Below are 72,089 nucleotides of genomic sequence, written 5' to 3' on the forward strand. Positions count from 1 at the left end.
AGTCGCCCCCTACCCAATTAACAGTGGGGAGTGTAGCATCGGGAGCTAATCTGCGAATTGTATGAATAAGCTCTTCAGAGCTCTCTCCAAGTGCGTCATAAGTGAGTCTCTTGGGAGGGTGCACATACCATCATCTGCTGCCGTCTCTCCCGCCACCACCTACTTCTCCCACTGCTGTGTTCTTTCTTGCCACATCTTCCTTGATTGTGTTGTCACCCACTGTCTGGTGTCTCTTACATAGCCATGGGGCATGGCCATCTGATGACATCACCCAGAGAGTCAGCCTCTTTTAAATAAAATATTAGCGGGTAACTGGTGGTGAGGAAGAACACAGCAGCGGGATAAGATGGCAGCAAGAGATGATGGCGGCGAGAGTGACTGCACCAGGAGAAGATGGCGACAGAAGATGGTGGCGAGAGAGACAGCACCAGGAAAAGATGGCAGCAGGAGAGACGGCTCAGGGAGAAGATGGCTTGGAGCTATTTTCCAATAAAGGACATGTCAAGTATTGTCATATTTGGTGAATGGGTAGGGGTACAATGTATCCAATACCCATTCACATCGGGGGCAGGATCCGGGGGCCCCCTTGTTAAAGGGGCCTTCCAGATTCTGCTAAGCCCCCCACCCGCAGACCCCGATAACCACCGGACAGTTTTGTCAGGAAGAAGCCCTTGTCCCCATCAACATCACTGGTGCTTTGTGGCCTGCTGGTATGGCTCAGGATGGGGAGGGCACTTGCTCATCTCCCACTATCCCGACCTCCAGACTCCATGCTCAGATAAGGGTCTGGTATGGATTTTGGGGGGGGGGGCCTCATGCCAATCTTTTCTTTTTAAAGTTGGCATTGCGTGCCCCTTAAAATCCATACCAGACCCAAAGGGCCTGGTATGGATTTTGGGAGGAACCCCACACCAAATTATTTGTAAACAATCGTTTTTGGGGTATTTTTTTTCTTAATTTGGTGCTTAGAGAGAATTCACATTTAGTTGACATATTTCGTGGCTTACCTAGTCCACAAAATAATTAGTAGAGCTCTGAATTTCAGCTTTGGAGTAGGGTTTTTTTTGTTTGTTTTTTTTTTTTTTGGGGGGGGGGGGTTCTTCAACCAAATACTTTTGTATGCAACTAGATTTAATATAGATTTGTGGTATGAATTGTTTGCACTTATAAAATATGTATTTTGAGTTTGCAAAAACTTACAGCTTGCATCAAACTTACAGCAAAAAAAATCAACTTTTTTATTTCAACATTAGTATAAACATCTGGTACAAAGAAAAAATCAAACAAACAAAAAAGTCATGGAAATTATGCTTTAGCATTTGACAATATAGTTAGAAAGACCCTGGTCAAAAGAGCTTACAATCTACAAAGAATTAGACAAATTAAACAAATCACTTTAGAAATGCAGGGATACAAATCAAGCTAATAACAAGCACGACTAACCGTTTTTGTGATCAGAAGTCCTCGCCCCAAACCCCAAAAAAATTACATGGCAGAATTATCATAAGCAAAAACAGACAAAATGAATACAAAAGCCAAAACAAACCACATTGACACACACAGCAAGAATGAATTGGCATGAACCTTCCTTTTCATTTTAATCATTGCATAGCAGTTGTAAGTCTAACATGTGAGATTTAGAATCAATCATCAAACAGTCTTAGTGGGGTGTTGGTCAGCAATTATGCACACCCCCAACAAACCCCTAAAACCATTTCTATTTGTAACCCAATATACACCCTGCAAAGAAAAATTCAGGCCTGTTCTTAGGCCAAGCACCAGGCGACACACTGCATCCCCCCACTGTAGTGTCCTCTGTCCCCTATACCCCCACAATAGTGTTTTCTGTCCCTGGAACCCACCCCCCCCCCCACTGTAGTGTCTTCTGTCCCCTGCACCCCCCACCCTAGTGTCCTCTGTCCCCTGCACCCCCCACCCTAGTGTCCTCTGTCCCCTGCACCCCCCACCGTAGTGTCCTCTGTTCCCTGCACCCCCCACCGTAGTGTCTTCTGTCCCCTGCACCTCCCCCACTGTAGTGTCCTCTGTCCCCTTTACCCCCCACCGTAGTGTCTTCTGTCCCCTGCACCCCCCCCCCCCCACTATAGTGTCTTCTGTCCTACCCTAGTGTCCTCTGTCCCCTGCACCTCCCCCACTGTAGTGTCCTCTGTCCCCTTTACCCCCCACCGTGATGTCTTCTGTCCCCTGCACCCCCCCCCCCCCACTATAGTGTCTTCTGTCCTACCCTAGTGTCCTCTGGCCCCTGCAACCCACTCCACAAACACACACTATGTAGGTACACTCCTACCGTACACAGGTGTACAGCAGGCAGAGCATCAGAGATTGGCATCACAGGGCTGGATAGGGATGGGACTACTGAAGTTAACTTCCACATTAACAGGCTGGTGATTGGTTGCTAGGATTATCCAGCAACCAATCACCTGCTCTAAAAAATGTAAAAAGTTAATGCCAGCAGTTCCCGCCCCCCCATCCAGCCCTGTGATACTGGCCGCTCGCCGCTGTCCAATGAAGAGGACAGCGGCAGAAACGTCTGAGGGCCGCCGGGTGTCCGCATTCAGTGGTGGAGGGACAGGTGCCCGTATTCAGCAGTGGCGGGCCGGGTGCGGCCCGCGGGTTGCCAACCCCTGCCCTAGAAACTGAGGGCTGTAGTCCCAGTAGCCACCCCCTAGCAACACCACTGAGAAACATATCACTTTTTTTGGGCTTAAATTATGATGATTTGGAAATAACAAAAAAAAAATACAAAATTGCGACTCGTTTTTTAAATTTGCATCAGCAATGGTATTGTTTGTGGTTTGTAAAGACACCTGTGTGAGTTTGGGTAAAGATTTTTGTGGGATGGACAGCAACAAGTGAAATTGAAAGAGAAAAATATATTTTACCAAAACATTTCCACATTTTAGCGTTCTTAAAAAAAAAAAAAAAAATTGATTATAAAGAAGCAACATTGTTGCAAGGATAATTTCTTTGAGAGAAAGATACATTCATCTCAACATGAAAAGTATTTATTTGGGAAAGGTGCAATTGTAACATTAGAATCAATGGATGAAACTTGCATTGGGCTACATAACTAATTTTCACTCCAAAAACGCTTTTTAACCCAGTGCTGATTTTGGTATTTACAATATATTACTATGAAGCCATGGAAGTTAAAAAGAGTAGTTTGCCTGTCTGAGCATGCTCAGTTGTGCTGGCACCTGGTTGTAGAGACGGGGATTTTTTTCTCTTCTAAGGCCGCGTACACACGGGCGGACTGTTCGCCCAACTTTGTCCGCTGAACAGTGTTTGGGCGGACAGTCCGCTCGTGTGTGGGCTTTCAGCGGACAGTTTCAGCGGACAGTTTGACGAACAAGGTTTTTCGGAAATTCCGTAAAACTGTCCGCTGAAACCTTGTTTGAGCGAACAGTCCGCCCGTGTGTAGGCTTGTTCGTTAAACTAAGTCCTGCGCATGCTCAGAAAGGATTTACACGCCGAAAGTTATAATGCAGTGTATAGGACGTCGTATTTTTCGTCCCGTCGTACGTGCCGTTCACGTCATCGCGCACGGTTTCAGCAAACTGTTCGTTCGTCGTGTGTGGCCATGTCCGTCCATGCTAATTTTGAGCGGACTGTTTGCCGAAACTGTTTGACGGACAAAGTTGGGCGAACAGTCCGCCCGTGTGTACGCGGCCTTAGACTTTTAAAGATATTTCAGTGTATAAATAGATTTTTCACACACTTTAACACCTTGCCGACCAGCCACCGTCGTTATATGGCAGCAAATTGGCTCCCCTGTGTGAATCGCCACTTTAAGGGCTCTAGGGGGCTCACGGCACGAGCCGATGCGCGATATACACTTATTTGCGATTTACCAAAAATATGTAGAAGAATATATATTGGCCTAAACTGATGAAGACATTTTTATTTATTTATTTAATTTTGGGATATTTATTATAGCAAAAAGTAAAAAATATTGTTTTCTTTTAAAATTGTCGCTCTTTTTTTGTTTATAGCACAAAAAATAAAAAACTCAGAGGTGATAAAATATCACCAAAAACTTCAATTTTGTTTGGGTACACATCGCACCACAGTACAATTGTCAGTTAAAGCGACGCAGTGCAGTATTGCAAAAAAAAAAAAAGGCCTGGTCATTAAGGGGGTAAATCCTTTCCGGGGCTGAAGTGGTGAAGACCCCTTTCAAACTGGGTCACTTTGCAGGCGCTACAGTGCAAAAATAGCTTCTGCAACGCGTCCTGAAAAAGTCGCTGCTGTCTGTCCAATATGAAAGCCCCGAGGGCTTTCACACTGGAGCGGTGCGCTGGCAGGATGCTCAAAAAAGTCCTGCTAGCAGCATCTTTTGGAGCGGTGAAGGAGCGGTGAATACACTGCTCCTTCACTGCTGCTGCCCATTGAAATCAATGGGGCAGCGCGGCTATACAGACAGCATAACGCTGCTGTAGCAGCGCTTTGCAGTGGCTTTTAACCCCTTCTCGGCCACTAGCCCCCACTAGCGGTCGAATAGCGCTGCTAAAACAACGGTAAAGCTTTACCGCCGATGCCGTCCCCGCCCTAGTGTGAAAGGGGCCTAAAAGCAGATTATCTTTAAACAATATACCACATATTTCAGTACCATTTAGGTGATCATATCATGCTCTAAATATTATTTCCATGTGCGATTTCCTGATCCTAACAAGACTAAGGGTTTGGGCATGATCTGTTGTCTGGGCGCTTTAGGGAATTTGATTTTGGGAGTATTTGTTTGCCAGAGCTACCGTGAATTCTGTTTTGCCACTAATTAGCGCTGTTTGGCGGTTTTAGTGCTAATTAACGTGCAATCTCATATTCGCGCTGTAGTAAATGACCCCCTTTGTGTTGGTCTGTCACATAAAATCACATTAAAAAATATTAACGTTTTTTGGTTGCAACATGACAAAATTTGTAAAATGGAAAAGAAAAAAGGAAGGGCGCACCGACCTTGCACATTACAAATGATACATTTTTTATTAGCAGCATAAAAGCAATGTTTAATAAAAGCATTGATTGCCCATTTAGGCTCTGATGAAGAGGGTGTGCCCTTGAAACGTGTCTCAGGCTAGGTTCACACTGCTGCGATGCGGGAACACTGCAAATCCACTGCGGCTTCCCGCATCGCATGTCTCCCAGCGGCAGTTCACACTTGTAACGGCACCCCTAATATAAGGGGGGTTAACGCCGTTTACGATGTTCCCTCTCCTAGGCACACATCCACTCGCTACCAATATTTACAGCTAAACGACCCTTTCCTATAGGAGCCGACCCCTCTGGCAAAAAGACGAGATGCACTCTGTCTCTTCTGTAGTAGGAATGACTTTATTAATGAGAAACATTGTAACTTTATACACAATTCAAGGCACATGCTTTAACATGAACAAGGGCCCAGCTCCACCCACACATCCCAAGACTCAGCACCTCATCCTGACGTCTGCTAGGCTTCAAACGATCCCACCCAATACACATCTTTTCACAAAGGGTTGGCAGCCAGTCTGTCTGGCACTTTACAATACACACAAGGACAGACATAAATGAACAATAGAAATGCAAAACAACTTAATTCCTCACAGCAATGATACTTAACCCCCATATACAGTATACATCCAATCTATATACAATGTATATACAGCCTTGAATATGGCTATCACAGACCATATCGGGGGTTTCTTTTATTCACCCTGTGTCCAAAGTGACCCCACTGTCACAACACTGCCCTATGCGAACTGCTGGGAGTGTCAGTGAAAAGTTAATGACACCTCCAAATCAGTTCGCATATCGCAGTGCGATCTGCAAACTCGGACAGGAATCGGATCGCATGGTGTGAACACCCAATGCGATCCGATTCTGCTGCAGACCAAAAAAAAAAAGGGTCCTGTACGAGTTTGGACCGAATGTGATGCGAATTCATCCATACTATCTGTATGGCTGAAATCGCATTGCACAGAGATCGCATGTGATTTGCACTGCAGTGCGGTGCGAATCACATCCGATCTCGGACATCGCAGCAGTGTGAACCTAGCAGTTTGAGATATCATCTGACTCCCTCAACACCTGGTCCGGGTTCGCCGGTGCTTAGAGACACTGTCACACCAATTGACAAGCCTTATTTACTTGCTCGTTTGTGAGTATAAACATTGCTTTTATGCTTTTAATAAAAATGTATCATTGGTAATACAGAAGGTCGGTGCGCCTTTCCTTTTTTCCTTTTCTGTCTCAGTTTCAAGAATACCCATTGTTCTAAGGAGAGCTGCAAGACTGTAGGCATTGCCTAAATTTAAAGAGTTGGTCGCACCACTTATCTAGAAACTAAACACCCAAGCGCAGCAGATTATACTGTTTTTTTTTTTTTTTAAACATTTCAATGGGTCACGGGATCACAATCACAGTCAACTAAGCAGCGATTTCAAATAAAGTCCGTATTGGTAGGATTCTTTTCATGGTTTTAATTCTTCAGTAAAGCCCCATACACACTATCAGTTTTTCTGCTGAGTTTTTCCTTCAGATTTACCAAAACCATATAATATGAGGTCAAACCTTAGAAGTTTCAATGTGTATGCAATCAGACAGGCCCTTGTACTACATGGTTTTGGTAAATCTGAAGGAAAAACTCAGAAGACAAACTGATGGTGTGTATGGGGCTTTAGAGTGTGTTATGATGTACAAAATTACACTGGAAACGCATCATGGAGGATTTTTGGAGTGAGAAGATTGGACAGATTAAAAATGAGAGCTTGTTGTGGTACTGAGGTTGCACACTCGTTTTTTGAATGGGTTTTCCCATCACACAAAAAGCAGATCCCAGTCCCATAAGACTTGCTTCAAAGGCGCGTTACATCCCCTTGTATTTAGAGTAGATGTATCCAAATCTGGTAGAGTTGCGCATGAGGTCTTTGTTCCTGTAACACGGGAAGTACGGAGTGGAGCACTCCTCAGGACCTTGGCCTGGTTGGTCATTTCGAGGGTACATGTCTGGAGTTGCTTTGTGTCTGCGAATCCATTCCTCGAAGATCCTACAAATATTGATGAATATGTGAAGATATGCAAAATCCAGACAAAAAAAAACAATGAGGGCTGTACTGAAAGAAATGCAAAAGTGGACATAACTTTTTTATAAATTTACATAGGTCATTCAAATGTCACATGTTGGTAGAATAACTCTTCTTAGGAGCTCTTCTCCTTTTTCATAAATGTAAATAATGGATTCCAAGCAGAAGAAAAAGTGCCAGCACTGAGGTCTTGATGAAGGAGAGGTGTAGGTGTCACATCACATTCGGCTACCCATCACATTTTGCTAACCGCTGGAGTGCGCATGCGCACGGCCATATGCGTTCCAACACTGTTGTAAGACAACGCTTTGCCACAGGGCCATGTGCCACGCTTCGTGCACGACCTTGCTTTGCTCGGTATAACTATAATCTAACTCTATGTCCACTTGGATGGTGGGTCTTGAACCTGGACTCAGGGGTGTGGCCACAAAATACTGGGCAAGGGCAGATCGCCACAATGTTGAAACGCATATGGCGGCATCGCGCAGTCCAGCGGGTAGCCAAATGTGATGGCTTGCGATATGTGACGAAACACAGACTGTCCAGCATTCACAGAAGGCTACAAAATGTTTCTGAAGATGACACCTTTGACAAGAGCAATGTCTACCCATGGATGAAGAAGTTCAAGCACTTGACCTCTGGGAGGATTTACCCCTTTCATGACCTGGTCAAGAAAAGACACCAGTCACTTATTCACTGCCATTAATGGTGAAGGGATTTATCACTGTTCTGAAATTTTTGCAGTGGACAATCTTTTAAATATTTTTTAAAATTTTATTATTCTTTATTAACTGAATCGGCATCATGTTACGTCGGTAACATATTCGGGCAGTAGAGAGCGCGTGCGTGCTGCCCGAGGCATGCGCAGGACCCCTGCTTGCCAACGGAGCCGATGTAAGCGCCCGGCGGTCGCGATCACAATCACTGCCGGGCTCCCGCGATCGATCGGGGCACACAGAGAACTGGGATCTGTGTGTGTAAACACACAGTTTCCGGTTCTCTATGGGGAGAACAGACAGATCGTCTGTTCATACAGAGTATGAACAGTGATCTGTCATCTCCCCTACACAATCCCCATCCCCCTTTACGTTAGAACACACACACCCCTTGATCACCCCCCAGTGTTAACCCCTTCCCTGCCAGTGACATTTTTACAGTAATCAATGCATTTTCATAGCACTGATGGCTGTATAAATGACAATGGTCCCAAAAATGTCCGCCATAATGTTGCAGTTCCGATAAAAAAAACGCAGATCACCGCCATTACTAGTAAAAAAAAAATGTATAATAAAAATGCCATAAAACTATCCCCTATTTTGTAGACACTATAACTTTTGTGCACAATAATCAATATACACTTCTACATATTTTTGGTAAAAAAAAATGCAGTAAGAATACATATCGGCCTAAACTGAGGAAAATATTTTTTTTTAAATATATTTTTGGGGGATATTTATTATAGCAAAAAGTAAAAAATATTGTGTTTTGTTCCAAATTGTCGCAATTTTTTTTGTTTATAGCCAAAAAACAAAAACCGCAGAGGCGATCAAATACCACCAAAAGAAAATAGGATTTTTGTACTCACCGTAAAATCCTTTTCTCTGTAATTCACCTACCGACACAGCTCCTCTATGTAACTAAATGGGTTGTATAGCCTGCCATTAGGAGAAACTAGGCAAAATTGTTACACAATACACAGAACTTTAATCCCGCCCCAGGGGGGCGGGCCCCGTGCGATCAACCCTCCTCCTGCTGCTAGCTGCTTCAGTATGACAACAAGCAGTATAACGTAGAAAAAGGAGGGGCGGGTGCTGTGTCGGTCGGTGAATTACAGAGAAAAGGATTTTACGGTGAGTACAAAAATCCTATTTTCTCTTATATTCACCGACCGACACAGCTCCTCTCTGTAGCTACATGGGAAGCCCACAAGCAGTGCCAAACGAGGGGTGGGAAAAACAGCATTAAAACCTTCATCCACCATTGCAAGTGGGAACTAGTGAAACTAAACCCACAAAAAAAAAAACAGCAGTGTGTGAAAACTCCACCACAAAACCGGGCATCCTCAACAGGAGTGATCCCCCAGACCGCAACACTGCGGAAGCAATGTAACAGTGCAATAACAAAACAGTACTGTGTTTTTATTGAAAAACCAGGGAAAAAACTCAATAGCAACTACACGGCCGCCAGCAAAACTTTGCAGCCAAAACCACCATCAGCCGATGCACTGACATCTACCTTGTAAAACTTGGTAAACGTATGGACAGACGACCAGGTCGCTGCCTTACACACCTGAGCGGCAGGTGTCGGAAGGCCCAAGACGTTCTGATTGCTCTTGTAGAATGGCTGTGACTGGAAAGGGAGGCACCTGCCCCTTCAAAGCGTAGGCTTGGACTACAATCTGTCTGATCCACCTGGAAATGGTGGCTGACGAGACCGCCATGCCTTTCTTAGGACCAGCCACCGAAGCAAACAGTGAGTCTGACCTCCGAAAGGAAGCTGTGGCAGACAAGTACACCTTCAGAGCCCTAACCACATCTAGAGCGTGAAGGGCCACCTCTTTGGGGTGCTTCGGCTTAGGACACAACAATGGTAATACAATATCCTCACTGAAATGAAGGGCCGTGACCACCTTCGGTAGAAAGGACGGTTGCGGATGCAACACCACCTTATCCCTGTGGATGGCCAGATAAGGCGACTTGCAGGACAAGGCCGCCAGTTCCGAGACCCTCCTGGCTGATGTGATGGCCACTAGAAAGACCACCTTCTGTGAAAGGGTCAACAGAGGGATCTCCCTGATATTCTCAAACGGCGGCTTCTGAGGTGCCGACAACACCAGGTTCAAATCCCATGGAGGCAACGGAGGACGCACCGGAGGGACTACATGTCGAACCCCCTGAACAAAGGTACTCACTAATGAGTGAGACGCTAGGGGTTGCTGAAAAAAAGACAGCCAAAGCTGAAATTTGGCCCTTGATGGTGCTCAATGCCAACCTCTGGTCTACACCTTGCTGAAGAAACAGCAGGATCCTGGATATAGAGAAGAAGCGCGGATGCCACCCTTTCTCCTCACACATGGAGATATAGGCCTTCCAAGTACGATGGTATATCTTCCTGGAAGAAGATTTCCACGCTCTCAGCATAGTCAGAATCACTGAGTCTGACAGACCCCGGCTCCTCAATACCTGGCTCTCAACAGCCAGGCCGTTAAAGCCAGCGATGGTAAAGCAGGGTGAAAGATTGGACCTTGAGATAGGAGGTCCACTCGCAACGGCATTCGCCAGGGAGCGTCTGCCACCAGGCACACCAGGTCTGCGTACCAGGCCTGCTGAGGCCAATCTGTGGCAATCAGGATTACTGGAATCCCCTCGGATTCCACTCTGCGAAGCAGACGTGGCAACAGTTTCAGCAGAGGAAAGGCATAGATCAGCAAGTACTGATCCCACGGAGCCACCAGTGCATCTGACGCGTCTGCCCACGGATCTCTTGTCCTGGACACGAATCTCGAGACCTTCCGATTGAGCCAGGAGGCCAATAGATCCACCTCTGATGTGCCTCATTTCAGGCACAGCAGCCTGAATATGTCCGGATGCAATGCCCATTTCCCTGGGTCCAGCATCTGTCGACTCAGATAATCCGCCTGCCAATTTTCCACCCCCAGGATGTAAATGGCTGACAGGGCCGGAACGTGTCGATCTGCCCACTGAAGTATGTGAGCGACCTCCCAAGCAGCGGCGGAGCTTCTCCTTGCTAGGCAAAATAAAAACTGAAGCTGTTAGCAGCAGGAGGAGGGTTGATAGCACGTGGCCCATCCCCCTGGGGCGGGATTAAAGTTCTGTGCATTGTGTAACAATTTTGCCTAGTTTCTCCTAATGGCAGGCTATACAACCCATTTAGTTACAGAGAGGAGCTGTGTCGGTCGGTGAATTACAGAGAAAGCTCTATTTTTGGGGAAAAAAGGACTTTAATTTTGTTTGGGTGCAACGTCACGTTAACTGCAATTGTCAGTTAAAGCGACGGAATGCCGTACAGTTTAGCTGTTCCGTCGAATCTTCTTAGAAAATTCGACAGACACCATAAGTCTTCAATGACCGACCACAATTATTTCAGATTTTCAGATGAATGCATTTTTTAACTAAACAAAATAAATAAAAAACGAATTTCGGGAGGAACTAAATAAATGTATTTTTCAGACGAAAAACAAAATTCCGAAACCAAATATTTCAGTGTGCACATGTCTAATTATTGGTTAGTTATTATTTCGGATTTGCTCATTTTTGGGTTTTCACATTTTCGGATTTTCGTTCTTTTGAATTTCTGATTTTCAAATTTCATGATGTTCACATTTCAGATTTTCGTTCTTTCACATTTTTTGGATTTTTGAATTTCGGATTTTCGTTCTTGCAAATTTTCACTTTCAGAAAAATTCATTAAAACGGTTTTCTTTAATTCAAATGTTTCCGAATTAACAAATTTGTCGAAATTTTGTTGAAAAAAACAAATTTTGAACTAAACAAATTGAACATGTCCTGGGAACTGACACTGAAATCGCTAGTGACACTAATACAGTAATCAGTGATCATACTACACTGTCACTGTACTAATGACACTGGCTGGGAAGGAATTAACTTCTATGGGCGATCAAGGGGTTAACTGTGTGCCTAAAAGTGTGTAATGGATGGAAAAATATAAATGTTATACTCAGCGCTGCTCCAATAAACAATAAACACTAATACAATATATAATAAAGTGCCTACATCAGTATAATCAATGACATGATATTATTTAAAGAGGAAGTAAACCCTGATGAGTTTACTTCCTCTTTCATTCCCTGCAAAGGCAAAGCATAATGGACTACTATGCATCGCATCACATCGCATAGTAGTCCATTATGTGTCACTTACCTGACACAGGAGCCAGCGAATTCGCTGCTGTCCCCTGTAGCTCCGCCGCTGTCATTCAGCGAAGCCGCGATGACGTCACTCCCGCGCATGCGCACGGGAGCCTACACGCGCGGCAGCTCCGTCATTGGGAATGCCGCGCTCAGTGCGCCGTAGACAGCGGTGCCTGTTTTCGGGCAAATATCTCCTAAACCATATAGGTTTAGGAGATATTTCTTGGACCTACAGGTAAGCTTTAATCTAGGCTTACCTCTAGGTCAAAGTGGTTTGTAAGGGTTTACAACCACTTTAAATGGCCGCGATTTTTGTTTTTAAAAGTCAGCAGCTACAAACACTGTAGCTGCTGACTTTTAATAAGGACACTTACCTGTCCAGCGAGCCCGCGATGTCGGTCGCGCAAGGCGTATCCGTCCATCAGATCGGCTGCCTGGGGCCTCCATTTTAACAAAGGGAAACAGGCAGTGGAGCCTTGCGGCTTCACTGCCCTTTTCCTACTACGCAAGCGCGAGTCGTGTGACGCTTTGTGAATGGCCCCATTGTTTTCTGGGACACACACATGTCCCAGAAGGCAACAGGGTCACTCGCCGAAGAGGAGGAAGTGCCGCGGAATAGGAAGAGGCTGATTAGGAAGACTGCTTAGCAACAGTGGTTTCAGGTAAGTTAAAAAAAATTAGAGGATGACGGTCTATGTGGACAGCGTTACCCTGGATGCCGGAAATACTTAGATGTGTCTGTTTTAATCATCAACCAGAAAAGTTGCTAAATGTTGTACCTTCATTAAATGTAACCGTATTGCTACACTTATGCCGCGTACACACCACCGGACCTTCCGGCAGACCAGGTCCGACGGGATTAATCCCATCGGTAATTCCGATTGTGTGTGGGATAATCTGATTGTTTTTCTTAAAAAAAAATAAAAAATAATCAGACGGACCTAGAAATAGAACATGTTTGAAATCTGTCCGACGGACTCAATTCCTATCGGGAAAACCGTTCATCTGTATGCTGGTCCGACGGATCAAATACAACGCAAGGGCTGCTATTGGCTACTAGCTATTGAACTTCCTTTCTGAGTCCCGTCTTACGTCATCACGTTCAAAACAAATGGACTTAGTCCGTTCGTGGGTGGCCAAGTCTGTATGTTCGGAAAGTCCGTCGGAACTCCGTTGAAAGTCAGTCGGGAAGACCGTCGGACCTAGTCTGCCGGAAAGTCCGGTCGTTTGTGCATGGCATTAAAGGCTCCTCTCTTCTCCTTTATACTCATTTGTGACGCGGCGCTGCTTGTATATCAGAAAATGTTGCTTGTCTTGCAAAACGCTCTCCAACCAAGGTTTTACTGTAAAGTCCATCCATATAGTCATATGGTGTGTTGAACTTGTGCAAATGATGCAGTTGCTGTAGATGGTTGGTGTAGATCTTGGTGACATTCCATGCACCTGTTATTAAATTTAGAATGGCGTCCCCCCGTAAAAGTCTAGGGCTGTTGGATGTGATCAGTATATGGGTGGAAATATCACCTTCCTTCCACCGATATATTAGAGACGTCTGGTATATCCTATATCCAAATATAGTTATCACCTTCCCAAAACTTTCCCGGTGATTGGATATCCATATTATGTGTGTGGCAATGAAGAGGAAAGGATATATAGTGTACTTGCATCAAACTTTTTAAATCGTGCAGAAAAACACCGCCTTGGCGTGCAAACAACCGTCACCAGGTCTCCTCAGCTCAAGTTGTTTGCACGCCAAGGCTGAGTTTTTCTGCGTGATTTTGCCCTTTATATTGTTAACCACTTCAATACCGGGCACGTATACACCTTCCTGCCCAGGCCAATTTTCAGCTTTCAGCGCTGTCACACTTTGAATGACAATTGCGCAGTCAAACACCACTATACCCAAACAAATTTTTTTATCATTTTGTTCCCACAAATAGAGCTTTCTTTTGGTGGTATTTGATCAAATCTGTGTTTATTTTTTGCGCAATAAATAAAAAAAGACCGAACATTTTGAAAAAAAAAAAGTTTTTCTTTGTTTCTGTTAATTATTTTGTAAATAAGTACATTTTCTTCTTCAATGATGGGCACTGATATGGCTGCACTGACAGGCAGTGATAAGGCAGCACTGATGGGCACCGATGAGCACTGATTTTTTCGATTGAAAAAGCCCATGGCGTGCAAAACACACCCAAAAAACTTCCACCTGGTGCATAAAAAAAAGTGCACACACATAAAGAGTGAAACACTAAAAAGTACAGACGGTGTCTGATGTCCTCCACAAGGAAGGACCATACCCTGATCCCCCGGGGCGTTAGGCTCCAGACAGGGACTGAGGTACCAGACTCATCAGTGGTCTTCCAGCCAAAGCCGGAAGACCTCCTTTCCCCGGGAGGACTGCCGAAACAGAACCTCCTAGGTACTTGGTACTATGGGGCTTTCCCGAAGGTAGGCCCCCCAATGGAGGTTGGACCAAGCCATAAGGCCTATGTCCGCTCTCCCAAAGACTTTCAGGATTGGTCCGAGGACCGACACCCTACTCATCACACGTGCAGTGACAAACGTGACAAAACACACACAAATAAAATAAATAAAAAGTGAGGAAAGGGATAGTGAAGAGGAGAGTGAAAAGGTGGCCATTGTGCAATACAATGACCAGGCCCTCCAGCCAGGAATCAAAAATTCCTCTGGTCCTAGCCAAAAGGCCGGGCCCTAGAGGCAGGTGTACTGATAGGCGTACTGATGGGCACTGATTGATGGCACTGGTATGCTGCACTGATGAGCACACATAGGTGGCACTGATGGGCACTCGTAGGCGGCACTCATGGGTACTTATGTGTGGCACTGATGAGTACTTATGGGTGGCACTGATGGGCACTGATAGATGGGTACTGATGGGCACTGATAGATGGCACTGATGACACTGATGGGTGGTATTGCTGGGCATCATTGATTTTATTTGTGCCATAGACGTGCCAGTGCTCATTTTTTGGGTGCTGATTGGCATATGTTGGGCATTAATTTGCACATGTGGATGGCCATGAAGTACATACCTGGCCATCCACATGTTAGGTGCTTCCCTGGTGGACCTGGCGGCTTCCCTGGTGGTCCAGTGTGGGCATCCGAGGGGGACTGCGCTGATAAACAATCTCAGACGAGAGTGAGGAAAAGCCGATCAACAGCTCTTCCTGTTTACATCATGATCAGCCGTGATTGGACACAGCTGATCAAGTGTGTGTCAGACTGAGATATTGCACCAACGATCGCTGCGATGCACGCCCCCACGGGCACGTGGCGGCTGTTATCCTGAAGGACGTCATATGACGCCCAGTCAGGATAACTGAACCACGGGGAAGTGGTTAAGTAATATCATGTCATTTATTATACTGATGTAGGCACCTTATTATTTATTGTATTTGTGTTTATTTTTTTTTATAGGAGCAGAGGTGAGTATAACATTTATATTTTTTCACCTTGCACTACAGCAGCAGCCCAAAGCACATATTTGCATTGTTATTTATTTTCAGTTACAATTGTCTCCATAGCGCAGGTTTTTCAAACGTATTCACAATGTGTAATGTATGTAATGTGTGCTGCTTTTATTTACTGATCTGATTGTTTTGTCTCCCTGCTTTTCAGTGAGAAAAAACAAACAAACAAACAGGCAGATCACTGTTCACAGTACTCCAGAGCTCTGTGTGTTTGTAACCACTGAACTCTGTTTTTTATATATATATATATATATATATGTGATTGGACACAAAACGATCAGCAGGTCTCGGAGGAAATCATTGGCTGAAATCAGGGGCGGACTGACCATTCGGACGCTCGGGCACTGTCCGAGGGCCCCATGCCACTAAGGGGCCCCATCAGGGTTGCCAGCCTCAATAAAACCAGGGACAGGGTGTTTTGTTTTAAATTCCAAGATTATAGCTGCCCCGTCTCTCCAGTACCTTTTCAGTGTGTGTGTTTGTATTCTGTGTGTGTATACTGTGTGTATATACTGTATGTGTGTGTATACTGTGTGGCCCCATAATCTATTGCCTGGGGTCCCCATAATCTCCTATTGCCTTATTGCCTGGGGGCCCCATAATCTCTTATTGCCCGGGGCCCCATAATCTTCACCTATTGCCCGGGGGCCCCATAATCTCCTATTGCCCCATAAGTTGTCAGTCCGCCTCTGGCTGAAATCTGCTGCCAAACTCGTGCTGTGTCCGACCACGGCGGGGGGGGGGGGGGGTGCATGCATGCGCACCCCAAACCCGTAAGCAAACCGGCAACATACATGTACGTTTCCGTGCCTGCAACTGCCACCCGATCACAGTATATTTAGTGCGAGCGATCGACAGGAGGTTAAAGAAGAGGGAAACCAACCTTGAAGACCAACCACATCTAAAACATATAAACATTCTGTAGCCTTAAGTAGATGTCAGACGGCCTGCACTCTTCCTTTGTCAAGAACTCGGTGACAACACGTTGATTCTGCTTGCAATCCATTACCTGCAATGAAGCAGAAGAAGAGCTCCTAGCGAGGAAGAGTAATGCCCGTACACTACACACAAGCAGAATTTCTGTCTGAAAAATCTTGGATGGTTTTTCTGGCGGAATTCCGCTCAAGCTTGGCTTGCATACACACGGTCACACAAAAGTTTGCTTCACTTTTGACCGCCAAGAACGCGGTGACGTATAACACTACAACAAGCCGAGAAAATTAAGTTCAATGCTTCCGAGCATGCATCGAATTGTTTCCAAGCATGCGTAGGAATTTGTACAGACAATCGGAATTTCTGATCTGAACTTTTTCCGACCAAAAAATAGAGATCCTGTTCTCAATATTTTGCTGGCTGGAATTCGGCAAGCAAAAGTCAGATGGAGCGTACACACGGTCGCATTTTCCGACCAAAAGCTCTCATCGGTCTTTTGCTGGCCGAATTTCTGATCGTGTGTATGGGGCATTACTCTGCCAACATGTGAAATTTGAACAACCTATCAATAAAACGTTTAGGCCAACTTTTGCAACACTTTAGGGACAGCCCTCGTATTGAATAAAAAACACATAATACTTTTTTTTTTGAATGTCAACATGGAAACTGCAACTTAACCACTTCCCGCCCATCCCTTTAACTACTTCAATACCGGGCACTTTCACCCCCTTCCTGCCCAGACCAATTTTCTGCATTCAGTACTGTTGCACTTTGAATGACAATTGTGCAGTCATGCAACGCTGTACCCATATGACATTTTTATCATTTTTTTCACACAAATAGAGCTTTCTTTTGGTGGTGGTTAATCACCACTAGCTAAACAAACAAAAATTCACCAACAGTTTTTCTTGTTTCTGTTTTAACATTTTGCAAATAAGTCATTATTCCTCTTCACTGATATGGGTACTGATGAGGCTGCACCGATGGGCACGGATGAGGCTGCACCGATGGGCACGGATGAGGCTGCACCAATGGGCATGGATGAGCTATACTGATTGTCACTGAGGAGGCTGCACTGATGTAACCTTTTTGTATATTCTTACTGTATACAGACCATAATTTTGCTAGGAAGTAGGTAGCAGTTTTCTTGTTATAGCTATATATTCCAAACCCACCCACGAGAGATGGACGCTGACGATTCCCTGATAATGTGCCATGTAAATGCTGCCTTACCTCTTTACCTCATGGAGGCAGGGGGGGAGGAAGAGCTGGGGCCACTACGGCGAGCACACAGGGAGACATTCTCCTCTCGGCTGAACAGAAACAGGAAGTGTGTCCTGAGACATAACTGGCCAGGGAGTGTTAAGACTCCCTGGCCAATAGGGGCTTCCTTTTTAGTTGGGAGAATAATGAGAAAGACAATAGCGAATATTCACACAAGTGGATGGGCTCAGGGTGCAGTTCTCTGTGCCCCCGAGCCCACCCTTTTTTGAAGCCTATTAGAGCCTCTGGCTCTAATCATGTGCTTCAAAAAAAAATTTAAAAAAAATTGGAATCCATGCGTCCCGCATGTTGATTAGGGGGCTGAACGCACTGCTGGTTTCTTTGTCAGACTCCTACATCGCTGCCAAGCTCAGTCAGTATTAGGAGTGAGGATTGAGTTGTGAAAGTACTGTAATGACATTTATCTCCAGCAGTCTCAATAAACATGTTCCCACTCTCCGACTGCCTCCTGTAATCACACCGGTAGTATGTCTGCAGTCTATGACAATTTTCTGTAACATGACAAATACTGAATACAATATATGGCCCTTTGGTGATGTCATAGGCCGTAGTTGAAGGCCCATGTATCCAGTATGTTGCCCGCCTCTGATGTAACAGATTTAGAGATAAAACTTACTTGTCAACAAAACAATGGTGCAGTACAAATATAGGATCGTTGCTGGAGATTGGAACCTCGCCCATCGTCCCTCCAAGGAAGTTATGGACCTGGTTATGCATGCCAATCTGCCGCGTTACCCCATCTCTAGGATTTATGAAGCCTACGAAGATCATAATACAATATTACAGTCATCTGATTACATTTACTGTCAAGCTGCCGTATCCTGCTCTTTTGCCTTATTGGGTCTTGGGTAAGACTAGCTAACTTTGAGTTTGGCAAATAAAAAATGAAAAAAAAAAAAAAAACATGGTAAGAAATGGTTATTAATATCTGCATCTAGGATGTGACATAAACCCACTGTTGACTTCTGGGGGATTTATTGTCGCTGAGGGGTGTAATTTTAGGGAAGTCTATTGTTGGGGGAGGGGGGGTCCACTCTTGGAGGGGCATCTATTGCTATTGTTGTTGACTACCGGGGCATCTATTGTTGCTGGTTGCAGATCTTTTGCTGCTGGGGGGGGGGGGATCTATTGTTGAGTCCACCCTACAACTAAAAATCCCTGCATCTATAGACATCCACAATCTAACATTAACCTATCTAGCCCTATAAACATGTATACATACCTTGTTTGAAGCCGATTTAAACCTGAAATCCAGCGGCGGAAGCTCTGCAGAGGACACAGCTGACAACGGCTGTGAAATGAATGGGGAGTGACGTCACTCATAGATTATGGGGCTTCCAATGTTGGATGTGTCCTCTGCACCCGCCTCCACAGCAAAGCCGTGTCTGACAGCTCAGCGTGGGATTGGATCGGAGCGACTTCAAAATAGGTATGCATAATGTTTTTTTTTTCTATTCAGGGCTAGATAGGTTAGTATTAGATTGTGGAGGTCTATTGATGCAGGGATTTTAGTTTTAGGGTGGACTTCTACTTTAACCACTTAAGCCCCGGACCATTTGGCTGGCCAAAGACCAGAGCACTTTTTGCGATTCGGCACTGCGTCGCTTTAACTGAGAACTGCGCGGTCGTGCGACGTGGCTCCCAAACAAAATTGACGTCCTTTTTTCCATTTTTTATTAATAATTTATTTTTTTACTAGTAATGTCAGCAATCTGCGATTTTTATCATGACTGTGACATTATGGCGGACACATCGGACAATTTTGACAAATTTTTGGGACCATTGTAATTTTTACAGCGATCAGTGCACTGATTACCGTAAAAATGACACTGGCAGTGAAGGAATTAACCACTATCTGGCTAGGAAGGGGTTAAGTGTGTCCTAGGGAGTGATTCTAACTGTTAAGTGGTGTGGCTTTGAGAGACATGTCACTGATCATAGCTCCCGATCACAGGGAGCTGTGATCAGTGACAGTGTCACTAAGCAGAACAAGGAGATGCCTGTTTACATTAGCATCTCCCCATTCTTCAGCTTCATGAGACGATCACGGGTATCCCCCTGGACACCGAGTCAGCGAGACCCACAATCCTACTCACGGAGCTCGCGGCAGGGTCGCACGCACCGCTCACGTGACCACACGGCAGCAATTTCAAATGGACATACAGGTACACACATTTGCCCAGCCATGCCATATTGCTGATGTAAATGTACATGCGGCGATCGTCTATTTCTTTGCATATCAATAGGGGGAACCTTGCTTCTTGAACACCACATGGCCTTAAAATCTAACTCCATATCAGGGCTATAAAATCACTACAAATAGCCATGGCAACACACACCACCTCTTGTTTATATAGCATAATATGGAGTTAGATTTTAAGGCCATGTGGTGTTCAAGAAGCTATTGCTATTGATATGCAAATAAACCGTATTGGTTTAGAAGCTAAACAGAGCTCAGGATATGATGTATCCTTGTGGGAGCACAGCCACTTGTGAGACAATAGTGAATGATTATCAGCTATTTTCACACTGAGACCCGTTTTCCGATTTGCCAAAAGGAGTAGAGATCCCATTAGCCTAGGAGGAGGAGGATGGTGGAGACGCATGGCCACCCTTATGCAGGGGACGATGTGATCGGAGTGACAGGATGGTGGACACGGTGGATGGAAGGACGGGCACTGAGCTGGGAAAACATTTTCCAACTCTGCCAGAGGCACCCCGTGGCAATAAGAGAAGAGAAGCTGTGGGCTCCATCCACACTGCTCAGAGGCTGAGCCCGAACACCCTCTGTCACCCATCAGGGATCGGATCTGGGTCAGCGATCAGGGCAGGAGATCAGGCTGTGTGTGCTGATCTCGGGGGGGGCCAGTCTGTGTTGTATTGGATGTGGCAGGAGGCAATGGATCCCCGCCAGCAGACTACCATGTCCTAGGAGGAGAGGTGAGTGGATCCCCGCCAGCAGACTACCATGTCCTAGGAGGAGAGGTGAGTGGATCCCCGCCAGCAGACTACCATGTCCTAGGAGGAGAGGTGAGTGGATCCCCGCCAGCAGACTACCAATGTCCTAGGAGGAGAGGTGAGTGGATCCCCGCCAGCAGACTACCATGTCCTAGGAGGAGAGGTGAGTGGATCCCTGCAAGCAGACAACCATGTCCTAGGAGGAGAGGTGAGTGGATCCCCGCCAGCAGACTACCATGTCCTAGGAGGAGAGGTGAGTGGATCCCCGCCAGCAGACTACCATGTCCTAGGAGGAGAGGTGAGTGGATCCCTGCCAGCAGACAACCATGCCCTAGGACAGGGATATGCAATTTAGCAGACCTCCAGCTGTTGCAAAACTATAAGTCCCATCATGCCTCTGCCTCTGGGTGTCATGCTTGTGGCTGTCAGAGTCTTGCTATGCCTCATGGGATTTGTAGTTCTGCAACAGCTGGAGGTCTGCTAATTGCATATCCCTGCCCTAGGAGGAGAGGTGAGTGGATCCCCACCAGCAGACTACCATGTCCTAGGAGGAGATGTGAGTGGATCCCCGTCAGCAGACTACCATGTCCTAGGAGGAGAGGTGAGTGGATCCCTGCATCCTAGGAAGAGAGGTGAGTGGATCCCCGCCAGCAGACTACCATGTCCTAGTAGGAGAGTTGAGTGGATCCCCGTCAGCAGACTACCATGTCCTAGGAGGAGAGGTGAGTGGATCCCCGCGTCCTAGGTAGAGATGTGAGTGGATCCCTGCCAGCAGACTACTATGTCCTATGAGGAGAGGTGAGTGGATCCCCACCAGCAGACTACCATGTCCTATGAGGAGAGGTGAGTGGATCTCCGTCAGCAGACTACCATGTCCTAGGAGGAGAGGTGAGTGGATCCCCTGACAACAGACTACCATGTCCTAGGAGGAGAGGTGAGTGGATCCCCACCAGCAGACTACCATGTCCTATGAGGAGAGGTGAGTGGATCCCCACCAGCAGACTACCATGTCCTATGAGGAGAGGTGAGTGGATCCCCTGACAACAGACTACCATGTCCTAGGAGGAGAGGTGAGTGGATCCCCGCCAACAGACTACTATGTCCTATGAGGAGAGGTGAGTGGATCCCCACCAGCAGACTACCATGTCCTATGAGGAGAGGTGAGTGGATCCCCTGACAACAGACTACCATGTCCTAGGAGGAGAGGTGAGTGGATCCCCACCAGCAGACTACCATGTTCTATGAGGAGAGGTGAGTGGATCCCCTGACAGCAGACTACCATGTCCTAGGAGGAGAGGTGAGTGGATCCCCTGCCAGCAGACCACCATGTCCTAGGAGGAGAGGTGAGTGGATCCCCTGACAGCAGACTACCATGTCCTAGGAGGAGAGGTGAGTGGATCCCCTGACAGCAGACTACCATGTCCTATGAGGAGAGGTAAGTGGATCCCCACCAGCAGACTACCATGTCCTATGAGGAGAGGTGAGTGGATCCCCTGACAACAGACTACCATGTCCTAGGAGGAGAGGTGAGTGGATCCTCTGCCAGCAGACTACCATGTCCTATGAGGAGAGGTGAGTGGATCCCCGTCAGCAGACTACCATGTCCTAGGAGGAGAGGTGAGTGAGCCATAGACACCAAAGTCCACACCGTGTGCACGGACACCAGACATCCTCCTCCCCCCCTCCTCATCATCAGTCTGATCTCTCCTCTACACCTGAAGGGTTAAGTGTCACCTATGCCCACCCCATGCACGCTGTGTCACCTACCTGTGTGTGTGGGGTGCCCCAACCCCTCCACTCTCCTATGTGTTTACTTCTCCCACCCAGACAGGGTTGTTTCCTCTATAGGCTGCACAGCATCTCATGGTACACCACACTCACACACAATATTAAGGGGGGGGGGGGGTTCCCAGAATTATTTTTTACAAATTATATATATACAGGCCTATATATATATATATATTTTTTTTTTTGCAATGCTCTCCTTTTTTTTTTTTAGGGGGGGAGTGGACCGTTTTTGTTTTTGTTTTTTTGTTTTTTGTTTTTACAATTTAACCTTTAAATATTTACTTATTACAATTCTTTATTATTATCTTTTTATAAGCCCTGTTGGGGGGCTGGGGGCTTTGGAGAGATATCAGGGGTCTAAACAAACTCCTGACATCTCCCCTTTGAGACAGAGAAAGGGATTGAGTACACAGATGTCCCTTTCTCTGCAGCCTCAGCTACACTGAAGGTGAATGGACAGAAGACAGGGGCTCCTCTACATTAATAAACTGAAGCATTGTAAACACAGATTATTGTGCTCAGTTATGAACAGGCATGTACTGGCCATCGGGACTACCGGGAGTTTCCCGGTGGGCCGATGGCTCAGTGGGCCACTCTGATGTAAGGGGGCTGGTTATGGGACACTCTGATGTATGAGGGCTGCTGATGGGACACTCTGATGTAAGAGGGCTGCTGATGGGACACTCTGATGTAAGAGGGCTGGTGATGGGAGACTCTGATGTAAGGGGGCTGGTGATGGGACACTCTGATGTAAGGGGGCTTCTGATGGGACACTCTGATGTAAGGGGGCTGCTGATGGGACACTCTGATGTAAGGGGGTGCTGATGGGACACTCTGATGTAAGGGGGTGCTGATGGGACACTCTGATGTAAGGGGGTGCTGATGGGACACTCTGGTGTAAGGGGGTGCTGATGGGACACTCTGATGTAAGGGGGTGCTGATGGGACACTGATATAAGGGGGCTGGTGATGGGACACTCTGTTGTAAAGGGGCTGGTGATGGGACACTCTGTTGTAAGGGGGCTGGTGATGGGACACTCTGTTGTAAGGGGGTTGGTGATGGGACCCTCTGTTGTAAAGGGGCTGGTGATGGGACACTCTGATGTAAGGGGGCTGGTTATGGGACACTCTGATGTAAGGGGGCTGCTGATGGGACACTCTGATGTAAGGGGGTGCTGATGGGACACTCTGATGTAAGGGGGTGCTGATGGGACACTCTGATGTAAGGGGGTGCTGATGGGACACTCTGATGTAAGGGGGTGCTGATGGGACACTCTGATGTAAGGGGGTGCTGATGGGACACTCTGATGTAAGGGGGTGCTGATGGGACACTCTGATGTAAGGGGGTGCTGATGGGACACTGATATAAGGGGGCTGGTGATGGGACACTCTGTTGTAAGGGGGCTGGTGATGGGACACTGATATAAGGGGGCTGGTGATGGGACACTCTGTTGTAAGGGGGTTGGTGATGGGACACTCTGTTGTAAGGGGGTTGGTGATGGGACACTCTGTTGTAAAGAGGTTGGTGATGGGACACACTGTTGTAAAGGGGCTGGTGATGGGACACTCTGATGTAAGGGGGGTGCTGATGGAACACTCTGATGTAAGGGGGCTGGTTATGGGACACTCTGATGTAAAGGGGCTGCTGATGGGACACTCTGATGTAAGGGGGTGCTGATGGGACACTCTGATGTAAGGGGGTGCTAATGGGACACTCTGATGTAAGGGAGTGCTAATGGGACACTCTGATGTAAGGGGGTGCTAATGGGACACTCTGATGTAAGGGGGTGCTAATGGGGTACTCTGATGTAAGGGGGTGCTAATGGGGCACTCTGATGTAAGGGGGTGCTAATGGGGCACTCTGTTGTAAGGGGGCTGGTGATGGGACACTCTGTTGTAAGGGGGCTGGTGATGGGACACTCTGTTGTAAGGGGGCTGGTGATGGGACACTCTGTTGTAAGGGGGCTGGTGATGGGACACTCTGTTGTAAGGGGGCTGGTGATGGGACACTCTGTTGTAAGGGGGCTGGTGATGGGACACTCTGTTGTAAGGGCGCTGGTGATGGGACATTCTGATGTAAGGGAGTGCTGATGGGACACTCAAAATGTAAGTGGGCCGGTCTGGATGAAGTCCAGGGCCAAATTTCTGTCCCAGTCCAGCCCTGGTTATGAATGCACAGAGTCAGTGATCAATGACTCTGTGTATTCAGAAAACATGGGGGGCTGGGGACCCGGAGAGAGGGAGGAGGACACTGGATAGAGGGAGGAGGAGCCAGGGATCCAGAGAGAGGGAAATGGAGCCGAGGACCTGGAGAGAGGGAGGAGGACACTCAAGAGAGGGAGGAGGACACCGGAGAGAGAGAGGATGACACTGGAGAGAGAGAGGAGGAGCCGGGGACCTGGAGAGAGGGAGGAGGACACGAGAGAGAGAGAGAGAGAGAGGAGCCGGTGACCCAGGCAGAGGAGGACATCATAGAGAGGGAGAAGGAGCCAGAGAGAGGGAGGAGGACACCGGAGAGAGGAGACTTCAGGGGACCTGGAGAGAGGGAGGAGGACACCGGAGAGAGGAGACTTCAGGGGACCTGGAGAGAGGGAGGAGGACACTGGAGAGAGGGAGGAGCCAGGGGCCCAGAGAGAGGGAGGAGCCGGGGACCCAGAGAGAGGGAGGAGCCGGGGACCCAGAGAGAGAGAGAGGAGGAGCCAGGGACCCAGGCAGAGGAGGACACCGGAGAGAGGAGACTTCAGGGGACCTGGAGAGAGGGAGGAGGACACCGGAGAAAGGGAGGAGCCAGGGGCCCAGAGGGAGGGAGGAGCCGGGGACCCAGAGAGAGGGAGGAGCCGGGGACCCAGAGAGAGGGAGGAGCTGGGGACCCAGAGAGAGGGAGGAGGACACCAGAGAGAGAGAGAGAGGAGGAGCCAGGGACCCAGGCAGAGGAGGACATCGGAGAGAGGGAGAAGGACACCGGAGAGAGGGAGTAGGAGACCCAGAGAGAGGAGGATATCGGAGAGAGGGAGGAGGACACTGGAGAGAGGGAGGAGCCAGGGGCCCGGAGAGAGGGAGGAGGACACCGGAGAGAGGAAGGAGGACAGCAGAGAGAGGGAGGAGACTGGGACCCAGAGAGAGGGAGGAGGATACCAGCAGTAGAGAGGAGGACTCCGGAGAGAGGGAGGAGGATACCGGAGAGAGGGAGGAGGAGCCAGGGACCCAGGGCAGGACACTGGGGACAGTCAGGGGTGATCAGTGCTGCAGTGCAGGCAGTTTTAAGCAGCGATCTCCCTTTATAGCTTTAAAGGACCTGACCACGGGAGGGAGAGGGGGAGAAGCGGTTGTCATATGCTTTATTGAAAGCTATACAGGGAGACTGGTACTTGTAACTCCCCCACTGCCGCATCAATCACCTGTGAGGCTGTCTGGCCCCCCTGCTGTGCTGAGGACACCTGGCCTGATACAACAGGTATCGGATCAAGCATTGGAGCATTTGCACAAGTACCAATACTCATGCAAATGCTCTGTATCGGCATTGATGTTGATACTAGTAGTGGTATCGGTGCAACTCTAATTATTATTATATAGATTTCATTGCTGACATCTGTGTGTGTCAATATTGTGTAATCCAGACTTCCCTGGATATGTATTCTATGAGTCAATGAGTTGGTGTATTAATCTGATTATGATGATGATGAGTTGATGTATTGGTGATGGAGGGGGACACAGAGGCAGGGACTCGGAGGAGACCGAGGGGGGAATCCGCCGCTGGCAGGTCTCCCCTGTGCTGCCCCTAGACATGTCAGTCTAGGGGCAGCAGAGGGTAATGCTGGAGGGACGGGTGGGTCCATGGTAAGGTCCCCCCCCCCCCCCCCAGACCGATGGAGCACCAGCCGCCACTGGTTGTAGGCATATTTTGTAACTATGAATTGTGTTTTGTGCAGTTGTATGTGTGACTTTTCTCTTTAGTAAGGCATTGATACACTACAGAAGTCTATGTTTCCTTGGCTTCTACCGCAAGAACCTTTAAAAAAGACACAAGCAAAACAGGTCTAGCTCGAGGGGATCTATTGTTGCTAGAGGGATCTATTATTGCTGTATTGGAGGTCTAATATTGCTAGGGGGCTATTGTTGCTGGGTGGGTATATTGTTGCTGGAGAATCCATTGTTGCTAACAGGATCTATCATTGTTGTGGGGGTTTATTATTGCTGGGGATCTGTTGTTGCTGGGTGGGTCTATTGTTGTTGGGGGGAGGGGGGGCATGGCTGCTGGGGGGAATTTATCCATGTTTGCTGGCTGCAGGGGATCAAAATGATGCTTGGTTCTATATTCACTAAAAGAAGTGGTACTGGGGGGCGCATAGGGAAATAGAAACAAGGGACAGTACACAGAGGTACGTAGAGGATGGAGACAATGGGTTACTCTGGGAAGTTCCTGCACCTATTCTCTCTCTGAGAAAAATAAGCCCTGCATAAACCTAATAAACTTGTAATGTCTAATGCCACGTACACACGACCGGACTTTTTGACAGCAAAGGTCCGACGGAACGAGTCCGTCGGACAATTCGATCACGTGTGGGCTCCATCGGATCTTTGCTTGCCAAAAATCTGGCGGACTTTAGAAATAGAACGTGTTTTACATTTTTCCACCGGAACTCCGCCAGACCCAGTTCCTACCGAGAAATCCACTCGTGTGTATGCTAGTCCGACGGACAAAAACCAACGCGAGGGCAGCTATTGGCTATGAACTTTGTTATTCTAGTCCAGTCGTACGTCATCACGTTTGAATCCGTCGGACTTTGGTGTGATTGTGTGTGGCCAAGTCCGTTCATTCGGAAAGTCCGTCAGAACTCCATCAGAACTCCGCCGAAAGTCCGTTGGACCTAGTTCCTCGAAAAAGTCCGGTTGTGTGTACGCGGCATAAGAAGTTAATTTAATTCACTTTGGAGAGATTTCCTCTCACTTCCTGTTATGCCGTGTACACATGATCAGAATTCCAGCCAGAAAAAGACTGATGAGACCTTTTCATTGGAAAATGCGACCTTGTGTAGGCTCCATCGGAATTTAGCTGTCCGAATTTCCACCAGCCAAAAATTGATAGAAAGTTTTTCCTTTGGGAAAATTGAAAACATGCTATCGGAAATTTCCGATAGTGTTTATGCAATTCCAACACGCCAAAAATCACGCATGACAGAAGCTATTGGCTACTGGCTATTGAACTTCCCTTTTCTAGGCCCGTTGTACGTCACCGGAATTTGGTGTGACTGTGTGTAGGCAAGACAGCTGGAGCGGAATTCCATCAGAAAACCATCAGAGCTTTTTCCAACAAGAATTCCGATCGTGTGTACGTGGAATTACATCTCCAAGAAAGGAAGTGAGGGAAAATATCTCCAATGGTACAAAAAAAAAAAAAAAAAGTTTCCTACTCTGTCAAAAACATAAAAACATTGTGTTGGCTAAACACACACTATAAGAAAAAGGAAGTAAAGTTACAATACTGCTTGCCCACCTTCTAAGGCATTACGGAAGCTTCTCCTTGCTAATCTGTTGTAGGGAGGGCTGTCAAAATCGTCCCATTTCAGAGTTTCCTCCACATCTTGTAAGGTGGGCAAGCTAGGGGAAACAGGATTAACGCCAGGCTTCCTATGCAGTCTTTCCATCTGATTCTGATCCTCAGCACCCAGGCAGTAAGCTTCATCATAGTTGTAACCGCTGCAAATAGACTAAAGGAGGGAAACATCATTAGCCTTGTTAGTACAGAGGGATAAATGCTTATTTTCTGAATTTCAAAACCATTCACAGCTTTTTTGAAGCAGAACACTAAACATGTGTAGCGCCCCCTCTCTAGGTTGTTTGGTAAAATTTAGTTTTTGGCTTAACTGAAGTCATTGGAGCAGTGATCTATTGATTTTGTCTGGTCAGAGTTTCCAAGCTGGCTGTTTGATTCCACACACCTGCCTCCTGAAAAAAGTTTCCTGAATATAGGGCAGGGAGATTCAAACGACCAGTATGAATATTTAGAATTCCCCAGCCAATCCCTGGAAGGAGGCATCCAGAAGATGGTTGGGGAGGTGATAAATGTTTGTGAGGGCATTCTAGAGTGGTCTTTCCTCTCCAGGGAGGGTCCCAGATGTCCTGGGGGCTGCTACCCCCTAGGAGAGAGCTGAATATTTATTATTTCCCAGCCAATCCCTGGAAGGAGGCATGCAGAAGATGGTTAGGGAAGTGATAAATGTTTGGAAGGCCTTTCTAGAGTGTTCTTTCCTCTCCAGAGAGGGTTCCAGTTCTCCTGGGGCTGCTGCCCTAGGACAGAGTTTTTTTTTTTTTTTTTTTTATCTTTTTATTTATTTTCCTTTAATAGACAGACAAAACAAAAACACAACACAACAAAACATCAAACACATTGAACCTAAAATATATTAAAAAACTATCAAGATCCAATCACCCTGCATAGCAACTATCAATTCAAAATACGAATTTAGACTAACAAAGCCACAAAGCAACAACTTGATGGGATATAATGATTAACAGAAAAAAAGTATTGTATCTGGGCCTAAATCTAGGCCTTCCCATTTGTCCACTCAAATGTCAAACCTCACCACATATAAAAAATTTAAAAATGGGGAGAGGAGAAAGCAAATATTATCTCTTCTATCACCAATAGCCCACAAATTTTGACCAAGCTCATCTCCTGACGATTACAACCTATGATGTCTAATATTATTGATTCAGATCAGACGGGGTTCATGCCTGGAGGGGGCTACTGATGTGAGGAGATTATATAATAATATTTATGCTTCACATCTTATAATATAGGATCTAGGGTCATTGCTTCCCTAGATATTGATAGATGTATAGCCCCCCCCCCCCCACCAAAAAAAATACACCTAAAACAATAAAAAACATAAACTTAAAAAAAGTAATTGTCCTAAAATTATTATCATAATTCCACTTACCTTCCAAAAAGCAAAATGGGAGTATGGACTGAGATATCCTTGCACATCATTATCTCCAAAGAAATCATTGGTGCAGATTGAGCAGTTTTTGTCTCCTCTCCAGTCCCAATAAGGAATGGCAAAATTTTCATCCCCCGTCAAGAGCTGAATTTGTCTCTCCAGGAAGGTTAGGCCCAATCGATGCCAACCGGGAAAAGCTGGACCTTGATGGGCGTAGTTGGTTCTCTCATCAAAGGTCCCATTCTGTAGAATTGTCTTTATAGAGTAGTAATGGATCCAAGAAAACACATCATAGATGGAGGCATCAACAAACTTATATGTGTCCTTGTGATGGCGGTCTCCGGTGTAGAGGATGACAAAGTTCTTACTTTTTGTGGTTTTGGCCAGCGCCAAGTAGCTGAAGAATCTTTTTCTTTCAAGAAAAGAAAGTTCTCGAATTTCCTTGCGCACAACGGTGTTTTTGCGATCGCATTTTTCTCCAAAACACCCATACCTACAGTCATCACAGTTGTAGCCACTGTAGTTTCCAAAGCACTCACAGGTTTTGTCGAAGTAATATTTCGGCCAGTCCAAACGGTCATCATCAAATTGGCGTGGGCCTAGGCTTTCTCGGAGAGCAGCAAAGGCAACAGGCACCACCCAGGTTCGACATTTGCCATGACCTGACCTTGAGCCACAGGGGCTGCCGTCCGTCGAAAGGGGGCAACAGGTTTTTGACTGAAATGTTTCAGATGTGATACAGGCCCGTGGGAACTGACCCTGGACCAAATTATAGCAAAGAACGAGGAAAACAAAGAGGACAATCATGGTTCACTGCAGAAAAATCGATCCCTGGGGAAAACAAAAGGACCGGAGTGTTTGGGAATTCCAGTCTAAATAAAAAAGAAAGATATTGTAAAATATGGGGACTGCAAAATGCATGTAACTTTAAAGGGTAATGATAATTTACATTCAGCAAGTAGACCCTGCACATGTTTCCTCTTTGCTGCTCCATGGGTGATTCCATATCACTTTGCAGAGAATACTGGGATTTCCAAAAAAGATCCAGCACTGCCTGCTCACTTTTTGACTGCCTCGCTCTAACTGCAAATTATTTTAGCACTCTGAGCAGGAGACAGGAAAAGGGCTGTATGTGTGTTGTGCACAAAGCTGAACAGAAGGAAATCTAATTATACCATAGCAAAGCTTTGGAATTTCTCAGCAGTAGGGATGAGCCTAACACCCCCTGGTTCGGTTCGCATCAGAACATTCGAACGGACTGAAAGTTTGTGCAAACTTTCGAACCCCGTTAAAGTCTATGGGACTTGAATGTGAGAAATCAACAGTGAGAATTTTAAAGGCTAATATGCAAGTCACTAAAAAGTGTTTGAGGATCCGGGTCCTGCCCCTTTTGGGTTTTCTATGGATATTAACCACTTACAGACCGGACCATTTTGCTGGTCAAAGACCAGACCACTTTTTGCGATTCGGCACTGCATCGTTTTAACTGACAATTGCGCGGTCGTGCGACGTGGCTCCCAAACAAAATTGACATCCTTTTTTTCCCCACAAATAGAGCTTTCTTTTGGTGGTATTTGATCACCCCTGCGGTTTTTATTTTTTGTGCTATAAACAAAAATAGAGCGACAATTTTGAAAAAAACGCATTATTTTTTACTTTTTGTTATAATAAATGTCCCCCAAAAATATATAAAAAAACATTTTTTTCCCTCAGTTTAGGCCGATACGTATTCTTCTACATATTTTTGGTAAAAAAAAAATCGCAATAAGCGATTATTGATTGGTTTGCGCAAAAGTTATAGCGTTTACAAAATAGGGATAGTTTTATAGCATTTTTATTAATAATTTTTTATTATTATTTTTTTTTTTACTAGTAATGGCGGCGATCAGCGATTTTTATTGTGACTGCGACATTGTGGGGGACCCATCAGACATTTTTGACCCATTTTTGGGACCATTGTCATTTATACAGTAATCACTGCTATATAAATGCAGTGATTCCTGTGTAAATGACACTGGCAGTGAAGGGGTTAACCAGTGGGTGGCAGTGTAGGGGTTCAGTGTTCCTAGGGGTGTGTTACTAACTGTGGGGGGGTTGGGCTTTCATTTAGTGAACACTGATCTCTGCTCCAATCACATGGAGCAGAGATCAGCGTCACTAGTTGCTAGGCAGAATGGAGAAATGCTGTTTACACGGCATTTCCTCCATTCAGCCGTCCTGCGAGACGATCGCGCGGATGCCCGCGGCGATCGAGTCCGCGGGTCCCGCGACCGGACTCACGGGGGTCCCGACCAGCGTGGGAGTGTGCCGCTGGCGGCGCGCTCCCGATGGCAGGGCTGCATTGAATATTGGACGTACCTGTACGCCAATATGCCTGCCCGTGCCATTCTGTCGACGTACATCGTCGTGCGCTGGTCGGGAACTGGTTAAAGGGGAATCTCGCACCCAAATAAAAAAAAAGGAAATGCGTGTGGCCCCCAGGCCCTATATACTCTGAACAGCAGTATACAGGTGGTGCAAACATGACAGGGACTGTGGGTTTGTTCTTAAGTAGAATCTGTTTGTAATTTTGAACTGGTAAATTTTTTACGTGTAGCTCCAGCCATCATTTTTTAAGCTTTTTGGAAAACATAGGGAAGGATTATCACCCCTGTAACATTTGTTTTGCTGTCTGTGCCCCTGAAGATTTCCCCTCACTTTCTGTCCCAATGGCAATTGGATTTTGAAAATGTGGGGTTTTTAGTGAAACAAAGAACTCTTACAGGAGAGAATTTCCCTTCCTAGGAGTAGATTTCCTCTCACTTCCTGTTGTCTCCTTCCGTTTGTAAGTAGGAGTCGTTTGTAAGTTGGATGTTTGAAAGTAGGGGCCTGCCCTATATGCTGTGCAGAAATTTGGGCCTTAGGCGTTGGTGTTGCCACAACACTGTAAGCCCTCACAGTTACTCTTGGTGGGCACAGGAACGGGCCCTGCTGTGAAATATTAGAACAAGAATAATAATTACATGCCCCTGTTGCACAGGGACAGAAAAATTGGGCCTTTGGTGGTGGACAATGTGGTGGTGTTGACACAACACTCTAAGGCCTCACAGTTACTCTTGGTGGCCGCTGGAACGGGCCCTGCTGTGAAATATTACATCAAGAATTGTAATTACATGACCCTGCTAAACGGGCTGAAAGGTTGGGCCTAAGGCACTGGTGCTGGTGCCACAACACTGCAACCCCTCACAGATACTCTAGGGCCGCGTACAGACGGGCGGACTGTTCGCCCAACTTTGTCCGTCCAACAGTTTCGGCAAACAGTCCGCTCAAAATTAGCATGGACGGACATGGCCACACACGACGAACGAACAGTTTGCTGAAACCGTGCGCGATGACGTGAACGGCACGTACGACGGGACGAAAAATACGACGTCCTATACACTGCATTATAACTTTCGGCGTGTAAATCCTTTCTGAGCATGCGCGGAACTTAGTTTGACGAACAAGCCTACACACGGGCGGACTGTTCGCTGAAACAAGGTTTCAGCGGACAGTTTTACGGAATTTCCGAAAAACCTTGTTCGTCAAACTGTCCGCTGAAACTGTCCGCTGAAAGCCCACACACGAGCGGACTGTCCGCCCAAACACTGTTCAGCGGACAAAGTTGGGCGAACAGTCCGCGCGTGTGTACGCGGCCTAGTTGGAGCGCAGGAATGAGCCCTGCTGCAAAGTATTGCATCAAAAATTGTAATTACACGCCCCTGTTAAACAGGGGAAGAAAAATTGGGCCTTAGCCACTGGTGGGTGTTCGGGGGGTGTTCGGTTAATCCCTAGATCTCACATAAAAAAAAAATAAATAATAATATTTGGTTACATCAGCATCAGGTGCTTGGTAGCTGGTGATCCAAGACTGATTCATTTTTATGAAGGTCCGATTCGGTGGACAGGTGCACCCTGTGATCAGTTACGAAGCCTCCAGCAGCACTGAATGTGTGTTCCGAAAGAACGCTGGATGCAGGACAGGCCAGTAGTTCAAATGCATACTGTGCAAGCTCTGGCTATTGATCCATCCTCAAGACCCAGTAACCCAGAGGATTTTTGGTGGGAAAGGTGTCCAAGTCTGATCTTGCCCCTAGGTATTCCTGCACCATGTGAATCAGATGCTGGCGATGGGTGCTGGAACCGATCATACCTTGGGGCTGCTGTCTAAAAAATTGTCTGAATGCATCGGTCAGACGGCCACCTTCTCCACCGCTCCTTCTGTGACTATTGAAGCCTCAGCAACACGTTGTCCAGGAGGACCAGGAAATTGTAACCTCCCAGGCTCTGGAAACGCATTGCAAAAACCTTTCTGCAAGGCCTCCCGAAGATGTTTCATCCTCTGCTCCCTCTGCAACGGCAAGATAAGGTCGGCAACCTTACCCTTGTAACGTGAATCAAGGAGGGTTGCCAGCCAGTAATGATCCCTCTCCTTGATACCATGAATACAAGGATCCTTCCGCAGGCTTTGCAGGATCAGGGAGGCCATGCAGCGTAGATTTTCTGAGGCCTTCGTTCTGGAGCCCTCTGGGTCACTGGGGATGACATGATCCGCAGCCACGTACAAGTCCATGTACATGCCACTCCCACCTTCACTACCTTCATATAGACTGTGCCAGCACACGCCAGTCCCACTGCTATTCACTCTGCATGGCGCCCTTGTTACACCCTGAATGCTGGTGAGTACCGCTTGACATTTTGCACACCCAGTCTACCTGGCACCCTCTAACCTTGACCTGCTGAGCTGAACGTCCCACTTATATGGGGACCGCCACCAGCACTATCATTAGTTACGCTACTTGACGCATTCCTGGTTCCCTCTATCCTTAGGTGCACGCACTGCCTGCACACCACCTGCAGGCTCCCAGCCTAAGGTACCTCCCTCTCAGGGATTACACTTCTTCACTCCTTCCGCTGTTCCAGCTCACTTGCCGCCTGCCAGCTCAATCTGTGGGATCCTAGCCAGTCTTGCCTTATTGTCTCCAGCTCTGGTTTGCCTTCCTTTTGTGGCCATCTGGTAATCACTGCATTGCTACTAGTATAACTGTCTCCCAGTGCAAACATGTCATACCCTTGACGAGCTGCACTTTGGTCGTTCTGATACAATTTTTATCTACTTTACTGATAGGTTGCCTTTTCCGGGATTATTGGAGGGACCCCCTCAGATGCCCTTTGTTGGGATTAATCCTTTTCTCAGTTGACGGTCGGGCCTCGCCCCTCAGTTTTAGAACGGTGCGAGGGCACAGAGCAGCGCAACTTTCCTCACCCTGTTGTCTACCACACCAGGGTCCTCTATGGTTTTGTGTTTTTATATATTAAACATTTTTTTTGGATGCACTCATATATAAAAAGTTGTCTCATTACTCGATGCCACTATATCAATGTTTTTATACTTTCATGTACTAGCTATATATATTTCTTGTGTTGCTTTTTTCATATATATATATATATATATATATATATATATATATATATATATATATATATATTTATGGCCCAGAGCCCTCTGACCGATACGGATAAGGATGACAAACAAGGTTAACACAAACTCGCTTACTTGAACCAGACCTGAAAGTGTGCCCTGGCCTAACGTAGGGTATACCAAAATAAGGGGGCATACCCTTGATAGAGAAATGAGTAATAAATGAAATGAAAATGAAATGGAGTGAAATGAGTACTCGCCCGAGGAGTATAATGCTTGAGAAATGCCCTGACAGGGGATGGGTGGGTGGGTATCGCGCACCGGAACCGACGAGGGAGCCAGGCGAACGGGCTGGTTATATACTCCACCGGGCTCCACCCATAATTCCAGGCCACCATACTGGCCTTTCCATTTATGGCCCAGAGCCCTCTGACCGATACGGATAAGGATGACAAACAAGGTTAACACAAACTCGCTTACTTGAACCAGACCTGAAAGTGTGCCCTGGCCTAACGTAGGGTATACCAAAATAAGGGGGCAAAACATACAGGTAGGGAATGCCTTTATTGATTCGAGTTTGTTACTGGGTGAGCTTGACGAAGGCCTGGGCCATCTCTACTTGCGGATTGGGTATGTAACGGGCGAAACAGGCGGACTTCCACCTACCCAACTTTTTGATAACGTGGACCGGGACCCCTTGGCGGGAGGCAGTTGAAGCCGCTCCGATCCGAAATGAATGTCCGGAGTAGTGAGCCGGATTGAGGTGAAGGATGCCCAGGAGTATCCTGACATGCTCCATGAACTGGGCTGCGTTCAGTGGCTTACCGTGGAATGGCAGAAGCGGGCCAGTTCCTGGTTGATCGGCCAGAAGGGTCAACAAGCGGGTGAGCATGGCGAGCGGGCACCAGCGGTTGTTAGTTTTATAAAAATGTATGTCCGTCCCTGGGCCGAGCTGCTGCGTCTTGGATACTGCTATATGTAGGATGAAATGGTCTCCGTGCATGACCAGGTGGTGCTTGCATAGCGTGCGAGCTGAGGGGCTACTGGAGGTAAACTCGCCTGGCCGCAAGAAGCCGTAGAAGGCCAGGTGTATGGCTGCTTGTATAATGATACTAGTGTGGAGTCCGAAAGGTGCAGTGGCCAGAATATTGGACATGTTTCTGAAAACGTCTCCTGTGATAGGCAGGCGTTTGAGGGAGGCCGCAGGCTGGCGTTTCTGGATGCCACGCATGACGGCCCGAATGGCGTGAAAAGTGAACAAGGAGGGTTCAGCAGGGTCCTGGAGGGACGTAAAATGTTGTACCCCGGCCAGGTATAGTCGGATCGTGTTGAAGGATAACGCCAAGTCCGAGTGGCAATGGGCAATGAAGGCCAGAACTTGCTTGACCCGGGAGGTCTCTGTGGAGTGAGATGTTAAGAAACGGTTAAAGGCCCTCCAGGCTGTTTGGTAGGCCTTGCGGGTATTGTCTGCGAGGGAGTGACTGATGAGTTGAGTCGCGGCTACTAGGTGAGGGGTTAATCCAGGGTCAGTTGAGACCAGTCCGGGATAACTGCTGACGTTGGTCCGGCTCCGGGCACCTGATCAAAAAAGGAAACTAAGTTAAAGCGGGAGAGGGCGTCCGCTGCCCGATTACATTTACCGGGGATAAAGGCACAATGAACATTAAATTGAAACAATAACGAGAGCTGGACCAGTCGCCGCAGAAAGGACATAATCTCCAGAGACTTGGACCTGCCTTTGTTAATGATTTCCGCAGTGGCGAGATTGTCCGTTGAAAAGGTCACTGTTTGACCGGACCAACTGCGGCCCCACGTATGGGCAGCGGCTACGATGGGGTACAACTCGAATAGGGAGGACGTCTCGGTGAAGCCCGGAATAGCCAGTATCTGAGGAGGCCAAGGGGCTGCGAGCCAGAGGTGGCCAAAAATTGCCGCAAAACCCGTGGAGGCCGCTGCGTCGGTCACGACCTGCGGTGACGAGGAGGACACGGAGGGAATGAACAGGGACACACCATTCCAGGACGTCAGGAATTCCTCCCACATGGCAAGATCTGCTATAGCTGCGGGGTCCAGGCTGAGGATATGCTCCGGGTCTTGTGAATGAGACAGTAGGACTAACAGGCGTGATATGAAAGCGCGACCTTGAGGGATGATGCGCATGGCAAAATTAAGCATACCGAGAAGGGACTGTAACTGCCTCTTGGTACAAGTTCTGGTGCGGGTGAAGTCCCTCATGACCGACCTGATGCGGCTTAGTTTATCCGGGGGGAGGCTGGCCTGCATAGTGCTGGTATTTAAGCTGACCCCGAGGAAGGTGATTGCCTGCGCAGGGCCCTCCACCTTGTGCTCAGCAATCGGGACGTCAAGGTTATTGAAGACCACCCTTAGTTTATCCAAATCCCCTGGAAGGGAGCCAGGTGACTCGACCAGCAGGAAGTCATCCAAATAGTGTATGACTCCCTGGCACTGGGCTACGTGCAGCAAGATCCATTCGAGAGCCTGCGCAAACGAGTCGAAGAGCCAGGGGCTACTCTTGGACCCGAAGGTTAGCTTAGTGGCAAAATAGTAGAGCTCCCTCCATTTGATGCCATGCCAGCACCAGAGAGATGGATGGATAGGAAGGAGCTTGAAGGCGTCCGAGATGTCGGCCTTGGAGAGCCATGTTCCTGTGCCTGACTTGAGAATGGCCTGGATGGCCATGTCTACGGACGCGTATTTAAGGGAGAACTCCTCAGAGGGGATAAGAGAATTAAGACTGGGGACAGAGGAAGAATAAGGCGCTGACAAATCGTAGACCAACCTAAGTTTATTGGAGAACTTGCCCTTGACAAGCCCAATAGGGCTGACTCGCCAGGTGTTAAATAGGGGCTTCGTGAAAGGGCCTATGATGAAATCCCGGTCTAGCTCTGCCCGTAATAGCTGGTCGATGGCTTGTACGTCGGTGGCTGCTGACCGCAGGTTCTGGCACTCGTGTGTAAGGTGAGGGAGGGAAATAAGTCCTGTATGAAAGCCCTGAGTAAAGCCCTGAACTAGGTAGGTGGCAAGTGAGGGGGTGGGATGAATGGCGAGGTAGACACTGAGCCACGACACGTTGACCCGGCTTAGTCAAGATTTTCTAGCCTGCTTGACCTCGCACATGAGCCTGGGATGAGCTCTATTACATCGTGAGCATACATGGAGCAGCCTGCACTGGCTGAAATTGCACGACCCGCTGTTGTAGTTGTTACAGATGGCTGCGCCTCCCAAGGTCTTGACCGGGCGCCCCAGTTTATCCGTCTGCGGCAGGCGTACCGGCGCCGGTAGGGCCTGGGCAGTGCCTGAGGTCGATGGACCGTCTACGGGCGGGGTTGCCACTGAGCTGGCACACCAAGTCGCGGTGTGAGTAGCCGACTGGCAAATGGCACAAAGAGGAGACCGCAGCCCTGCGAAGTGTCGGCAGAACAACTCGGTGTCCAAGACACTCCAATCCGTAGGTATCTGAAATTGGGAGAGCCTGGCGGCCGCCTTAGCGGAGAAGGAGCGGTGATAGTCATAAAATGCAAAACCGCCGTATTTGTACCCCAGGTCAACTACTACGTGGAGGTAACGATCCAGTTCCTCCCTCCTGCCGGGGGAGGCCGAGCAGATGACATCCCTCAGCATGCCGAAGGCCAAGGTGAACTCGGTGACTGAAAGCTTCCTGTCCAGCCTGGGGTCTTTGGCTTTGAGGACCACCGACACGTCCCCCCAAGTGTAAGCTTTATTTTCTGCCAGCTCATGAATGGATATCAGGAGTGAAGCCAGATTGACGTCCTTTCCCTCTAGGATGTCCTTCCTGATGTTGGCTGATATTAAATGAGAAGGGTACACTACTGGTGTACACCCGGGGGTACCTGCGCTGGTGTTCTCCACTGCTTGTGAAGCTGGTATAGGAGGAGAAACGACTGGGCGGGTCTCGAGGAGGGCCACCCGACTCTGAACTTCTGACATTGAGGTCGTCAGGGATGACACCGGCGTGTGAAGCTGCGTGATGGAAGCAGCGATAGAGCCCAGGGAGGCCTGCTGGGCACTATCCTCAACCGCGGCTGGGGGAGGAAAGAGGAGCCCGAAAAGCTCGGCCTTTCTGGCTGTAGCTGGGAAGGGTACACCCCTACGCCTCAACTCGGCCGTCAGCCTGGGAATGGTCCATGTTCTGAAGGACCTTTGGCTGCCGCTCTCTGAGACGAGAGACGGAGACAACGGAGCCGTGTAGTCCTCGCTGCCAGCCTGGGACATGGTGGCAAAATCCAGGCTTGGTGAGCCTATTAATCCCTGGGACCGGGTTTTTCTCCTATACGGAACCTAAGAGGGTGACATGGATTACAAGACTCGTAGGAGACTCCTAAGCAAACATTTTTTTTTTTTTTTTTAAGAGAAGGATACTACCGCTTGTGGGCGTTTCCCTCCCCGAAGATTCTCTTACCTAAGGAGGCACCGTCCGACCCGGTGCAGGTTGGACCTACTGAAAACTCGACTGATCTGAGGAGATGAAGGTAAGTTTGTATGAGACTCCTATACCTGCAGAGAGATGTCTAGCTAAATCGTGGAGGTAAGACTGGAAAATGTGAAGAAAGACATAACTGAAACGAGCTGCATAAATGAAACGAGCAGACAACCGAATTTAGAATAACGTGCATATGGCGACAGACGTGACTTGGTTGCGTCGTAGATGCAAAATTTCCTTTTCCCTTCCCTTCCCCGTTTTTTTTTTTTTTTTGTTTCCAACGCAAATGCGCATAGAACGTGGGGCTTAAGCGGAGGTGGACCCGCCACGTGGAGCTCAGGCGGAGGTGGAGCCCGCCACGTGGAGCTCAGGCAGGGGAGGGGGGGGGGCTGCCGCGTGGAGCTCGGGCGGGGGGTGAACCCCGCCACGTGGAGCTCAGGCAGGGGGGGGGGGGAGGGGGGGGGGCTGCCGCGTGGAGCTCAGGCGGAGGTGGAGCCCGCCACGTGGAGCTCAGGCAGGGGAGGGGAGGGGGGGGGGCCTGCCGCGTGGAGCTCAGGCGAGGGGTGAACCCCGCCACGTGGAGCTCAGGCAGGGGAGAGGGGGGGGGGGATCTGCCGCGTGGAGCTCAGGCGGAGGTGGAGCCCGCCACGTGGAGCTCAGGCAGGGGGGGGGGGGACCCTGCCACGTGGAGCTCAGGTGAGGGGTGAACCCCGCCACGTGGAGCTCAGGCGGGGGGGGGAGGGGACCCCGCCGCGTGGAGCTCAGGCAGGGGGGGGGGGACCCTGCCACGTGGAGCTCAGGCAAAAAAGGGGGGGGTACTGAAATGAGGCGTGCAGCTGGGCGCACCAGAACGAATCGATGCATGAGGAATGCGATGGGATTCGAATTGGAGCGTAATAAGTGACAGAAATGATATGCCATGACAAAGACTAGAAACAAGGACCATGCTTGGACCTGCGAGTGACTCAGTCTCTGGAGCATGTACAGAAATGAGGCCAACCTTGGGGCACTTTGAAGCGAATCGGTGCGTTAGAGATGCGACGGGATTCGAATCGGAGCGCGGTAAGTGGCAGAAATGATAACATGGTTAGAAATGGCAGAAATGAAATGATCCGACATCACCGACTGACATGATTGAAGTGACTGAAATGATTGACATGAAAGGAAATGACATGACGGACATAGTACAAACGGTATGAAATGATTTTTTTTTCCCTTTTTTTTTTTCCTGGTTTTTGAACAACCTGAGATTGACATTGCCCGGACTGCTCAACTTAGCGCGACAAGCAGACGGCTGTGATTTTGAGACGGTTCGATCGGTTCGAACACAACAAAAGAGTCGTTCGGTTTAGCAATGACGTGCTACGAAACGAAGTGCCTGTTGGCACGAACGACATGTACCGAAAAGGTGACAACGACTTCTACGAAGAAGGGGTAGTGACATTGAGGTACCGAATACAAGTGTCGCGGTTAAGCCGTTCGTGTGACCTAGAGTGAGTGGTTCGTGAGTTCAGGAATCTAGTTTACGTGACTTAATAACACATGAAACGAAAAGGGTGCCGAAGCCCTACCTGCGACAGCCGGCCCAGACGTGTTGTACGACAACGGAAACTTTCGATTAGAGTATAGCGACTCAGACGGCGACCAGACGGACGCTGACGAACGACAAGGCTTTGTCGACACGAGGCGGACGAAAACGTAGGAACTCACGAACCCGGCTCACTGTAAAGTCTCGTGGATAGTCGGCCCTTGATTTCTGACGTATCAGATATCGCGCACCGGAACCGACGAGGGAGCCAGGCGAACGGGCTGGTTATATACTCCACCGGGCTCCGCCCATAATTCCAGGCCACCATACTGGCCTTTCCATATATATATATATATATATGTACTTATGCTGATCCATTTCCCTGAAGAAGAGTTGAAATACTCGATACACGTCAGAATACATTACCTGTATTTGTCCCTTATGCTCTCTGTTTATTGCATCCTTTTCTTTTCTTTTTTACCAATACACCTGTTAATGTGTCTTACATCCACGTAGGCTTATCCTGCCCACATACGTTTAATTTTGTTGTAAATAAAATTCTTCAATAATGTACTACGCTACTAAGTATTTGTCCTTTCCCTTAAAAGTATCCAAGAGGTAACCTTTTTTTGAACATGTACAAGTCCATGGGTTTCTTCGGACTATAAATGATCCCTTGAGGACTGCTGCTGATGCTGAGTGCTAGGCTCCACCTCCATGCTGACACAATCCTCCTCCTCCTCTTCCTGTGTGATCGGCGGGCCAGCAGGAACACTGTCTGGATAAAGGGGGCCTTGAGAGGCAAGGAAGTCCTCCTCTTCCTGCCTCTGTTCTGCCTCAAGTGCCCTGTCCATTATTCCACCCAGCGTGCACTCCAACAGGTGGACAAGAGGGACAGTGCCACTGATGCATGCACTGTCACTGCTCACCATCCTCGTGGCCTCCTCAAATGGTGACAGGACAGTGCATGCATCCTTGATCATGGCCCACTGGCGTGGTGAGAAAAAAAACAAGCTCCCCTAACCCTGTCCTGGTGCCATAGTCACACAGGTACTCATCGATGGCCCTCTGCTGCGTGTGCAGCCGCTGCAGCATGGTCAACCTTGAGTTCCACCTGGTGGGCATGTCACAGATTAGACGGTTCTTGGGCAAGTTCAATTCCTTTTGGAGGTCAGCCAGCTGAGCACTGGCATTATATGACTGGCGGAAATGCGCACAGACTTTCCTGGCCTGTCTCAGGGCATCCTGTAAGCCCGGGTACTTGCTCAAGAATCACTGTACCACCAAGTTAAGGATGTGAGCCAAACAGGGCACATGGGTCAGTTGTTCCTGACGGAGGGCGGAGAGGAGGTTGGTGCCATTGTCACAAACCACCATTCCTGGCTTAAGCTGGCATGGTTTCAACCACCTCTGAGCCTGCCCCTGTAGAGCTGACAGAATCTCTGCCCCAGTGGGGCTCCCCCAAGCACACTAGCTCAAGCACCGCATGGCATCTTTTTGCCTGCATGTTTGCATAGCCCCTTGAACGCCTACGGAGCACCGCTGGTTCCAAATCAGCACAGGAAGAGGACATGGAGGAAGAAGAGGGGGTGGAGGAGAGAGGTGTGGCAGAATCACAACTAGTAGAATTTTGGAGGCGTGGTGGCAGAACAACCTCCAACACTACTGCATCCTGTCCTGCATCCTTCCCAGCTGCCAGCAGAGTCACCCAGTGCGCAGTGAAAGATAGGTAAAATACCTGTCCATGCCTGCTGGACCATGAGTCAGTGGTAATATACACCTTACCACTGACCGCCCTGTCCAACGAGGCATGGACATTGCCTTCCACATGCCGGTAGAGAGCCAGAATCGCCTTCCATGAAAAAATGTGGCATTTGGGAACCTGCCACTGAGGTAGCGCACATTCCACAAACTCATGGGAACCGGGTAATGGCAGTGTGGGAGGGGAGGGGTAAGTGAGGGCAAGGTAGTTGAGGGTGGGGTAAAATAGGGGTTGTGGGGGAGGATAATGATAGGAGGGTTATTGGGAGACATGGGGCAGAGGTGACAGCTGATAGAGGGAAGGAGGAGACAACAGGCAGAAGTGACTGCAGGCATGGTACAGGAGACAGTCAGGGACTGCAGGCATGGTACAGGAGACAGTCAGGGACTGCAGGCATGGTACAGGAGACAGTCAGGGACTGCAGGCATGGTACAGGAGACAGTCAGGGACTGCGGGCATGGTACAGGAGACAGTCAGGGACTGCGGGCATGGTACAGGAGACAGTCAGGGACTGCGGGCATGGTACAGGAGACAGTCAGGGACTGCGGGCATGGTACAGGAGACAGTCAGGGACTGCGGGCATGGTACAGGAGACAGTCAGGGACTGCGGGCATGGTACAGGAGACAGTCAGGGACTGCGGGCATGGTACAGGAGACAGTCAGGGACTGCGGGCATGGTACAGGAGACAGTCAGGGACTGCAGGCATGGTACAGGAGACAGCCAGAGACTGCAGGCATGGTACAGGAGACAGCCAGAGACTGCAGGCATGGTACAGGAGACAGACAGGGACTGCAGGCATGGTACAGGAGACAGCCAGAGACTGCAGGCATGGTACAGGAGACAGCCAGAGACTGCAGGCATGGTACAGGAGACAGCCAGAGACTGCAGGCATGGTACAGGAGACAGCCAGAGACTGCAGGCATGGTACAGGAGAGAGCCAGAGACTGCAGGCATGGTACAGGAGAGAGCCAGAGACTGCAGGCATGGTACAGGAGAGAGCCAGAGACTGCAGGCATGGTACAGGAGAGAGCCAGAGACTGCAGGCATGGTACAGGAGAGAGCCAGAGACTGCAGGCATGGTACAGGAGAGAGTCAGGGACTGCAGGCATGGTGCAGGAGACAGCTAGAGACTGCAGGCATGGCACAGTAGACAGTCAAGGACTGCAGGCATGGCACAGTAGACAGTCAAGGACTGCAGGCATGGAACAGTAGACAGTCAAGGACTGCAGGCATGGCACAGTAGACAGTCAAGGACTGCAGGCATGGCACAGTAGACAGTCAAGGACTGCAGGCATGGCACAGGAGACAGTCAAGGACTGCAGGCATGGCACAGGAGACAGTCAAGGACTGCAGGCATGGTACAGGAGACAGTCAAGGACTGCAGGCATGGTACAGGAGACAGTCAAGGACTGCAGGCATGGTACAGGAGACAGTCAAGGACTGCAGGCATGGTACAGGAGACAGTCAAGGACTGCAGGCATGGTACAGGAGACAGTCAAGGACTGCAGGCATGGTACAGGAGACCATCAAGGACTGTAGGCATGGTACAGGAGGCAGCGAGAGACTGCAGGCAGGAGGAGGCGAGGAGAGCACTGTCCGGAGTGGAGGAGGAGGTGAGGAAGGCACTGTCCAGAGGGGAGGAGGAAGCGGTCCGCGCCCAAGCAACGTCACCTCCGGTATCGGAGCATTTTCGCGAGTACCGATACTCACCAAAATGGCTAGTATTGGTGCCGATACAGATATCGGTATCGGTGCATCCCTAAGATATATATATATATATATATATATATATATATATATATATATATATATATATATATATATATATATATATATATTGATTATACTGCAGCTAACTAAATCGCCTGCCTGCCTGTAGTATTATTAGGAAGAAAACACCAGGAATTGTCTGCAGTGAGATTTAGTTGCACACTGTGCACAGGATACAGTACACTGACTGAAAATACTGCAGCTGCCTGCCTGAGGTATTATTAGAAAGAGAACACCAGCAATTGTCTGCAGTTGGCTTTAGTTGCACACTGTGCACAGGATACAGTACACTGATTGAAAATGCAGCTGCCTGCCTGTAAGTATATTAGGAAGAGAATAACAGGAACGGATCTAGCTAAACTGAACACACACACATATATATATATATATATATATACACATACACACACATATACACACATATACATATACAACACCTGGGATGGATATATATACTAAATACACTGACTGCAGCTAACTGACTCGCCTGCCTGCTCTATCTAACTCAAATGAAATCCGAAACTTCCTCCTTATCCCCAAATCCCGCTACAAAGCAAAGGGAGAACGAAGATTCGCAGTCCAAGGACCACGGCTATGGAACACTCTACCCACTAACATCCGCATGGAAGAAAACCATCGGGCCTTCAGAAAAAAACTCAAGACCCACTTCTTTTAAGGAACAGGAAGCACAGGACAGATCAAGCGCCTTGAGGCGATTCAGTTCACAGTTGTAGCGCTATACAAATCATTCATTCAAATGACACTGTCTCTTTATCTCTCAGCACGCCGGAACACACTATACAAGGCCGACTTCCAGGCGGCTTTATATAGTGTGGGGCATGTACTAAATCTCCTGAGGCATAATTGGCCAAAGCCACCCTGCCTTTGGCCAATTATGGCTCTCCGTTCTTACCGTGATGTGATTGTCCAAAGCATGCAGGTCATTGTGCATGCTTGGCCAATCATCAGCCAGGAATGAACTACGATGCCGCAGTGAATTATGGGTCATGACGCGCCACTCGAATTTGGCACGAACGCCTCATAATGTTCATAATTCGAAGAACGGCCGAAGCTCATCCCTACTCAGCAAAATTGTAAAGTCCTTCCTTAATAACACTTGCCGCAAGTGGAAAATAAGATATTTTATACGTTTATAAAACAGTAAAACAAATTGACTAACTGAGGTCAAACCAAAAAAAGCCTCAAAGGGACACCTCTTGCTTTGGAGGGATCTTTCCTTACTTCCTGCTGTGGCTCTGGAGCAGGAAGTAAAGGAAAATCTCCCTGGTGTGACACCAAAAAAACTGGGCAGTAAGGGAGAAGCAAATGCCAGTCAGGCAAATATGTCAACAATAGTGTTGGGCAAACGGTTCAGCCCAAGCATGAGTTCGGGCCGAATTTGGCTGATCGTCCGTTTAGCGAACATTCAAATGGTCGGGGCAATTAATAGGTCTGCCGAAGCCCTGATTGGCTGAAGCAAAGAAAGCTTTGCCCAGTCAGAGCACAGAGCACTGTCCTAGCCATGATTGGACATGGTCATGATGACTCTATCCAATCATGGCTCATTGCTTTTAGTCCTGTCGCACACAATAAAAATATTCTTCTCAAAGCGACCATTTGTAGTGTGATATCAGTGTTGAGAGAGATAGAACATGGCTCTAGACAGTTACTGTGCTATTGTGATTTTATTGTCAGTGTAGAAAATCAGTTTAGTGTTTATCTAGTGATAGTGCAGGGAGAGTGTAGCGACCATTCATTTTTACTGTAGTGTCAGCTTATTTTGTCAAGCTGGGTTTCCTGCAGTGTATTTCAGTTAGTTGGTGCACGTTTAACATAGTATATTGCAGTGCATTGGTGCAGGTTTATCGCAGTATATTGCAGTATGTTTGTGTACATTTACTGCAGTATATTGCAGTGTGTTAGTACACAATTACTGCAGTATATTGCAGTGCGTTTGCGCACTTTTACCGCAGTATATTGCAGTGTTAGTACACATGTACTGCAGTATATTGCAGTGTGTTAGTGCACATTTAACACAGTATATTTCAGTGCATTGGTGCACGTTTATCTCCGTATATTGCAGTGCGTTGGTGCGCATTTACTGCAGCATCTTACAGTGCGTTAGTGCAAATTTAACACAGTATATTTCAGTGCTTTGGTGCACATTCGCCACAGTATATTGCAGTGCGCATTTAACATAGTATATTTCAGTGTATTATTGCATGTTTTCTGCAGTATATTGCAGCATGTTACTGCAAGTTTACTGCAGTATATTTCAGTGTGCTTTTGCACATTTTCCACAGTATATTGCAGTGCATTAGTGCACATTTAAGCAGTATATTTTAGTGCATTAATGCATATTTACAGCAGTATATTGCAGCGCGTAATTGCACATTTACCACAGTATATTTCAGTGCATTGCTGCATGTTTACCGCAGCATATTACTGTGCGTTACTGCACGTTTATGTCAGTATATTGCCATGGGTTACTGCATGTTTAATGCAGTATATTTCAGTGCGTTTTTGGTCATTTACTGCAGTATATTGCAGTGCATTAGTGCACATTTAACGCAGTATATTTCAGTGCATTGGTGCACGTATTTCGCAGTGCGTTAGTGCACATTTAACGCAGTATATTTCAGTGCTTTTGTGCACGTTTACCGCAGTATATTGCAGTGCACATTTAACATAGTATATTTCAGTGTGTTATTGCACGTTTTCCGCAGCATATTGCAGTGTGTTGCTGCACGTTTACTGCAGTATATTTCAGTGTGCTATTGCATGTTTCCCCACAGTATATTGACGTGCATTAGTGCACATTTAAGCAGTATATTTTAGTGCATTATTGCACATTTACCACAGTATATTTCAGTGCATTGCTGTATGTTTACCCCAGCATATTTCTGTGCATTACTGCACATTTATGTCAGTATATTGCCGTGTGTTACTACATGTTTATATATATTTCAGTGTGTTTTTGCACATTTACTGCAGTATATTTCAGTGCATTGGTGCACGTTTAATTGCAGTATAATGCAGCGCATTAGTGCACATTTAACACAGTAAAATTGCAGTGCGTTAGTGCATGTTTACTGCAGTATATTTCGGTGCATTATTGCATATTTACCGCAGTATATTTCAGTGCATTATTGCATGTTTACCGCAGTATTTTGCAGTGCGTTGGTGCACAATTTAACGCAGTATATTTCAGTGCTTTGGTGCACGTTCACCGCAGTATATTGCAGTGCACATTTAACATAGTATATTTCAGTCTGTTATTGCACATTTTCTGCAGTACATTGCAGTGTGTTACTGCACATTTACTGCAGTATATTTCGGTGCGCTATTACACGTATCCCCCCCACAGTATATTGACGTGCATTAGTGCACATTTAAGCAGTATATTTTAGTGCATTATTGCACATTTACAGCAGTATATTGCAGTGTTTAATTGCACATTTACCACAGTATATTTTAGTGCATTGCAGCATGTTTACCGCAGCATATTTCTGTGCGTTACTGCACATTTATGTCAGTATATTGCCGTGTGTTACTGCATGATTAATGCAGTACATTTCAGTGCATTTTTGCACATTTACTGCAGTATATTTCAATGTGTTGGTGCTCGTTTAATTGCAGTATATTGCAGCGCGTTAGTGTACATTTAACACAGTAAAATTGCAATGCATTAGTGCTCGTTTACTGCAGTATATTGCAGTGCATTATTGAATGTTTACCGCAGTATATTTCAGTGCATTATTGCATTTTTACCGCAGTACATTACAGTGCGTTGGTGCATGTTTACCGTAGTATATTGCAGTGCGTTAGTGCATGTTTAACGTGGAATATTTCACTGCATTGGTGTACTTTTACCGCGGTACATTACATTGCATTAGTGCACATTTAACACAATATATTTCAGTACATTATTGCACATTTACCACCGTACATTGCATTGTGTTAGTACCTGTTTACCGCTGTATATTTCAGTGCATTGGTGCATGTTTATCGCAGTATATTGCAGTGTGCTAGTGCATGTTTAACGCAGTTTATTTCAGCGTGTTGGTGCATATTTACCACAGTATATTGCAGTGCGTTATTGCATGTTTAACGCATTATAATGCTGGGGGTTAGTACATGTTAAATGCAGTATATTTCACATTTTCCGCAGTATATTGCAGTGCATTAGTGCATGTTAAACGCTGTATATTTTAGTGCATTATTGCACATTTAACGCAGTATATTTCAGTGCGTTGGTGCACGTTTAACACAGTATACTGCAGTGCATTAGTGCACATTTAATCCAGTATGTTTCAGTATAGTATATTTCAGTGTGTTAGTGAAGTTTTACTGCAGTATATTGTAGTGTGTCAGTGGAGTGTGCCTGTGTAGTGAGTACTTAAGTTAAAGTGAACCAAACACCATTTTCCATTGATTAAAATGCATCCACATCCACATTTGTTCATCTTTATAAAATTTTGTTGAGAAGCACCCCCCCCCCCTTATGTCTGTGAGTCCAGCAAGGAGAGGCAGATGTTCCCATGGCACTGTGAGGGGGCCAGCAGCATATGTGTCCACAGGTAAAGTTGGACATGGTCAGTCCTTAGCCCCTGTACACACGGTCGGAGATTCTGCCAACCAAATCCGTCGGATTTTGTCCGTCAGATTTAGTCTGACGGATTGTGTCCGAAACTGTTGCATACACACGGTCGGACTAAGTTGTTGAAAAATCCGATCTTTCAGACCGTTATGACGTAATTTTGTTACGATGGGACTACATTCAGGCTAGTAGCCAATAGCTTTGATGTAGGAATTTGATCTGAGCAATGCGTGGTACTTGGTCCGATCAAAATTCTCTACACATGATCGGATTACGTCCGACCGGCCCAGTTGGTCGGAAAATATTTCCAACATGTTGGAGAATTGGGTCCGACGGAGATTCGGACGGAATCAGTCCGATGCATACCACACACAGTCGGATTATGCAACGACACGGTCTGATAAGATGCATTCCGACAGATTCTCCGACTGTGTGTATGCGGCATTAGACAGGGCATAATTTCCCCTGTTTAGGGATGTTGCCCATGCTATCCAGCCACAGCATGCAGAGAAGGTGGTGGACTGGCTTACTAAACCATCCTCATCCAGCCATCATCAGGCATGGAGGTGTCAGCTGAGTTATTTGAACACAGCGCCAGCCACTTGCCCCTTAACGATGCCCAGCCATTACTCAATTCTGATGTTGGTTCTGAGGTTGAGGAAGGTAGGAACATGAGCCTACAGAGTGGGTGAAGAACACTGGTAAACAGGTCATGTTCCCCCAGCTGCATCGTATTGCCAAGTTGTCTCGAGTGAGAATGAGGATGGAGGAGATGACAATGAGGTCACTGAGGTGACTTGAGTGGCAGATAGAGCAGAGGAGGAAAGTGAGGGTGAAGCACAACCACAACGCGGCAGCCATGACAGAGTAGAGAGCAGCCACTCTATTAACCAGATTGTGGAGCTGTTATCTCCCAGCCCACTTCCCACAGCTCAGCTGTCTGGGCCTTTTTTAGCACATGTGCAGCTGATCGCACTGTTGCAATTTGCAAACTTTGCCTCAAGCACCTCAAGCATGGCAAAAACACCAGTCATTTGGGTACCACATGCTTGACGAGGGATTTAACCTCCCACCACTTAGCCCGTTGGCAAGAGTACCTGAAACCTACAAAAAAAGGGATGCAATCTGCTCCTCCCCACTCCTCACCTTTCATGTCTACCCCTGCTATATCTTGTGACAGCTTCCACAGACTAGGAAAATGGTATAGCAAAGGGTGTCACTGGTCCTTGCAGTATGTCTGCCAGTAGCACACCTCCAGCTGTAGACTATAGCAGGCAAAGTTCTCTGCCCGTTCTGCTGCAGAGAAAAAACAAATGCAGTCACATCCACCCACATGTCCAGCATCTAAAATCAAGCTTGTCAAAGTCCCTATTTCTTTTCACGTAAGGCCATTCCAGCTCTGTACCATCACGTGGGAGGAAATGTTGTGGCATTGTTTGGCAAGGCAGTCAGCTGCAAGGTCCACATTACTGCTGACACGTGGTCCAGCAAGCACGGTCAGGGATGATATATTTAATTCACAGCACACTGGGTAACTCTGCTTGTAACTCTGAAGGATGCAGGGCAGGGCTCAGTGCTATAGGTTGTTGTGGCGCCACGTCTCCAGTGGTGATGAAAGATATGTCAGCTCCACCCCCGCTTCCTCCTCCTCCATGCACTCCTCTGCTGAATTGTCCTATGAACCACAAGCCCCCCCTAAGCGTTCAAGGGGCTATTCAATGAGTCAGGCTAAAAGGTGCCATGCAGTGCATCAGCTGGTGCTCTAGGGGGCAAGAACCACCTGGAAGCAGAGATTCTTGCAGCTCTGCAAGGGCAGGCCCAGAGGTGGTTCACACCATGCCAGCTGTAGCCAACAATGGTGGTGTGTTATAATTAGGGATGAGCTTCGTGTTCGAGTCGAACATACGTTCGACTCGAACATCGGCTGTTCGCCCGTTCGGCGAATTCCGAATGTTATGGGCCGTTCGCGCCAAATTCGTGTGGCGCTCACGGCCCACAATGCACTGCGTCATCGCAGTGCATTGCTGGCTCATGATTGGCCAAGCATGCACTGTGACCCCGCATGCTTGGCCAATCACTGCGCCGGCAGCGAGGAGAGCCATGATTGGCCACAGGCAGGATGCCTGTGGCCAATCATAGCTCAGGCTGTGTAGTACACGCCCCACACTATATAAGGCCGCCAGCGCGGCGGCCTTGTGTAGTGTGTTGGCATCTGTAGCAGTTAATGGGTGTTCTGTGTACCTTCAACACAGTACACACCGATCGTTATCGGCCGATTTTTCGTTCTTGCTCTTCTGTAGTGGTTGTTGTCTGCGTGCCCTGACCGCAGTATACACCGCTATATTCACTTATCTTTTATAATAGAGCTGTCAGTCAGTGTTAGGAGATTGTGCGTGCTGTCTGCGTGCTCTGAACCCAGTACACACCGCTATATCCACCTATATAGCTAAATATCTTGCTCGTTTTAAATAGAGCTTGCAGTCAGCGGTAGGAGATTGTGCGTGCTGTCTGCGTGCTCTGAAAAAGACGGACGGCAAAACAAATTATACAGGGGTGATAACCCTTCCCTATGTTTTCCAAAAAGCTTAAAAATAGTTTTTTTGACTGGAGCTACACTTGTACCAGTTGAAAATTACAAACAGATTCAACTTAACACAACAAACCTACACAGTCCCTGTCTTGTTTGCACCGCCTGTATACTGCTGTTCTGAGTATATAGGGCCTGGGGGCCACACGTATTTCCTTTTTTTAATATGGGTACGGGGTTCCCCTTAATATGCGTACAAGACCCAAATAGGCTGGTAATGGGCAGGGAGGGCTACCCATGACATTTTTCTCAATGATTTTCAACCATATTGCAGGAACCAGATATAACATTAAAACCGCAAGCAGCTTTAAATTACGTTATTTCCGTTAAATGTCATTTTGTGCAGGGACTGTTCTAAACACGGGAAACACGTGGCACTTCACAGGCATACTACAGACACCCCCCAGGCACCATATTTAAAGGAATATTTCACTTTTTTTTTTCATTTTAATCGTCATTAAAATCAGTGCTCCCGCCAAAACGACAGTTTTTAAAAGTTTTTTTTGCAGTGACCCATGTCCCCTGGGGCAGGAGCCAGGTCCCCAAACCCTTTTTAGGACAGTATCTTGCATATTAGCCATTAAAATTAACACTTTTAATTTTGAACGTTCGAGTCCCATAGACTTCAATGGGGTTCTAACGTTCGTACGAATTTGGGGTCCGTTCGAAAGTTCTGGTGCGAACCGAACCGGGGGGTGTTCGGCTCATCCCTAGTTATAATGGCACACACCTCCTGTCCACCCTTAGACAAGGAAAGTTGGCACATGTGCCATGCTTGGCACATGTCCTCAATTTGGTGGTGTAGCATTTCCTAAATAGGTACCCAGGGTTGGAAGATCTGCTAAAGCAGGCCAGAAGAGCCTGTAGCCATTCCAGGTGGTCATACACAGCCATTGCTCGGTTGGCTTAAATTCAGCTGGAATTCCACCTGCCCGTAAAGCGCCTGAGTTACATAGTTACATAGTAGGTGAGGTTGAAAAAAAGACACAAGTCCATCAAGTCCAACCTATGTGTGTGATTATATGTCAGTATTACATTGTATATCCCTGTATGTTGCAGTCCTTCAGGTGCTTATCTAGTATTTTTTTTTAAACTATCGATGCTCCCCACTGAGACCACCACCTGTGGAAGGGAATTCCACATCCTTGCCACTCTTACAGTACATGACAGGGATTTTTTGTTCACACCGCACTACACTATATTATATACTGCACTGTAGTATAAACTCTGCACTGCACTATATACTGTACACCGAATGCACTATATTTGATACTGTACACCGACTGTGCTGTATTATATACTGTAGACCGCCTGAAGTGTATTATATACTGTACACACTGTATTATATACTGTGTACACCACCTGCACTGTATTATATACTGTACACCACCTGAACTATATTATATACTGTACACTGCCTGCACTGCATAATATACTGTCCACCAACTCCACTGCATAATATACTGTACACCAACTACACTGTATTATATACTGTACACCCTCTGTAGTGTATTATATACTGTACACTGCCTGCACTATATTATATACTGTACACCAACTCCACTGTATTATATACTGTACATGGACTTCACTGTATTATATACTGTACACCGCCTGCACTGTAATATTCTACACTACCTGCCCATATATATATATATATATATATATATATATATATATATATATACACACACACACACACACACACACACACACACACACACTATACTGTACTATACTATACTGACTACATGCTCTATCCACTAACTAACCTGCCTAATCTATCTTCAGTTCTCGACACCAACACACTACATACGGCTGCCGTGTACGCAGCCTTATATAGTGTGGGGCATGGTCTGAGCCATGATTGACCAAAGGCAACCTACCTTTGGCCAATCATAGCTCTCACAGAACATCGTGCTGTGATTGGCCAAAGCATGCAGGTCAGGTGCATGCTTTGGCCAATCAGCAACCGTCAATGCACCGCAAATTCGCAGTGCATTATCGGGCACTCATCGGCGTGCGAACGTCCCACAAGCGCCCCATTTGTCCATTTGTTCTATGAACAAACTAACATCTGATGTTCAACTTGACCATGGGAACCATCCCTGTTCGTTATGTATAATGTGGCTGTTTGCTATCTGAATCCTGTGCATGTTACAGTATATGCTTTGTATCATCCTAAATGTAATTTTTCCATGTTTTAATGCCCTTTAAAGCTGTGTAGCATATGTCCACTACCTAGGAGGGGGGATCACTCACAGAGAAAGTGGCAACAACCACTCCCTCACTGCAGGAGGACGTCCCACCTGCCATAGGCACACACTCCGCGGCAGGCTTTGTAAAACCTTCATTACCCTTGGTAACCACTTGCTGTTTGCATACCCCAATGTGCTTTTACTGACCCAAGCTGTAGACATATGAGCACTGGTTACTTGCAGTGCAATTTGCACCTACTTAGTAACTTCAGTTCAGGCAAAGGCAAAGTTTCAAAAGCTTTACTGAAATGTTTTGGCATAACAATTTCCAACAAGGTGCAGTCTTTCCCTAACTACCCTAGTCCCCAACTCTGGTCCATCTTGGAAGTGTCCAGTAGTTGATGTCTTCAGGGCAGCCTGCAAGTCCCAGCAAGCCCCCTACGCTGTGGAATGCTCTTGAAGCCAGACTTTAATCAGCAAGAAATGCAGACTTGGCATGGCACAGCAGACTGGAAGGATGGACTCCAGCAACAGCATCAGCCGCGAGGACCCCTGGGATCCGGAACCCCTGCCCCTTTTATAATCCCACAGTGCTAGTGGGTCAGACCCATGAAGCCCGCCAAGAAAAAATGGGAACCTTAGATAAAGTGATTGTAAACCTTAATTTTTTATTTTTTTTGTAAATAACAAACATGTCATACTTACCTCCACTGTACAGTTAGTTTTGCCCAGTGATCATCGTCTTCTGGGGTCCCCCGGTGGCGCTCACGGCTCCTCCTCGCATCTGTTAACCTCCTGGGAGAAGCGCTCTCCCGGGGGGGTTACCTTGTGGGCATGCTCCCAAGTCCAGCATTTGCGTGCATAGACACAGAATACCGGACTTGGCCCTGCCCTCCGGAGCCTGCGCCATTGGATTTGATTGACAGCAGCAGAATCCAATGGCTGTGCTGCTATCAATCTATCCAATCAAGTGCAGAGAACGCCGGACAGAGAGGAAGAACGCATCTCTGCCGAGGTCACTGTCAGAAGTTTACATCCGTGAGCTTGTTTGAGCACCAAAAGTGTTGTGAATGGTTGGATGTTCTCAGTAATGTGACATGGAAAAAAGGTCAGCCTTACATAGTAAAGATAAATAAGTAAACTTTAAAAGCCTTACCCCAAAACTGATGTCTCTTCAGCAGGCCAAAGCTGGAAGGACCAAAGTCTTGGTTCAACCAGTTATTGGATCCCAGTGACAACGACCAACTCTGAATCTTCTCCTTTTATATATTGGTAGAGGAAGTGCAAGGCTTGAAACAGGAACGCTTCTATTTTTTTAGAACAGATTGTAAATACTTGAATTTCCTGATATTTATTACATTCATTAATTTCTTGATGATGAGAAACATTTGATCCATTGTGAAATCCCAATATGATGTAATAAATGCCAGAACAAGGTGTTAATGCCTGGTATTGTTACACTGTCCTATGTTATTTAATTAGTTATGTGTCCATGCCTGCCTTTTGTTACTAGAGGCAACTTGCCAACCTGCAGAGCCACAAGAGAGGCTCCAAGGTGGATTCATGCAAAATTTAAAGTTTCGAAGACCCTAGGACAAGCAGTGACTACCCAGAAGTCAACGCTACAAGTCCACCTGAGAGGAGACACCACAAATACCTTCTTTGAGGTATTAAACCCCAAAACAAAAGTGTAATACATCAATGCCTTATGCCCCGTACACACGAGCGGACTTTTCAACATCAAAAGTCTGACGGAATGATTCTGGCAGACTATTCGATCGTGTGTGGGCTGCAACGGACTTTTGATTCGCAAAAGTCTGACAGACTTTAGAAATGGAACATGCTTCAAATTTTTCCGCCAGAACTCTGCCGGACCCAGAAATCCGCTCGTGTGTGTGCTAGTCTGACGGACTAAAACCGACGCGAGGGCAGCTATTGGCTACTGGCTATGAACTTCCTTATTCTAGTCCAGTCATACGTCATCACGTTCGAATCCGTCGGACTTTGGTGTGATTGTGTGTGGCCAAGTCCGTTCATTCGGAAAGTCCGTCAGAACTCTGTCAGAACTCCGTCGAAAGTCTGCCGGACTTAAGTCCTGTCGTGTGTACGCGGCATAAGTCCTCCATCTGGACAAAAAAAAAAACGCTAAACAAAGGCAGCACCAACTTTAAAGTAAACCAACATACCCCACACCACAAATACAGCTTTAATGTACAACCTACCCCCCCCCAATCTCTTTGCTTCCCACCTACCATTCCTCCTTACCACCATCTCATCCAACCCACATCTGGCCACTTCTACAGCCTCCCCGATGTGGAAGGAGTGTGAAGCGTAAGCCGCCCATGTGGACTCACTTGCTGACTGCCCTGTTACCTCCCGTGGTGACTCCAATGCCATCTCCCATATCCAGCCCGAGTAGGAAGCTCCTCCCCCTCTGTGGCAGCTAACTCTCTGAACCGGTCCCACTGAAAATAGATGCAAGGAGTAAGCCCCCTGTGTTTCTGATGCCTGCAAGATGAATAGCATATAGAAAATGTTCAGCTGCACCTAACGCAACACAAAATGGCGTAGCCACCGTATGACCAGTTGTGACAATGCGGACATGTGGTTGACCATGGAAACCACATCTACATAATCACAATTCAGCTCCGTGTCAGGTTCCTGCGTGACCCTTACCCCAGCTCCATAGCCAGAATGTCAGGTCACCTGAGACCAAGTGACAGATGCACTCCGTAGGAGTCGGAAGTGCACCGCTAGGTAGTGGACCTTAGGACTGATTGAACCCAGGGAGATTCAGGACACAGGTCTACAGGATCACTAACAGATCCCAATGGGAGCTAGAGCAAAGATTCCCCAGGATGCGGAGTCTAAGAGCCAGCAGGTGTTCGCCAGAGCCTCCAGTGGTGAGGATGGACTTCGCTGCAGTCTGGCTCCAGGTCGCGGCCCCTAGGGTCTCACAGCTCACACTCACAGTAGACTACAGGAGAAGGAAGCAGCAGGCTGGAATGACAAGGATAGTAAGGGGATAAGGCAGAGGTCAGGGCAACTAGCAGACAGGAACAGAGTACACGCCAAAGGTTCAGGGTCACAGGCAGACAGGGATGGCCGGGGACAAGCCAAAAGGTCAAAGTCACAAGCAGACAGGAATCGTTGAGAACACGCAAAGGTCAGTAACAGACAAACAGAGCATACAACAAGCAGGAAACAGGAAGCTAAACACACAATGGTTGATCAGCACCACTGGCTTGCAGTGCACAGGTTAATATAGGGTTCCCTGATAGGGCCTGGGGTGGAGCCATGCTTAGAGGAGAGGTTATAAAAACCACCAGGTAGAAGTGGCTGGCCACATGAGTCTGAACACATGAGGAGAGTACCCCCCCCCCCCCCCCCCTTACGAGGCCTCACCCTCCCCCGCCTGTGTCCAGGCTTAAAGGGAAACTCTAGATGGAACCTCCTCAACAGAGGAGGAGCAAAGACCTCAGATGCAGTGATCCAAGACCTCTCCTCAGGGCCAAACCCTTTCCAATGTACGAGGTACTGAAGAATACCTTTACGGAGTCGGGAATCCAAAACTTGACTAACCTCGTATTTTAGATTATCCTCAGAGACCGGAACCGGGGTAGGGAGAGGACGAGAGGACTTATTGAGGACTAAAGGCTTTTTAGGAATGGGTAAGGGCATAAGACCATCAGGAGTCTGAGCAGGGTCCCCCAGACCCTTAAAGATGAGCTGAACATCCAGCACAGGACCACCAGACTGAGCAGAGGTCAGTGGATCCATGAGGTCAGGTTGGTTAGCTGAAACACAAACACAATGCAAAGAGCCCTGATAAAAGATTGAAAACCCCACCTGGCCGACTGAGGCAGTCTATCCAAAGGATGGATTGAGCCTCTTAAAGCGGGGTTCCACCGTAAAGTGGAACTTCCGCTGATCGGAACCCTCCCCCCCTCCGGTGTCACAGTTGGCACCTTTCGGGGGGAAGGGGGTGCAGATACCTGTCAAAGACAGGTATTTACACCCACTTCTGGGCATAGACTCCCACTGGAGTGAATGATCGCCTCAGATTCATAGGTGCGCCCCTCATCCAGAGTGCCACATGACCTAGAGAGTGCATCAGTCCGACTATTGCAGGACACATCCCAGAGATTGCTATATACAGCGGGAAGAGCAGAAGATACTGGTATGGTGGCAACAGGAAGTTTCTCTTTTGGGGTACCCTTGAGTAGGCAGGAAGAGGAACAGGAGGAACCCCAAGCCAGGATCTGTCCAGCAGACCAGTCAACGTGTGGAGAATGGAGCCGTAACCAAGGAAGACCTAATATGATAGGAGATGAAGCCTTAGGTAAGACAAGGAAGGATATTCACTCCTGGTGGAGAGTCCTTACTGACATCTTAACAGGAAGGGTCTGGAAGCGGATGGGACCCCCTGGGAGAACAGTGCCATCAATCGGCAAGACCACCAATGGCATTGTAAGGAGCAAAAGGGTAAGTCTCATGGAGGATGCAGTTTGCCAATCCTTGAAATTGGCAGTGGCTCCGGAATCCAGATTTGCTGAGACCGAACGAGAGGAAGCACCGACATGAAGCAACACAGCAAGGAGAAGACGAGAAGGTGAAGGTGATATTTCAGGGTCTAATACTCCACCTTCCAGATGTATTAGCCCTGAGCGTTTTTCCGGATGAAGAGAACAAGTGTCACGGAAATGACCTTTGGCCCCACAATAGAGGCATATGCCCAGAGTCCTGCGCCTACCGCGTTCTTCGGGAGATAACTTTGTCCAGCCCAACTTCATAGGTTCCTCAGCAGGCAGGGGGTGCTCCTCAGATCCAACAGAAGGGACTGGGAGCTCAGGCTGCCTAAAGAACGGGGAGTGCTGGCGTCTTTTTTCCAGGGCCCTCTCCCATAGTTGCCAACATTGTAAAAAAAGAATTCGGGACACTTTTTTTGGCAGTAGGCGGAGTTGTATTATAATTAGGGGGCGGGGCATGTGGTTATACGTGTGGCATAGGAAAAGGTGAAAATGCAGTGAAAATGGTTCACATAAAATAGTGGGTGTAGCTTACGTGGGCGTGGCTCGAAAGGGTGTGGTTAGAGTCTGAATGAATGCGGTATGGAGAGGGAAGGGGGGGGAGGGATGGAGGGACAGCAGCCCCTGATCCTACACCACAATAGCGATATGTGTTTTCCAGAGTTTGACAATCAGAAGATAAAGATACTCCAAATACCTGGTGTTAGCGCTTCAATCATCCTGGCGCCATGATTGTTATGGTGTCAGGATGATTGAAGCACATTATTTCTATTATTACATTGTAATATAAAAATTAAATCATTCAACTCACCATAATGCAGAATCAGTGGGAGCCCTGAGTGCGTCACTAGTCACGTTGCCTGCCACCAGATGCCATCAGGTGCCCCCAGCAGAGTCCCTCCTTACATCAGGTGCCCCATCAGAGCAGCCTTCCACACATCTGTCTCCATCAGCGGAGCCCCTCCTTACATCTGGTGTCCCCATTAGTCCTCCTAACATCCAGACTGGCCCCCCCTCCGACATCCAGACTGGCCCCCCCTCCGACATCCAGACTGGCCCCCCCTCCGACATCCAGACTGGCCCCCCGCTCCGACATCCAGACTGGCCCCCCCCAATAATATTTCTATTATTACATTGTAATATAAAATGAAATCATTCAACTCACCATAATGCAGAATCAGTGGGAGCCCTAAACGCGTCACTAGCCATGTTGCCTGCCACCAGATGCCATCACGTGCCCCCAGCAGAGTCCCTCCTTACATCAGGTGCCCCATCAGAGCAGCCTTCCTCACATCTGTCTCCATCAGCGGAGCCCCTCCTTACATCTGGTGTCCCCATCAGTCCTCCTAACATCTGGTGCCCCTCCGACATCCAGACTGGCCCCCTCCGACATCCAGACTGGCCCCCATCTGACATCCATACTAGCCTCCCCACATCCATACTAGCCCCCCACATCCAGACTCTCACTGGCCCCCCCTGACATCCAGACTCACTGCCCCCCCGACATCCAGACTCACTGGCCCCCCCCTGACATCCAGACTCACTGGCCCCCCTCTGACATCCATACTAGCCCCCCTCTGACATCCATACTAGCCCCCCTCTGACATCCATACTAGCCCCCTCTGCCATCCATACTCTGACTGGCCCCCCAACATCCAGACTCACTGGCCCCCCCAACATCCAGACTGCCCCCCTACATCCAGACTGCCCCCCTGACATCCAGACTGGCCCCCCCTGACATCCAGACTGGCCCCCCCTGACATCCAGACTCTCTGGCCCCCATGCTAGCCCCCCTCTGACATCCATACTAGCCCCCCCAAATCCAGACTCTGACTGGCCCCCCACATCCAGACACCGTCATTGCCACACGGAAAGAAATTGAACTGCGGCACCACCCACCTTCCATACACGTCACAGACACTGGCAGCGGGGGTGGGCAGCGCCACAGCATCTCTATTGAAGACCAGCTTCTGGTCTTCTTTAACCACTTCAGCCCCAGACCATTTTGCTGACCAAAGACCAGACCACTTTTGGCGATTCGGCACTGTGTCGCTTTAACTGACAATTGCGCGGTCATGCGACCTGGCTCCCAAACAAAATTGACGTCCTTTTTTCCCAAAAATAGAGCTTTCTTTTGGTGCTATTTGATATATAGAACAACAATTTAGAAAAAAACACATTATTTTTCACTTTTTGTTATAATAAATATCCCCCAAAAATAAATTTAAAAAATTTTTTCCCTCAGTTTAGGCCGATACGTATTCTTCTACATATTTCTGGTAAAAAAAATTGCAATAAGCGATTATTGATTGGTTTGCGCAAAAGTTATAGCATTTACAAAATAGGGGATAGTTTTATGGCATTTTTATTAATAATTTTTTTTTTTACTAGTAATGGCATCAATCAGCGATTTTTATTGTGACTGCGACATTGTGGGGGACCCATCGGACATTTTTGACACATTTTTGGGACCATTATCATTTATACAGTAATCACTGCTATACAAATGCAGTGATTCCTGTGTAAATGACACTGGCAGTGAAGGGGTTAACCAGTGGGTGGCAGTGTAGGGGTTAAGTGTTCCTAGGGGTGTGTTACTAACTGTTGGGGGCTGGGCTTTAATTTAGTGAACATTGATCTCTGCTCCAATCACATGGAGCAGAGATCAGCGTCACTAGTTGCTAGGCAGAACGGGGAGATGCTGTTTACAACGGCATCTCTCCGTTCAGCCGCCCCGTAAGACGATCGTATGCCTGCGGCGATCGAGTCCGCGGGACCGGACTCACGGGGGTCCTGCGATGGCAGGGCAGCAAATTTAAAGGGACTTACAGGTACGCCCATTTGCCTGCCCATGCCATTCTGCCGACGTACATCGGCGTGCGCTGGTCGGGAACCGGTTAACATGGCGGCCGGTGGAGACATTTTGGACCTCTAGCGGCCGGCGGCGAAAAAAAACGGGACAAACCGAATTTCCTGGGACAAAATTAAATCGGGACAAAGGTTCTAATCCCGGGAATGTCCCGGGAAATTCGGGACAGTTGGCAACTATGCTCTCCTGAAAGTGAATATCGATCTGGTTACACAAGGTGAAGACACTGTCCAGATCAGCAGGAAGGGATCTTCCTGTTAATTCATCCTTCACTCTATCAGAGAGGCCATGTAAAAAAGGTTGCAACTAGGGCCTCATTATTCCAGCTCAATTCAGCTGTGAGGATACGGAACTGAAGAGCATACTGTCCCACAGATGCGGACTCTTGACAGAGACGTAAAAGAGCGCTAGCCGCTGAGGAGACACGACCCGGTTCCTCGAAGATATTCCGAAAAAGTTTCAAGAAATCAGACAGGCTAGAAACCACTGGATCATTCAGTTCCCACAGAGGGGCGGCCCAGGCTAACGCCTCGCCGGACAGGAGAGATATAATATATGCTACTTTCGCCTGATCGGACAGGAAGTTTTGGGGCTGAAGTTCAAAATGAATAGTGCACTGGCTAAGGAACCCCCTGCAAGCCTTGGAGTCCCCAGAGAAACGGGCCGGAGCTGGTAGTTGTAATGAATGTGTGGCTGCGACTGATGCGATAGGTGCGATAGCGGCAGATAGCGGTTGAGGTTGTAGAACCGGGGGTCCTAATGAGGCCTGAACCTGTTCAAAACGGGATGCCAAATCCTGAAAGAATCGCATCATCGGTCTGATGCGATTCTTGGGTCTCAAGTCTGCGAACTAAGCCCTGCAATGGGTCATCTGCGGGTAGCGGCACATCAGCTGGGTCCATGGCTGATCAAACTGTCAGGTCACCTGAGACCAGGTGACAAATGCACTCCATAGGAGTCGGAAGTGCACTGCTAGGTAGTGGACCTTTGGACTGACTGCTGCGGATTGTACCCAGGGAGATTGAGGACACAGGTCTACAGGATCATTAACACAGATCCCAATGGGAGCTGGAGCATAGATTCCCCAGGGCGCGGAGTCTAAGGCCGCGTACACACGCGCGGACTGTTCGCCCAACTTTGTCCGTCCAACAGTTTCGGCAAACAGTCCGCTCAAACTTAGCATGGACGGACATGGCCACACACGACGGACGAACAGTTTGCTGAAACCGTGCGCGATGACGTGAACGGCACGTACGACGGGACGAAAAATACGACGTCCTATACACTGCATTATAGCTTTCGGCGTGAAAATCCTTTCTGAGCATGCGCGAGACTTAGTTGGCCGAACAAGCCTACACACGAGCGAACAGTCCGCTGAAACCTTGTTTCAGCGGACAGTTTTTCGGAATTTCCGTAAGACCTTGTCCGTCCAACTGTCCGCTGAAACTGTCCGCTGAAGCCCCACACACGAGCGGACTGTCCGCCCAAACACTGTTCAGCGGACAAGGTTGGGCGAACAGTCCGCCCGTGTGTACGCGGCCTAAGAGCCAGCAGGTGTTCACCAGAGCCTCCAGTGGTGAGGATGGACTTCGCCACAGTCTGGCTCCAGGTCGCGGCCTCTAGGGTCTCACAGCTCACGCTCACAGTAGACTACAGGAGAAGGAAGCAGCAGGCTGGAACAACAAGGATAGTAAGGGGATAAGGCAGAGGTCAGGGAAACTAGCAGACAGGAACAACAGAGTACACGCCAAAGGTTCAGGGTCACAGGCAGACAGGGATGGTCGGGAACAAGCCAAAAGGTCAAGGTCACAAGCAGACAGGAATTGTTGAGAACACGCCAAGGTCGGTAACAGAGACAAACGTAGAGCACACGGCAAGTAGGAAACAGGAAGCCAAACACACAATGGATACACAATGGTTGATCAGTACCGCTGGCTTGCAGTGCACAGGTTAATATAGGGTTCCCTGATAGGGCCTGGGGTGGAGCCACGCTTAGAGGAGAGGTTATAAAAAACACCAGGTAGAAGTGGCTGGCCTCTTAGTCTGAACACATGAGGAGAGGTAAGCAAACAGAGGAAGATCACTGCATAACCATGACAAAGAACCACTGGAAAAATTCCACTAGCACCCGTTTGCGAATGAACACCCCACTTCCACCCAACAAAGTTTATCCCGCCATGTTCGTGACCTCTTTTTCCATCGTCCTTACTCACCGGGCTGGCATCCACACCTATCGCCCGTTATATGAGGCCAAGAACTCGTACCAAACCTTCTAACCCTCCCTATGTTCTGCATTCAACCATTTAAATTGGCTGGGGCCTGAAACCCCCACTGTAGCAGACGGCAGCCGCTGGCCAAAACTCACTCATTAGAATAACCGGCAGGAGAAATTGAACTTACCCAGCAACCAATGCAAAGTCCTCAACTGTACCTCACGCCGTCCCTGGGCCTCCCAAACCCCCTTCTATAGTACCTCCAACTTGGTCAGCAGCAGACGACCCTCTGTTACCCTTGAAACATCCAAGCCATATATGATTGAATCAGGGGCCGACGCGTCTCTACACCCCCCCCCCCCCCCCACTCCGGTAAAGAACTAAACATCTAACCATGGCCCACTAAATTGAGCAACCCATGGGCAGGAATCGATCCAAGTAAAAAACTCCTCTTGCCAGCATCTATCCAGCAGCCGAAGCTCTCCGAATAAACTGTAAGCAAGTGGAACACGGATTCCTAGTTTGCAATAGGCGCCCCTTTTCCGTCACACCTAACCCACCTTATAGCTGTATACCTGAAGTATCGAACACAGTGCACCGCATCAGAATATAACAGAACTTTTTTTTTTTGACAGATTAGTGGGGAAATGAGGCGAAACTTGTTTGGTTCCTTCTCAGACACCACCCCCCGCTGTAGACACCATTAAAAACCCTGGAGGCAAGCAGCCTCGCCATTTCCTTATCCGGGTATCTACTTATGAAAGTCTGCAACCTTTTCACCCCCTTCTAAAAGTCATCCCTTGTGTGACTAGGCTCGCCTGTACATTGTCCTCACGTGAAGCCACGATACAATGGATGGGTCCCCCCACCCCCTTAACACTCGTGTTTAACGTCAAAACCACCAAACTGACAGGAGTTCACATTGCACTGCCAACCCACCCCCCTTTCTTTTCGGCTGACCATCCAGAGGGGGGGTATACCCCCCCCGAAGGAACAACTTCGGGGGCCTCTACTACAGAAACCGCATCCCCACGAAGAGATGGCCATACCATCATCCCGTAGCCAATCAGATCCCATTTTTAACATGTGCACCTACCAATCGTGTACATATAACAGAACAGCGCCGAACCATGTTCGGGTTCTTCCCCCCATGACAATCGCATAATGGTGACCGTCTTCCGCAAAATCAATCGGTACCTCCTCTTACATCCTTTTTCCCTTAATCTTCCTGCTTGACCCTATACACTTAAAATTTAAATTCCCCCTCTTTTTTTTTTCCTCTTAAAGGGGGCCATAACGAGAAGATCTCAACACACTTGCCTTTTCAAATCGTATCCCGGACCTCCTATTTAATTGTGTTTCCAGGGGACCCTCAAAGCACCTTATTTTTTTTTTTGCATCTGCTATCCTTACCATCTCCATTCTACCATTACCTGACAACCCCACCGCTGTGCCACTGTCCCCAAACTGGCAGGCGCATCGCCTGCCACTTGTGGGCCAGCATTCACCACCTCTGTTCCTTGTGGAACAACCACCGCTGACATTGCACCCCCCTTTCCAACCCCCCAACAAATCACGCAATGCAGCTTAAACAAAAAATATTTAGACATTATTTGACTTACCTGGCTGGCTGGAACCCCAACAGCTGCCTCATTTGCGGCTCCTCCTCCTCGCACACCGACAGCTCACTTTCTGACCTGTCGTCCTAGATCAGGACCAGTGGTGTCATCAGCCCCCCAGGCAAAGAGGTCCTGAGGGCCGTGGAGTCCCTCCATTGTAGTGCCCATCTCACCCCCAAAGCTCTGCCTCCTGCCACGGTTCTACACATGCTCTCATATACTGTGACCTGGATGGCCACCTTGTGCCATCTTGCGCCGCCTGTGTAGGCTATGCCCATTCACGGCGCTCTGCCAATTTTTTTTTTTTGTATAGGTGGCCCAACAGCCATACTAATAAGCCTCCCTTGCCGAGCCTTCCTCGCCGCGCAGCGTTGCAGGCAGAGGAGGTAGTAGTCCTGCGATTCGTGGGCGGGGAAGCGGTGCCATAACTGCCCGTGGCCCCGCCCTCTGAGCTGGGCCGGCGGCGTAGAGTTTGCCCAGGCCCTGCTCAGGCAGACTGCCGGCTTTTCTTTGCTGGGGGACCGGATTGTTCTCGCCAGAGGGCTCCTCGCCTGGCGCATGGCCCCCGGATGAGGGCCCTGGTGAAAACAGAGTGCCAGAGGCCGCAACCTCCGCATGCACAGGAACCCTCACCTCCCAGCCTCGATCCACTCACCAGGTCATCCATAAAGGCCGCAACCTGTCTGTGCTTCCACCCCGGTCCCCTGTTTGCCACTGCTGCCTGCAAGCGCATCCGAGTGACATCTCAGCCATGTTGGAGGAGCAGAGGAAAAATCTGTGATTTTTCTCGTAACTGACATGCGGCCGACATATCGGACACTTTTGACACTATTTTAAGACCTTGACATTTATACAGCGATCAGTGCTATGATAATGCACTGATAAATGTCACTGTCACGCACCTGGTTATTGAGCCCGATATGCAGAGGGAGGCTTCCCTTACAGTCCTGACTCGTGGCCCCTGGTAGAGCTGACAGGAGGCACAGGAGTGCAGGACAGCATGAGTGCCTGATCAACAGCTGGTGTGCAGGTCTGATGCTCCGGACGTAGCTGAGACAGCAGGAACAGCAGGTGGAATGCAGCAGACTGGAAGCTGAAGCTGGGAGGCAGGCACTCACAGGATTCGGATGGATGGTCCCAAGGATTGAGACACAGGAAGGTCAGGCATGGGCGGGCGTGCACGGAACTGTTGCTCTCAGCAAGCCTTTCCTAGCAGTCACTGGCAGGGAAGGAGTTAACACTAGGGGGTGATTAAAGGGTTAACTGTGTTACCTAGGGAGTGATTCTAACTGTAGGGGGAGGGGACTCACAAGGGGAGGAGACCGTCTGTCTCCTCTCACCTGACAGAACGTGGATCACTCTGTTATCGGGCAATAGCAGGTGCCCGGCAGACATAGCTGCAGCCGGGCACACGCATCAGCTCCAGAGTGACACGGCAGGAGCGCGCCCCCTAGACGGCCGGGAAGCCGAGAACGTCATATGACACCCGCCCAGGATGGGTGATCCCTCCTGTGGACGTCATTTGACAATGGCTGGGATAGGAAGTCTTAAAATATGCAGGAATGCAGCAGACTAGAAGCTGAAGCTGGAAAGTAGGCACTCACAGGATTCGGATGGATGGTCCCAAGGATTGAGACACAGGAAGGTCAGGCAGGCCGGGTCATAGACTGGAAAGCAGTACTAGAACAGGACGTAGCAGCCACCAGGCACGCACTTCGGCTCCAGAGCCGGGAAGCCGAGGACATCATATGGCGCCCGCCCAAGATAGGAGATCCCTCCTGCGGATGTCATTTGACAATGGCTGGGATAGGAAGTGGTTAAAAAATTAGTTTTTATTTTACAAACTTTTTTCCCATTGATACAGACTCTGTTCGGGTCCCATAGACTTCAATGGGGTTTGTTATTTGGTTCCCAAACTTTTCCGATGTTCTAAAGTCCTGGTGTAAACTGAACAAAGGGTTGTTCGGCCCATCCCTACGCACTGCAATATACTGCGATAAACGTGCACTAACGCACGGCAATAAATAGCTGTAAACATGCACTAACGCACGGCAATATACTGCGATAAAGGTGCAGTAACGCACTGTTATATACTGCGATAAACATGCACTAATGCAAGGCAATATATAGCTGTAAACATGCACTAATGCACTGAAAAATACTGTGATAAAGGTGCAGCAATGCACTGCAATATACTGCAGAAAACCTGCCTTGACAAAATAAACTGACACTAAAGTAAAAATGAATGGTCACACTACATTCACGCTGAACTATCACTAGATTCACAGTGAACTGATACTCTACACTCACAATAGAATGACAATAGCACACTAACTCGCTAACTAACAGAGCCCTTTTCTATCTCTCATCACCCCAATATCACACTGCGCATGGCTGATATGGAAAGAATAGTTTTATAGTGTGGGGGCGGGACTAAAAGCAATGAGCCATGATTGAATAGAATCATCATGACAGCGTCCAATCATGGCTCTGATAGTGCTATGTGCCCTGATCGGGCAAAGCTTTCATTGCTTCAGCCAATCAGGGCTTCCAATGCACTGTGCAGTGGCGAAGTGCATTGTGGTCGTCCGGCGGGCCGAACAAACGGTCAAACACCCTGACAATTCGCCCAACTCTAACCCTAACAATAGCAATCAGAGCGGCTTACTAGCCCCTCAATTGCTATTAGAAGCAGCGTGAGGAGATGTCCTGCCACCTCCTGCTGCCTTCCACGGCTCTCTCAGGCTCTTCTGTCTCTTCTGTCCCACGGGGACACCCGAGCAATCAGCTCAGCTGCAGCGTCCTCCGGCTGGCCTGACAGTGAAGCAAAGCCGGGATCTGCTTTGTTTGGCTGTTTGTAAACCAGTAACCCGGGAAGCAATGACATGACGTCACTTCCAGTTTACTCGGAAACCATCTGCGTCAGTTTTTAAAAAAGCATTCAAAACCACAGATCTTGGCATTTTGAATGCTTTTAAGCGGAGAGGAGGGATTTGGGGTCTCATAGAGCCCGGGTCTCTCCATAAAGAAGACCTGTCACGTGCCTATTACTGTCATGGGGGATGTTTACATTCCTTGTGACAGCAATCAAAGTGATAAACAAATTAAAAAAATTAAAGCAACAGTGTAAAAATGAAAAATACATAAATAAATAAATAAATAAATGTAAGTGCCCCCCGTCCTCCCGTGCCATGCTCATCCTGCACGCACACAAACAAGGACCGTCCCACACATGTGAGGTATCACAGTGAACGTCAGATCATGGGCAGTAATTCTATGTGTGGCACAGTGGCAGCCCATCCATAGGGGGCACCCCGGGTGCCGCCACCCCTCCTGTAGTCTCAGAAAAAAAAAGGGCCCTTTAAGACATAAAAAAAAACAAATAAGTCATTTAACATTGCGCCGGTCGCAGTGCACTATGGGAAGCGCTACGTCGATGCAACCACAAGGTTGCATCCATGGCGCTTCATGTGCGGGTATTTAACCCGCCTTTCGGCGCAATGCAGAACGCCGATTAGCTTCCGCCCATAAAATCACTATGATTCTACGGGCGGGAGCATTGTTGTTCAAACCCAGCCAGGTCACTTCCGGGTTTCGTGAAGCAGCCGAAAGCCAGAAGTGACGCTGGCGGCTACGTTCCTCAGCCCGAGTGGAGCTGCAGTAAGGTGAGGTGGTCCTGTGAAATGTTCTCTGTAAGGAATAAAAATATTTTTATGCCAAATCTATTTAAATGCACCCCGGCCTTTACAAAAAAAGAGTCTGTAGTCACACTGTGAAGGAATGTGAGCCATTTTTAAAAGAATATAAAATTGAGCAGAAAAATAACATAATGCTTGCTGTTGCAGGAGGAGATAATGTACATGCCATGCGGCATTCTTACTCAGCAAAGTGCAAACAAAGTAAATGGTCTGCTCTGTGCTTGTTACTCACTGTAATTTGCTGGCAAAGACATTTTTACAAACTTTTTTTGCATTTTAGTGTAAATATGAGATCTAAGGAATTTTTGACCCCAGATCTCATATTTAAGAGGACCTGTCATGCTTTTTTCTATTACAAAGGATGTTTACATTCCTTGTAATAGGAATAAAAGTGACACCATTATTTTTCTTTTTTTTTAAACTGTGAAAAAATAAATATAACAAATAAGAAAAACATTTTTTTTTAACCACTTGCTTACTGGGCACTTAAACCCCCCTCAGTCCCAGACCAATTTTCAGCTTTCAGCGCTGATGCACTTTGAATGACAATTGCGCGGTCATACAACACTGTACCCAAATGAAATTTTTATCATTTTTTTCCCACAAATAGAGCTTTCTTTTGGTGGTATTTAATCACAGCTGGGAGTTTTATTTTTTGCTAAACAAACAAAAAAAGATGCAAAAAAAAAAAAAAATCATGTTTAATAGTTTGTTATAAAATTTTGCAAACAGGTCATTTTTCTCCTTCATTGAAGTGCGCGGATGAGGCGGCACTGATAGGCTGCACTGGTGGGCACTGATAGGCATAGTTAAGGCGGCACTAATAGGCACAGATAAGGCGGCACCGATGGGCACAGATAAGGCGGCACTGATGGGCAAAGACGGGCACAGATAAGATGGCATGGATGGGTGGCACAGATGGGTGGCACTAAGGGGCACTGATAGGTACCACTGATAGATGGGACTGATGGGCACTGATAGGTGGCTCTGATAGGTGGCACTGCTGGGCACTGATGGGCGGCACTGCTGGGCACTGATGGGCACTGATGGGCGGCACTGCTGGGCACGGATATGTGGCACTGGGGTGCAGCACCTTTGTTGAGGCAGACTATGGGCACTGCTGGGTGGCACTGCTGGGTGGCACTGTGGGCACTGCTGGGTGGCACTGTGGGCACTGCTGGGTGGCACTATGGGCACTGCTGGGTGGCACTGACAGGGGGGACACATTTTTTATTTAGGCAGGCAAAGCAGGGGGAAGGTGGGCACTGACAGGGGGCAGGTGGGCACTGGCAGGGCTGGCCATGATCGGGACTGATGTCCCGATCACGGCCGCCGGTGATCGGCTTTTTTTTTCTCCTCGCGCTGTCAGCGCGAGGAGGAATAATAGCTGATTACCGGCTCCGTTATATCACATGATCAGCTGTCATTGGCTGACAGCTGATCACGTGATAAGGGGTCGGGATCGCCCACCTTGCACGGATCGGGGATCAGGCGAGTCTCGTAGACTCGCCGATCACAGAGCGCGCCACGCGCGCCCCTCAGGGGGCGCGCAGGACGCTCGTGCATGGGACTACGTCAATAGAGGTAGTCCCGCGCTGTAGCCGTCATTCGGCTATAGCGCGGATCTCAAGTGGTTAAAGCACCCAGTCCCGACGAGCTTGCGTGCAGAAGCGAACGCATACGTGAGTAATGCGCCGTCTCCTGACACTATGGGTGGAAGGAAGTGGAATACAGGGGACGGATTGGGTGGATTATATAAGGGGCGTGGTTTATGAGAAGTGAGAGGTGCCAAAAATGATGGGCGGAGTCTGAAGCCCCCCCCCCCATCCAAAAACTTCACCAGCCGCCACTGGTGTGGCACATCTAGGTCTGATGAGGAAGCCGCAGCTGTTCACTGGGAATGGCTGCAACTTCCCCTTCAGACCCCGAGACAAGAATGGTATACCATGGATGGGGTAGGACACATTTAGAGGGGGATGTTTAGTCTTGCCTAGGGCAGAACAAAACCAAAAATACACCGCTGCTTGGAAGAAATTTCCAGAAGAGGGAGTGAACCAGTCAACAGCAAGCGGATTTAAACATGCCTGGGACACACCTAGATGCACCTGTAGGGAAAACATGTTTTAGATTTCAAAATACACCTGTAGGGAGGGTGTTCCTTGCAGCTGCATTTTGAAATCTAGGTGTGTCCCAGGCATGTTTAAATACACTTACTGTTGATAGAGTCTCTCTCTCCACTGGAAATCTGTTCCAAGCATCAACTACTCTTTTGGTTGTCTATATACCGTGTGGTAATACAGGTGAGAAGTATTGATGTTACTGATTATTCTGTTGAATTCTCATTATATGCATGATACAGGGAGGTGCGCTGGAAGCACCCTTCACAAGTGACTTTACACCTGTAAGTTTTTAACTTCATAATAAATGTAATATAAATAGGGATGAGCTTCGTGTTCGAGTCGAACATACATTCGTCTCGAACATCGGCTGTTCGCGCCAACATGGACCGTTCGCGCCAAATTCATGTGGCGCTCATGGCCCACAATGCACTGCGCCATCGCAGTGCATTGCTGGCTCATGTTTGGCCAAGCATGCACTGTGACCCCGCATGCTTGGCCAATTACAGCGCCGGCAGCGAGGAGAGACATGATTGGCCACAGGCAGGATGCCTGTGGCCAATCATAGCTCAGGCTGTGTAGTACACGCCCCACACTATATAAGGCCGCCAGCACGGCGGCCTTGTGTAGTGTGTTGGCGTCTGTAGGAGTTAGTGGGTGTTCTGTGTACCGTCAACACAGTATACACCGATCATTATCGGCCGATTTTGCGTTCTTGCTCTTCTGTAGTGGTTGTTTGCGTGCCCTGACCGCAGTATACACCGCTATATCCACCTATATAGCTAGCTATATTTCTCTTTTTTAATAGAGCTTGCAGTCAGTTGTAGGAGATTCTGCGTGCTCTGACCGCAGTATACACCGCTATATCCACCTATATAGCTAGCTATCTTGCTTGTTTTAAATAGAGCTTGCAGTCAGTTGTAGGAGATTTGTGCGCGCTGTCTGCGTGCCCTGACCGCAGTATACACCTCTATATCCACCTATATAGCTAGCTATCTTGCTAGTTTTAAATAGAGCTTGCAGTCAGTTGTAGGAGATTCTGCGTGCTCTGAACCCAGTATACACCGCTATATCCACCTATATAGCTAGCTATATTGCTCTTTTTAAATAGACAACAATGGCATGTAATTACAATTCTTGATATTATCGTTCACAGCAGGGCGCTCCAGCGCCCACCAAGAGTCACTTTGAGGGCTTACAATGTTGTGGCAACACCAACACCTTGTTCCGCCATTTCTGCAGAGCATATAGGGCAGGCCCCTACTTTCAAACATCCAACTTACAAACATCTCCTACTTGCAAACGGAAGGAGACAACAGCAAGTGAGATGAAAAAAGA

The 72,089-nt window shown here is 48.0% G+C and overlaps 1 protein-coding gene across 1 annotated transcript; it reads right to left on the bottom strand.

The window, feature by feature from the left end:
• Nucleotides 1-6,567: 6,567 nt before the first annotated feature.
• Nucleotides 6,568-54,930, bottom strand: LOC143956461 (tyrosinase-like). Its single transcript, XM_077466640.1, has 5 exons — nucleotides 54,863-54,930; nucleotides 29,359-30,230; nucleotides 27,912-28,125; nucleotides 18,289-18,430; nucleotides 6,568-7,037 (listed from the first exon to the last, which is right to left on the bottom strand). The coding sequence occupies exons 2-5, from the start codon at nucleotides 30,163-30,165 to the stop codon at nucleotides 6,857-6,859; spliced, it is 1,344 nt and encodes a 447-aa protein (XP_077322766.1). The 5' UTR covers nucleotides 30,166-30,230; nucleotides 54,863-54,930; the 3' UTR covers nucleotides 6,568-6,856.
• Nucleotides 54,931-72,089: the final 17,159 nt, after the last annotated feature.

This window comes from Lithobates pipiens, unplaced genomic scaffold, assembly GCF_037356315.1.
Source record: "Lithobates pipiens isolate NorthernLeopardFrog02 unplaced genomic scaffold, aLitPip1_a1.2 Scaffold_37, whole genome shotgun sequence".
NCBI classification, from domain to species: domain Eukaryota; kingdom Metazoa; phylum Chordata; class Amphibia; order Anura; family Ranidae; genus Lithobates; species Lithobates pipiens.

Bases quoted from the DNA above. Each gene is read 5' to 3' on its own strand.
- LOC143956461 (XM_077466640.1), bottom strand. From the start codon at position 30,165: ATGATTGTCCTCTTTGTTTTCCTCGTTCTTTGCTATAATTTGGTCCAG. The intron at 28,126-29,358 runs GTAAGTGGAATT...TCCCTCCTTTAG, and splicing joins CCCATTTTGCTTTTTGGAAG to TCTATTTGCAGCGGTTACAA. The intron at 7,038-18,288 runs GTAAGTTTTATC...CAATATTTGTAG, and splicing joins CACCATTGTTTTGTTGACAA to GATCTTCGAGGAATGGATTC.